The 69,813-nt window shown below is 42.5% G+C and overlaps 1 protein-coding gene across 1 annotated transcript; it reads right to left on the reverse strand.

Moving 5' to 3' along the window:
- Positions 1 to 9,946: 9,946 nt before the first annotated feature.
- rimbp2b (RIMS binding protein 2b) lies at positions 9,947 to 59,162 on the reverse strand. The gene is given in 26 exon segments (XM_083785033.1): positions 9,947 to 10,883; positions 10,885 to 10,893; positions 13,623 to 13,757; positions 16,507 to 16,578; positions 18,041 to 18,067; positions 19,305 to 19,408; positions 19,828 to 19,890; positions 20,073 to 20,241; positions 20,678 to 20,871; positions 23,663 to 23,774; positions 25,155 to 25,931; positions 28,897 to 29,061; positions 30,279 to 30,428; positions 30,765 to 31,400; positions 32,240 to 32,391; positions 36,738 to 37,751; positions 37,859 to 37,968; positions 38,875 to 38,954; positions 40,480 to 40,628; positions 41,626 to 41,827; positions 43,741 to 43,761; positions 44,274 to 44,324; positions 48,661 to 48,765; positions 52,184 to 52,306; positions 54,244 to 54,333; positions 59,034 to 59,162. Coding segments are annotated over 26 exon segments (4,992 nt in total). The 5' UTR covers positions 59,130 to 59,162; the 3' UTR covers positions 9,947 to 10,697.
- Between the last annotated feature and the right edge of the window lie 10,651 nt (positions 59,163 to 69,813).

Raw genomic sequence — 69,813 nt, forward strand, 5'->3', positions numbered from 1 at the left:
AGACCCTCATAGGCTTTAGTTCCGACACTATTATTGGTCCCGACAGCCATTAGACCGACAACGTACCTCAAACCCTAACCTATACCATAACCGCAAACACAGAAGCAGCGCACGGTCGGGCGCAAATCTGACTGTTGTTCCCGCATGTCCGACTAATGCTCCGTCGGAATTACCATCGGATCCCCCTTCATAGACATCACAGTGCACAGGTAAGCCACACTATTGATACTGTACATTGAAGTTCCAGGTATTAATTAATTAATTATTCCGCCACTGCCACAGTCTTTTCAGTGCAGAGTAAGACCCTTATTTTGAAGGCCAAAGGGTCCTGGGCCGTGAACCTTAAGTGAATAAATGCTGTGTAAGGGGAAGCCACGGGTGATTTGTAACCCACAGCACAGGTCAGACTAACGGGTGGTCTGACCCCGTCCCCGTGTAAAGTGCCGCACAATCTTATATTCTTTCACCCGTAAATCATTGAGGCGGATGGACTTTTTCACTTCCGGTTAATTTCCGGTTTCATCGGTTTCCTAGCAACCTAGAGCCATTCATACGTTGGCAAAGAGCGCAATCTAACGTAATCAATGAAAACCCTGAAATGAGATGACATTGAAAGTTGAAAGTTGAAAGCAGTTGAAATGATGTCCAGGGATGTCTATGGTGGGGAATGTGTGCACAGTCTGATGGCGCTATTGTGTGACTGCGTGAAATAAGAGGAAACTAGATAAAGTGCCCCTCGGGGCACAGGTCTCCACCAGGCCAGGTTAGGTTGTGGCCTCCTGGTGGCGCTATAATAGGCCAATGTGAAACGGGTGCCATTTGTTCTTACACCATTGATAATTGGATGATTTGAGGCATTTTGTTAAAAAAATGTGTTTTGCAAAAATCCATCTGTTGGTGGCACTATAACAAGCCAATGTGAAAAGGGTGGGATATATTCCTCAGCCTAGTAGGAAAGTGCGTGAAAGATTTCACATAAATTATAACAAAAAAAACTCAAGCAGCATTGGAAACAAATTGTATCTCTTTGTTGGCACGCACCTCTCTCACTCCCCTCGATGTTGACCAAAACTTGTTTTAATATGACAAAGAATTGTAAAATATATCACTTGCATTTAGGATATTCTTATCCTAATGGACTATGGCTAATAATTAACTGGACATGTCACCTATTCCTGCAGGTGAGGAAGTGGTCTTTCAAGCTTGCATGAATGACAGTGCTTTGCAATTTTATATAAAAAATTAAAAGCAAGACAGAGAAATCTAATCTATATCCTCCGCTCCATTCAGTACCAGTGACTGCGTCGCACGGCTGAAAACAGTCTATCTGTCACTCAGGGGTGCATGTGTTTGGTCCGTACAGTCCTACAGTCATGCATGTACAGTATGTCTAACGAACGTATGCACCCTGTCACGGAGAACACAGTGTGCGAAGAATATCTGCACATACAATTTTCAATAAGCTCTGAAATATAATTCATGAATTGTTGCTTTTCAGCAGCACAAATCAAGCAGACATCAACCACTAAAGAAGACAGCTTAACTGCTATAAGTCATTGCAGGTGCCCTGTTTTGTGAAAGACTTGTCTCCTGCACATTTCATGTTGTCATCGTGTTGACAAAACTAGTCGTTCAGACTGAAGGGTAAACGAACAGCCAGAGAGACCCCTGACCTATACACCATCCAGAAAAAAGAAACAAAAAAGAAACAGCTCAATGGCCTTGTGGTTAGTGTCCACCCTGCGATTTAGAGGTCAAGGTTCAGGATGCTTACTATATTTAAGGTCACATGACAGCACAGTTTTCTAGTTTTCTAGATAAAGGGCCATGGTTCAACCAAGGGGCCAGCTATGCACTCCAATGTTGAAGCACTGGGCCCTAGTGGTAAGAGGAAGGACTGCAGGCGGACCCGTGGATTCTTCACGAGGAAACCCCGTGCAACCGAGCGCCCAATGTTAAAGCCCAGCTGCACTTCCGCATTTGGACACCAAAATTTGGTGTCCAAATGCTGAATCAGCTAAGAAATGCGGAAATAGACGGTCCTTCCGGCAGCCTTCCGGGTGCTTCAAAACGCCACTGAGCAACTTCCATTGACATGAATAGCGGAGGGGGCGGAGCTTCGCGCCAGTTCAGTCTCATACTCTATGGGTTCAACTTAGCAACTGGCTCAACTTAACCCGTTCTCAATACATGGTTGCTATCTGACATCTGTCACATTCAACAATCTGATTGGCCACCACCCAGACCATATTTCAAATGAAAAGTTTTCCGGCTTTTCAGATCATCCACGGCAACAATACATATTAGCCTAACCGAAAGTGGGTGCATGTGTTTGGTCCGACGTACTAACAGACCGACGGACAGGAAGTCATGGGTTAGTTTTAACCTGCCACGCACGCATGCCGGGAGTCACAGGTTACTGTTAGTATGTCTAACCAACGTATGCATCCCATCGAAAATGTTCTCCAACCTCATACAGTACAATGTTTTGTTTGACCTATGTGATGCCCATGTTCCACAGAGCATACATGTACATACAGTATTACATTTGACACTTGACAGCAGGTTAATTATCATCTAACCTGAATCATGGCCTACATTCAGTACATTATTTTAATTCAGAATCCCCTTGTTGTTCCAGTCGTGCAATCAATTTGGAACTTCATGGGAGCTCTGTAGGTCTTTGGAAATCAATCTGAATGCCCATGAATGCCATCCAGAATCATTTGTGGGCTTTTTGCATCTCACAGTGCTTGATTAGTGTTAGTGTGGGTTGCACACTACTGGGGGCTACAGGGACGGATTGAAGCCTGAAGCGCATTCATCACCGTCCCTGGCAGGGGGCACCTTTCTCAGCCTCAGTCACACCGCTCAGCTTACAGCCGACTCTGTCCAGATTTTCATACCTTTATTTTTAACTCACATTTAACTCTCTTTCAAAGCTTTTAGTCTTTTTTTGCAGATATTAAATCTGCAAAAGGCATTAAATTAAATATTTTTTTGTTTAATGGCCTTACTGTAAAAGATTTGCTGGATGTAAAATCACTGAAATCAAAAAGTACTAGTGAAAGAATGATATACCCAAGACTTTGTCTGATGATTTACGAAAGCCAGAATACTCACATTGGATATTAACCAAATAGTATTAAAGTGGTCTTTGTTATGCAGTATGTGCCTACAAAGTTTCTCTTATGGCAGTCTCTGGTGCAAGACCTATTCAAATGGGGGTCCACGGCCAAATCAATTTGGAGGTCCCAGACTAGACAAGCCAACTCGGGTTAACTCTGCCTAGACCCGGGACGAATCTTTACCAAAATATGTTCTTGAATCAAATGTGCAAGCCACTTGCAAGAAAACAACAAAAGGGGATTTAAAAATGAATAGCCTACGTAGGACGATGAAGTAAAGGAACACAAACCGTGATCCTGTGAAGAGTTGTGAGGGTGAGCAGATCTGACTCTGAAGATGCAGACTATTGTCGACACCGGCAGTGATGGAGAAGAAGGTTGTGATTCTGCTGAGGAGAAAGAGGATGGGGTGATGTTTAAGACATAGGAGATATGATCCAGGGGTTGACATTAAGGTCTCAGAGGCACTTGCCCGTCGTCTCAAACGAGCACTTGGAAGCCTGAAAGCAAACTCCCTTAGCCTGGGCAGCATTTCTTTTTGGGTTTATGATCCGGTCGGGAGAGGATGATAACGTTACGTCATGTTGTAGTCATGTATCTCAAACCGGAAAAAGAATACCTTCCCAATAAAAGCGTGACTCGTTCTCTCATAGCCTTCAATGAGAATAGAATTTCCTGGTGGGATAACAAAGGTATACAGACGCTAAATAGTCTCTGGAAAGTACCCTCACATTCATATTAGAAAACAGTGAAACTACACTGCATCAATGCTTTTATTGGGGTTTATTATTCTTCTGGTTTGAGGGAAAGGAAGATCTGGTTTGAGGGTTCCGGCCTGATGACTACAAAACAATGACTACAACATGACGTAACAATATCATCCGCTCCCAACCGCCGGATCACACTCCGAGGTGGAAAGCCTGGTGACGTGAGGTTAGGCAACCCTTGTCAATGCCTGCCGATCTTTCCAATTAGTGCCCTTTGTTTGTTCCAGTGAATGGCAGCAGCACGTTCCAACTAGTGGAATACATCTCAGACTAATGATGATGAAAGTTATAGTAGCAAAGGGTGGACCAACTCCGTATCAATGATGCCCAATTATGCTTCTATTTTGCCACCACAAGACCATAGGGGGTGTGGGTGGCTCACATTTTATATTCCAATTTATTCCAAAATAAATGTGTTTGATAGAGTTATGGCCAGGGGGTATGTGCAGAGTGCAGACTAGTCATACTAGTTCTTTCTCACTCATCTCGACTTCCATAAACCGTTGCCATTTTGACTGTTTTCACAGCAGCAAAGAGCAGATATATTGGCATGATATAGATTAGTACATGAACCTATGGTGGGAAAGTATCAATACTAAGTGCAGAATGTACCGTTTCACAAGTTATCAATCATATGTCTAAAATGTAGCTATTATAAATATTTTGAAAAGAGCAGATCTACAAGCTCAGTGTGGCATTATAGGGCTGAAAGTGGCTAATGCATGTTTTGTAATAATAATCAAAATACCACAAAGTAGCTATAGGGGTATTTCACTTTCAAACATGTTTCTAACTTCAAACTCCTTAGACACAGGTCCTTGGTTTGTAGTGACTGATATTTTCCTTCTAATGGGGGGAGGTGGCTGTGATTTACGATTTACGTCACAGTAAATTGATGTACCAAAGCAAAAAAGGCACCCCTCAAAATTGTACTTAAGTAGTAGGCTATAGCACTTAAGTATAGGCCTACAGTATATACCAGTGGTGTACATGTACATGTACATGTACACAACACCACTGGTGTGAATGTGAACAAAACAATTATAGCCTAGGCCAGTGGTTCCCAAAGTGGGAACCCCTGCAGCCTAGGCCTACTAATCAAGTTTATGTTCATTCAACAGTCAGGTTGCTGAATGCTAATTTGAGTATATTGGTCACCTCTGTGAAGGACACCCTAATCATATTTATGCCGTGAAAAGGGCAAAGAGATAAGAACAAAATAGACATTATTTGCAACTATACCTTGCAGCAGACTTATGGGAGAAAAACAGAACACCGCAGGAGGCTCATGGCGTGGCTATGCATGGCTAGTAGAAGATGGGATTAAATTGCTTGATTATACACTAAATCATGACAACTCTTACATGCCAATGATGCCATGTCCTGGATGTACATGTAGAACTTCGACCGAGTTCGACCTCTATGACTTCGACAGGCAGGTTGTTTTTGACGCTTTGAGTACTTCCTGGCTATGTTACTGTAACTGGAGGAATGTTTTACATAGACGTTCAATGTAGAAACAACGTTGAAACTATCCTTTGCTTCCATCTAGTGGACAGATTGTAGATTGCTCACAAACTCAGCATTTTAATTTGAGTCATCATTGTTTGGTATTTGGTTAATTAATTAATAATACACAATGCATGACTTATTTACTTAAGTAAATAGTCATATATTGTGTCTGCAAATATTAGTGCTGTTAAATGGTGTTTATATCTTTTGAAGTTATTGTGGGAGACAGTCAGTGATGGAGCAAACCCCTCTAAAGGCCCTGGCGCTTCATCAAATGAATTAACATGCATGTGTTCAGCGCACGTATCCACCACTGGGAGTCCTTGGTGGCCTCAGGTAATTTCTGGAATAGTGAGAATTAGTGAGTTTAGGGCTTTAGAATTAGGGCCTTTCTGTGTGGAGTTTGCATGTTCTCCCCGTGTCCCCTAGGGTAGGTACCCTCACAAAAACATGCAGTAATCCTGGTCTCTAAAACTACCTCCCTGGCCCTGGCCAGCCGGGGCGCCTGATGGAGGGGAAAGGAACTGGTCGGAATAACGTGTCCCTTCCACGCGCTACGTCCGGCCGAGGAAATTCCCATCTGTCAGGTGAAAAGAAGCAGCTTGGACTCCTCAGACATGCATAGAAGGAGGCATGAGGTCAGTCCGCTGCCCCCCCAGGTTGGCAGAGGAAGTGTAGCACCTAGGATTACATTAGATAATATTGGCACTGGGTGAAAAAGAAAACTGGGTTACAAAATCGTGGGATAAAAATTTAAACTAAAAAAGAATTAGTGAGTTTAACAGGTTTATTTTACAGTAGCCTATCGATGTTGTGCTTTGCTTTTTCTCATCTAGTGTTGTATGAATGGATTTATTATGGATTTAAAAAAATCTGTATACCTTTGCTAACCACAACCCACCAATTCCACCAATAAAAGAGCATTTGCACTCAAAGGACCCTAATGCTCTCAAGCCTATTTGTGTTTATCCTTTTGACAGATATTTTCAAATCTATGGTCAGTATGCTGCAAATTCTGTCAATACTTCAAACAATAAAAATGGGAAAGGATGCTATACCATGAGATATTGAGGAATGGTGATGAAACAAAATGAATAAATAAATAAAATAAAAGGTTTTTCCAAATCAGAAATCATGGGTTCGATGGATCCGTCCATGCTTCTTGAGGCTCATGAACAAATGGAAAACAGCATAAAACAATAATTCCAGTATAGATATCTCAAATTGTTACTGCACATAATATACAAATGTATACATACAGTACACTTCACACATCACATTCTATAAAGACACTAAGCTACCTCAGTGCCCCATGGGACTTTATCTTTATCTCATTCCCATATTATTCCTTTATTGCATTCTATATATATAATTTCCTGTCTGATTAAACCTTAGGACACTGAACCTGATGAAAAACAGACTACAGCTACTGTAGCACTCATTGTTTGACTGACTAAATTACAATAAAATGATGCAAACATGGAGACTACTCTGACTGTACATTTCTGGTGACATTGCATTGAGCATAAAGTCTATACTGTCAACAGTTATGTCCATGTATTGTGTATAGAATAGGCCAATATCTTCATTTATTGCAGCAAACTGAGGAGACTGGGGGAAAAAGACAGACATGACTTTCTGTCCAGTGACAGCATGGGGATTCACTATACCCAGTCAACATTAGTAGTTTCTTTCCTAATGACATAAGGAAAGAAAGTATATGCATTATCTTTACCCATGTCTTATTGCCTGTTTCTATTCTACATGATGTAACAGCATAACTGAAGCACTGCAGAGTCACATCACATTCATAGCTGCACTGGACATTGAATCTGGTTCTCAGCAAGTACCATTTTATTCATGGCATGCAGTTCAACTCGGCTCCAGTAGTGAGACATTTCTCTGCTTTAGCATTGCTTTTTAGAAAAACTGATCTCTGCAATTTTGTCACAGGAACCAAGGTCAGGGACTACTTGATTGCTTGAAAAGCAATTAGGCTCTAGAACAGTCTCCACACACTGCCAGTGTTTGAGGTGTGGTGTACCTGTACGTGTTTATAAATCTGTCAAATGCTGTAATTGTTATGGAGTGAAAAGTACAATATTTGGTACAATATTTGGGTGACAATTTCTGACCAAAAAAACACCATTGGTGTGTATTGGAACACCTGAAAATTAAATTAAAGTAAAGTAAAGGTATAACCAGCTCAGTGGCCTTGTGGTTAGAGTGTCCGCCCTAAGACTGGGAGGTCGGGGTTCAATCCCCAGCCAGGTCATACCAAAGACTCTAAAAATGGGACTCCTCCCTGCTTGACACTCAGCATCAAGGGTTGGATTGGGGGTAAATCCCTGTGACATACTAGCGTATGTCCAGGGGGTGTACTTGTACATCATGCTGCGCAGTACCATTGTATTCATGGCATGCAGGATATAGAAACAGGAGATAGGCTCCTGCCCTATGGGCCTCATGGCTCAGCAAGGCTACTTAAGTTAAAAGGTACTTAAGTAATAAGTACAATACTTGAATAAATGTAAGTTACTTTCCATCACTACTAGAATGTGACTGTATGAATGTGAGGCAGTGTGTAGTAGTGTATACGCATGGCTTGTAGAGTGGCTATTTGTGTGTGTGTGTGTGTGTGTGTGTGTGTGTGTGCGCGTGCGAGATTCTGAGAAAGAGAGAGATTATTCGATTGTAATCGCTACTGCAGTGAAACCACACTTTCTTTTTTTTACTTCTTGTAACTCCGATCCCAGTGAACTGAATTTCCTCCAGTGTTGTGGCATGACCTGTTTTCCATGACATTCTGAGAGAAAGATTCAATAGGCATGCAAACATTACAAAATATCAAATTTATTATGATCTTTAAAAAATTTGCACATGCACACCCACACAATAATTTGTAACCATCAATATAGGCTGATATTTCTTATCATAAAGCTAGCACACAATTGCAGACTTTTAAACATTATGGTATTGAAGACACCATGGGGAAAGCTTGCACTGTTTGATTATAAAGTTAAATGTACAAAAAAGGCAGTTTGAAAATCAAGTATAAACATTTAAAAACAATTTACAAATGGACAAAAGTACAAAAAGAGCAACAGTCACTCAAACTGAACAGAAGCAATGACTGATAGTTATATGGTCCATAATAGGAAAATGTACATCAATTCACTGTAGGTTCAACATGTTTGGCTGAGAATTGTACAGAAAGTTTTATAGAATGTTTTTTCATACATTCCTTTTTGGCAGTCTCAGTTTAAATGTATATAGAAAATATAGGCTAGATCTTTTTTTTAAGGATCGGAGGATGGGATGAAGAACAGAATAGTATGAAGGAAAATGTGGAAAACCGTTTCATTTCACATACAAAGACTTGGACATCGGCACAATCCTTTTGGGTAGCTTTTGATAAATACATTGGCTTTCATTTCTTCATACATTCACTACTCTATGTACTAGGGTGTTGGTATATTCAGACATACAGTACTTGGATCCTGCACCTTTTAAACACAGGAGGAATCATTAATGACTGAATCAGATGCTTGGCTTCTATTAACTTATCGTAATAAATTCCAGATTGACCAGACTTTGGAAGGAAATGGGCGTTGTAGAGGTAGGCTTGTGTCTTATTAAGAATACTATGACAAAATAAAAAGGGTTAAGGTTGCACAATCAAACCTCGCAACTTAGAAACCCAGTAAACTCCCCTCTCCTCAAAAATGAAGAAAACAATGTGTTGCATGGTTGGAAGTAAATATTATGTAAGAAAGTGCAGCAAATGTTAAAATGTTAACATGAGTGTGTATGTGTATTGTTAACTTAATTCCAACTGTCCCTGAAACTGGTTTGATTGTGTGGAACCATCACTAGTGTTTCTTTCATAGAGTAGTCAATCTCATTTGCAAGTGCATCAATGTGGCATTGCTAACAGCAAATGTATAAGTTATATATCTACTGTACATCACATGACAAAATAAAGTGCCTCTATAGTATATTCCATAGAACAATGATGCAACATAAATTTCTAAGTAGGGGGATTTTTTTTTTGCCTTTCACCTACTGTACAGTATCTTGTGTATACGAACGATGGACAAGGACAACATCAGGGCCATTTTGAGATTTGAATTATGTGAGCACTGGTCTTCGTTAAAATGTGATGGTCACATAAAAGATTGCACATCACAAGTCACAAGTATATTTGCCAAAACCAAGACAATTTCATTTTGTGAAGTAATGAATGAAAACCGGGCATACAATTGCACACTCCACTTGACAAGTACAAACCATTGTGCATTTATAAGGCAAATACATGGAGGTTGGATATACTAGGCATTTCACCACCATTCAACTGAATGTAAATAATGTGATGCTGAATTCAGTTTAGTGACCCTGTAGCATATAGCATGTGCTTATTTAGTTGGATTCTGACCAATTCCCCACTTAGCATTCTTGTCTCTTGTCTCTAAGTGTATAGGGAGAGTACAACAGGAATCTATGATGTCAACTTGACTGTTAAAATCACATTACTGCATATTAGCCATGGTATACTGAAGTATTGCATGCTTCAATTACCATTCTGACATTTCCAAATCACTTTGCATGTGCTTTGAATGGTCAGGAGGGAATGTGCTGAAGTAAGAACAGGCAAAACTCTCATACACATTCGATACAAATTCAGTCGTTTTAAACGAGCTCAAGCCGGCACAGCCCCCCTGGCACCACCACGAAACCCAATTAGGTATTTTTCTTGCATCATTGTGGACTCCCAAAACAGACAACATGGTTCGAATGAGCCCTCTGTGTTTGTGTGACACATGTGACATTCTGAGTTCTGGTCTTTTTAATCTCAGTTATGTACAGAGACATTGATCACACTCTGAGACATGCTGAGGAGCGAGGACCTGGCATCATACCATCCATGTTCTACATGGACAATGTTGTTTAGTGCCACAGCCTAATCAGCGATTTCTCATTGCCACTCATTGCAGCTCCCGGCAGCACTAGTTTGATCTACCCAAGGCTTAAGATATTCGATTCCAGCCTACAGCGTGAGGTCTCTTGACCAGAATATGAAATAATTTATTCAAAATATGTATTGTAATTAAATAACAAAATACAAATTCTACTATACAATGGGTGTACAAGAATAGAGCATTTGCCACACTGACCAATGCCACTTGTACACTGTAATTAATTGCTGCACTGGATGAAAATAAATGCAATAAAGAGTATTATATTTATGGTGAGGAAGTTGATGACATACTTTAGCAAGTAGATCGAGAAATTATTCTGCAGTGCCAAGTCTTTTAAATAGTTTCTTCCCTTTGGAGAGCAGTCCCTTTTTCTTTTTGGAGTATATGTCCAGTGGGCCCCTGATGGGACTGCCAGGCCCCATGGTGGCGGGGCCCGAGCCAGGAATGTGTGGGCACACTGTGGGAGAAGCAGCTCTTCTGGGTGGACCCGATTTTTCCCAACGGAACCTAATGGGAGACCCGTAAGGGACAGTTCAGGGTTGTTAAAAAAAAGCCAGCCGCCGCACACGCCAGTCATTACTCCCCCTGTCCACTTAGTCCTTTCTGTCTCAGAAGGGCCATCATAGCTCTGCATTTCCCCAATGCTACTGTATTTCCCTGTTCTTGGCAGCACACATCAACTGCTCAATTATTTTTTTTCTTCACTTTTTGTCCTGTGTACTGAGGAATACCCCTTCCCTTCACTCCACCTCTCTGTTATGTAGAAATAGTCTTGGTCCAAACTACCGCCAGTAAGCTACAGCACCACAGAAGGTAAGCAAGACAGCTCATATCTTCTCACTTCATTAGCAACAGAGTCTATCCAGACAAAATGACAAGCCAAGGCAAGGGCACACAACAAAGAGATTCAGCTGTACGGTATTACAGTTTAGCACAAATGAGACATGTTCATAACACATTCACTTTTCTTCCTCTTAAACATATAATCACTCATACAACTGGGGAAGAGAATAACTACTAATATCTAAACTTTTTTGTAATCATGAGCTAAAAGGCTCTTTGAAATTGCACTTTGGCGGTATGGTTTTGAATATTAGATACAATGCAGAACTGTAACATATCAAAGTCCAAAGATAAGATGTGAAAATATTTGAAAATGTAAAGCTTTTATATTAATAAAAGCTTTACATTTTCAAATTTTTGACAATACATTTTTCATCAAGGTAACTTGATGTGATCTTGTTTCCAGTTTGTTTCCCGTCTCTGCATAAACATGTCAGGAATCGTTCTGCCATTTTACATCATTGCTTCAATAAGAGAGAAAACGTGCACCCTGCTGTTGATTTAATAAAGATATAATACTGGGCTTTAGCTGAATGATGTCAATTAAAAATTTCTTGACATTGTCATTGAGTAGATTTGAGTGGTGTAGACTGTAGAATGAGAATCACTAACGTTTCTCACCGTTTGGATTATGTGAGTCAGTGACTCAGGGTGCACCTCTAGATGTTAGGAGTAAAAGTTCAAATACAGTGGGTAATTGAGGGGTGTGCAACAGATGGCCTTTTAGCTAACCATGAGTTACAGCAGGAGACTTATTAGGGTTAATTTATACTTCATCACACGACCGTGTCGATTGCCAAAAATGGCGTGTTTTCAATTTATGAAAAAAAGTGTCAATCCGGTCATGCAACAAAGTATATATTAGCATTGGACAGTGTGGGAGACGGACATTGTCATGTACAACACTCTGAAGACAAACAACTGAAGATACCATACAGTACTTCCTCTTCAATGCATTGGCTGGGGTTGTTATCCTCCAACAAACAAGCACAGGCAAGATTTTGAGGGACAGAGGAAGGAAAGGGTCTAAAACAACTAGATAGCTGTGAACACCCAATGATTCATATTGTGTATGGTGTTGCATACCAGAAACTAAGGTTACCCATGTCATCTGCATTAGACGAGGAGTGCGTAATCTTGGTATCCTCAGTTGCTCACTTACGTGACGGAAACACAGCCTTTAAGGTGTGAAATGAACACTCTTCTTCTGTTTTGCCAAGCGGGTGAGGAAAGAAATAAAAACAAAAATATGTGGTGATGGCATTTCAATAATCTGTACTGTGAAAAATGTCAATTGTGAAACAAGGAAATAAACATCTGATGACACCTGTTGATAATCGAACAATTGCATTATTTGTTAAAACGCAAAGATTCACATCACGTTTACAGTTCGGAAATTATGTATGTGAAATTATTCTTTGATGGCAACTTAGGTTAAGTGATGTTTTGTGAGCTACTTCACAAGAAAGCAATATACAAAACAAGGCTTTCAGGAGCAGATACAAAAGTACTGTACTAGCCATATTCTTCTTTTTATATATATATATCTCTATATATATATATGTGTGTGTGTGTGTGTGTGTGTGTGTGTGTGTGTGTGTGTGTGTGTGTGTGTGTGTGTGTGTGTGTGTGTGCACGTGTGTGTGTGTGTGTGTGTGTGTGTGTGTGTGTGTGTGTGTGTGTGTGTGTGTGTGTGTGTGTGTGTGCGTGTGTGTGTGTGTGTGTGTGTGTGTGTGTGTGTGTGTGTGTGTATAAAAATGTTCAGGGAGAATCCATGCATCTTAAATATAGAACATGCTAAGCTATAGACTACATAGTTGATCTTTCAGTACATTAAAACTATTTACTCTATTAGAAATTATTTTGGATCGGAACACAGAATATTCATAAAGCATCTGTTACAATGCAAAATATGCATGTGCAAAATAATAAAATTAAAATAAATTAAATTTTCAATAGACCCCGCCCCCTTTCTTTTCAAGACACAGTATGAATAAAAAGTCACAGGTCCATCGCTACCTCTTCCTCCATTAAATAATGCTTTATGAATAAAGTATATCCATTTATTTTTGTTTGTTTGTTTTTTGTTTTGTTTATACAATGCATATCTTTCACAGCAGTAAACATGAAAAATAAAAGTACCTCTGTCAAGTATTAGTTTTAGAATGTTCTCTTTTTTTTCTTATCATAGATCTGACAATATCTACTGTACAGTATTTACAGTAAAGCAATGGTCCAGACAGAGTCAGACTTCCCATTGTACTTACAGCAATGAAACACACACAAGCACAGACACAGGAAAAGAAAAAAAAAACCCAGAAGGAGATAAGAGGAAACTGAAAAAGAGAGTAAGGTGGATGACAGAGGGGCTAGTACTGCGAAGGAGCATGTACCCTTTTGGTCTTTATCCGTGCTGGAGTGTCCTGGGGGTATCGAGATGGTGTGTCTGTGAGAAAAACCTCTACATCGTCAGGCACTTCTTCTAGAAAGTTGGAAGGAACAAGTCCCTTGTGTCCATTGAGCTCACCCTGGAGGGTACAGAGAATACGAGTAAGAATCCCCGGGTCACATGTGCACACACTGACTGGAAAGGGAAACGCAGAGAGAAACAAAATAAAAGGATATACAGTGCCAGTTTAACCGCTTTCTTGGTGTCCCTATTTTGGACATGTCATTAACTGCTATATTCAGTGATTTCACTTAATTCAAATATCATTAAAACATTTTTTTTGGATAACCCTCCCTACTGTGCTGACCATATAAGTAGTTCCTCCCTGTCCCCAGTTAACCCCTGGGGTCAAAAAACCATAGGTTTCGTTTTTGGCTAGGGTTAGCCATGCCTTCATCCAATCAGGATGAGAGTGGCCTTCCTCCACTCATGATCGAATTGGCACGGGCCTTGGTGCACATGCTGTTGGCCTGTTGTGTCCCCCCCCCCCCACTGTAGAGATGCACATCTTGTTACCGGGGCGAACCGTTTTTTTTCTCTCCAAATCACTGAATGCTCCTTTAATGTCAACAACATTTTCCAAAAGTTTGGAAAATAGCTGGTCCTTAGTATAATGTTTGAAGTCGATCAGTCGGACGGTAGTCAAGATATGCGGGGGGCATACACACTCGTACACAGACACAGAGAGAGAGATACACAGGGGGGGGGGGGCATTAACATGTATTTTTTTTTTAAAGGGTGAAGTGTCCCTTTAAGTCTAACTCTTTATTTGGTTGAATACACTGTTCTGAGAGGTTGGCAAGAGCTCTCTGCATAAGTGACAAAAATAAATGTAAATAAATGTATCAACCATAAAAGTGGTACAAAATATGTATTATTTCAAATTACAACCTTTCCAAAAAATGCATGAAAAGTACACAATGAACCGCCTGCACTTGTGTTGCATTGTGTACTTTTTGTGCATTTTCTGAATACAGCCCTGCCTACGCAATACGCACCCATCTCTGAATGGATCAGGTGTGCATTAGCTTGGCCCAGCCACCTTGATTTCTTAACCCCATCTCACAGAAATACGCCGAAATAGCACGGAATGCAATTCCGTGCATACACGCCTAGAAAACATAAAAATCTGTACATATTACACAATACTGTTTTGATGGCGACGGAGGCGTGTTTTCACTAATACGGAGGTGCCCTTTTGCTCGGTGGTGTCTCCAGAGTTCCGTGGCTCAAGTTCAGTAGAGACGGCGCCCCTCCATCATCGTCTATGGAAAGGATTCATACTGTATGTACTGATTTTGGGGTTTTCTAGGCGTGTACGGAATTACAATTCCGTGCTATTTCACCATGTTTGGGTGCATGAGACTGGGTATAGGATTATTGGTATAGAGGGGCGGGTGCCGCAGGGATCAATGCGTTGGATCATATTGGTTCACCGATCTGAGTGCCCGTTTTCGTGTGGCACCGGTGTGCTTATAAGCAGGTTATCAATACTTTAGTCAGATAACAGGTTGTATTATTATTATTATTTAAATTATTATTAAGAGAACAGAAGTGATCTGCTCTTCAATTACGGGGCTGCAACAGGCAGAGCGGAGCTGTCTGAACACACACCAGCATGGTGTCAGATTTCACTTTCGCTTTGGTGACAGGTCTTAGCTGCATTCAGACTAGTGCATTGCAGTGACCTAGAGTCTGTGGGGGCCGCCAGGGCCTCCATGAGGATTTTCGGGGAATTGCACCCAACCGCACTGAAGACAGTCAAGACACTGTCAAACCCCATGAGGATTATGAAAACTGCACGTTTCTGGTGCATTGGACTTACGGTACGGTGAGTTTATACTTCCACAATGTTTTAGTGCTTTATTTACTCACAATAATCTGTAGCAACGGTGCGCTCTCTGCAATTCATCCTGTAATGATCTCCTGTTAGCAGCGTCTATGTGAGCTGCCTGAAACACGTGCGTTGTTGGTCTCTGTGATACGTGATATGACTCAGTCTCATATCATATGAGGAAAATAAAATGATGAAAAGAGTTCTGCTGGATTGTTTATCTTCTAGTTGCATTTTTTGACCGTGCCTGCCTATACTGCCTAAAGCCTCGACGTAAGTTACTTTGGAAGTGCAAGCGCTGTTATAGATTCTGTTTCTAAACTTTATGGATCAATACCAGTCAGGCAGGTCTATTAGGACACCTAGTGGTTGGATTCGGTGTTACCGGTTTTACCGGTGTTGAGAAGCACGGTAGAAACGGTGGGGAAATTCTAACACCGCGACAGGCCTACTATGTGTGCATAAGACTTTGTTTCCTAAAATGACAATTTACCATAATAAACATGTTTAAATTAATTGTAAATTGTGTTTTGCTTTGGTAATCCACTGCAAATCCAGACCTCCAGTTGGATCAAGGTAATCCTGTTCTGTTTTTATCAAACTGATCCCAAACCTTTGTTTTAGTTTTGAACTACCAATTTTGAAGATTTAATCCAGATTAAAGTTTGGATTTGACGGATATCAGAGTGATCCCAATCCAGACTTTTTGTTTTGAACTCCCCAAAATCCAAATCTGATCCGATCTGATAGGGATTAAAAGTTTTGAACTCCTGGGCCCTGAAGTTGTCGTTATTTTCGCATAAAGTAACAACTCGAGTAATGTGCCCATTGTGTTATTGAATTAGAAAAGAATAATTAGTTGCATTACAGTTACTGCAAAAAGTAGTGGAGTTACGGTAATTTATAAACGTGTTAAATCGAACACTGTTCAGCATTAAAGATTCCTTATGGTCTGAATAGAAATGAACACATGACAAAAAGGATCAATACTCACATAGTAAAAGCCATCTTCATCTATTTCAGCAAAAACTGTTATGACATCACCGGCACAGAATGTCAATTCAGCCTGTCAGGGAAAAAGAGTATTGAGATATAATTAAGTTTAATAATAATAATAATTATGTTTTCTTTTTCTCACAGCACCTTGGGGTTTGATGAAGAACACACCTTCTAGGGTCTGATTAGTGTGAAATATTGTAGGGGTTAATCAAACTAGAAATGTGAATAAAAAAACTAATAATCACATTTTCATAAATGTTCAAAGAAATCAAAAATAGTGAAAATAACAGATCTACAAGCTCACAACACATTGCATTGTGAACTTATAGATCGACTATTTTGTGGTACACATTGTACAACAACGTTTAAAATATTGCTAAAGAGATTAATTAGACATTTATTTTGGATACGTTGATATACTGCATACATATATCCGTATAAATATACACGTTACAAAACCTGCTTCTCGATTATTCAATAAATCAAAAAAGTAATAAATGGAATAATCGACAAGAAAATAATCGATAGTATTGTAAAAATACTGTGCTTCCTTCTCCATATCAACATGATGCATTATCAATCAATCCAAGTGTTAATTCAGTCTCAGTAGACAGACTGTTGCAACCGCCAATGCATCATATGTTGTTGTGTGAAGAAGACAAGAAGATTGCAACACACAGAGTACATGTCTCCTACTGGGGGTGTTGGGGGGTGTGTGGGGGGGGCTCTCTGGATAGATCACACACACACACACACACACACACACACACACACACACACACACAAACCAAGCAATATGGTTGTACTGTTGTAGGAGATCTGCTCAACACAAAGACCAAACCGAGGAGGAGAGATGCTGGTTCAGGCATGATGCATGAGGGACTGTGTTCATGACTACGAGAAAGAGAGGGGAGGGGAGGGTGGGAGCGCTTGGAGCCCATTATCTGAAGCCCACCTTTTCTACACACTCACTCCAACAACAGGGTAACAGGGTAGAAACCAGTGGTGGAAAAAGTACTACATTTATTTACTTAAGTAAAATTATCAATACTGCAATGCTGCACTTTGTTACAAGCAAAGTTCCGGTAATCAAAATGGACTTGAGTAAAAAAAAAAAGAAAAAAGTATTGGCATCAAGATTTACATAAAAGTATACGAAAAGTAAAAGTACTCATTATACATAAGTTATCATATGCATAAAACTATCTTTTGAACATCTACAAGCTCACGATCAGCAATTTTCAAATAACAAAAGTTGATATAGGGCTGAAGTGCATGTTAATGCATGTTTTGTAATAATAATTCATTCTACAAAGTAGAACTAAAGTTTTAAAATAATTGTAGTGGAGTGAAAAGTACTTAGTAGAGTAAATGTACTGTTACTTTCCACCACTGGAAGAAAACACACACACACACACACACACACACACACACACACACACACACACACACACACACACACACACACACACACACACACACACACACACAGAGAGCAGACCACCACTGTCCTCCTCGCTCTCACTCACCTCCTCATTCAGTCTGTGGCCCCCAAACTGTCGGTGGCAGTGCCAATACAAAGGTGACAATGAGTACAAAGCGGCAGGGGGACCATCAGTACAACATGGGACAGTAACTTTGAGACTGACTGACTGACTGAGAAACAGTAAGTCTCATACACAGAGTCAAGAAGCAACATAATGAAGAAATAACAGAGTTACGTACATTACATTACAAACTAAATTTAACTTACAGTACGAAGAAAAATGTTATTATGTCAGTTAAGAATTCCAGTTACCAATCAAAATACTGGTGATTACAAAAGGTTACACTCACATAATCTTTCCACAATAAAAAGCAATGTAATAGCAAAATCAAAAAGAATATGAATATGTTTTATGTTATTGGCAATGGTCAGGGAGGTGTTTATACAACACGTAGTTTCGAGGAAGCAATCTGATTGGTTGAAATAGGCATCTACCCGTGCTTCAAACGAGCATGATGCATGAGCATGAGTGGCTAGGCTAGCAGTTTGCATTGGACATTTACGGTTGTAGTGGCTAAAACTGGCATTAAAAAAATATGAATTTCTACTGAATATCTAAGTTACAATGACATTGAGTTGACGTGTTTTTTAAGGGTAACTGTTATATAATTGCAATATTACACTTGAGGGTGTGCTTTACCTAGATTATTGGCACTTCAGTGCTGACTGCATCACTGGCCAATAATCACGGTAAAGCACACCCTATCGTGTAATATTGCTTAATTATGTCCTCAAGCAAGAATGCCTAGTGTGACAACCTTGATGTTATATTTGAGAACTTTCATTTATCTAGAATGTAATCAAATGTGTCAGTTTTATATTAGTAATACAACTATATGTTATTATTTACCGGTATTACTATTTCATAAGTAAAAACAGATTACCAATATAATAATCAGTAATATAATGTATTAAAAAAGACTATTAATATAATAATCATTCATCTGTAATGGGTTACATTTAAAAGGTAACCCTCCCAACCCTGTGGGAAGCTCATATTATACATGGTGTCGTGTTTCCAATCCTATAACATATAAACAAAAAAACAAATCTATGTCTAATAATATGTAGTATGCACTTAGCCAAATTGGTCTTAAGGATGTGTATTCCCAAAAGCACACATTTATGGCATTTTATTAGGGGACTACGCTGGATAAAACTGTGTGCTGCACTTTTTTATGTATGGAGAGAGAGAGAAAATGTCATGATAAAGACAGTAAAGATCTGTCGCTGAAAGAGTAGAGTACCTCTACATCGACATTAGGAGAACTCTCCCGTGGGTCATAGTCATAGAGGGCCACCATTCTGCGTGTAGACATTGGGTGTTGACGTCCACTTCGCCTGTTCCTCTCTAGAGGAAAAGGGGAGAGTAAGGAGTGATCAGTTGAAATAAAAAGTAAACCCTGTTGAGATTGAGAACATGACATTTATTCCGAAGTCTTGTGCAGCTGATGATGAGTTTGTTTAGCCTATGGTGCTATAGCCTTCTGGGCTTAGCTCACAAGATGGTCTGGCTCACAAAGAGAACTACTGCTATGATCATAATGAATGGTTTTTGATTGCGATGAGCACACACACACACACACACACACACACACACACACACACACACACACACACACACACACACACACACACACACACACACACACACACACACACACACACACACACACACACACACACACACACAGTGATTGAAGCAAAGTTTAGAAAAACAAAGCGTGAAGATGTAGCAGAGGGAAGAGTAGCATTTCACTGGACACAGACCTCTCTTGGATTTTCTGGATCTGCGATTTATTGAGCGGCCATCTTTGAAACGGTCGCAGTTCACTTCACAGGAGAGTAGAGACAAAAAAGTTAAAATTAAGAAGGAAGAGTAAAGATCAAGAGAAATGAGTTATCGGGGAAAATACAGTTCCATATTGCGGAAAGCTGTCCAGCTAGAGGGGAACAGCAAAGTAAGAAGAAAGGGGTGGAAAGAAAGAGGTTCAGCCAATGAAAGGGGTTCTGACCTAATTTCTCCACAGGAGTGTTGAGCGGTAGAAAACCCTGTTTGAGCAGCTGGTCCATCATCTCGTCATCCTCCGTCTGGATCTCAGAGACCATGTTACATGGGATCAGACCCGCACGATCACGAACCTGCGCCCTGTAGAACCCGTCTGTGTCTTTATTCCCAAACACCTGAGGAACACAGACCAGATCTTAACCTGCGCCCTGTAGAACACGTCTGTGTCTTCATTCCCAAACACCTGAGGAGCACAGACCAGATCTCAGGAGAAGAATCAATGGTGTGTGTGGTACTCCTAATTAAGCCCACTTTATACATTGTCGTACAACTGTATCGATCACAGAAAAGAACAGATTTCCCCTGAACAAGCATGTAATCCTAGATAAGCTGCGACTCACTCCTCACTCTCGGTTTGCGCTTGAAATGTTTGGACAGACAGACTGTTTTTTCTTTTCAAACATTAAAAGTCCATAGACTTGACTGTCACAAGACGTAATTTCTGAAAGCCAGACATTGGAGGGGCTAGCACCCCTCAAAAAAGAAATGAAAAACTGCAGCATAGACACAGAGATGAAATTCTCTGACAGTGAGTGTGAGTGGAAGCCTTACCTTTATGATCTGTCCTTCCTTGAAAGGCAGCTCCTCGTCAGCAGCATCCGGGTTTGGGGACATGGACAGGGGGTCATAGTCAAACAGGGCCACAAATATACGGGTTAGCTCTTCTGGTTCCGATTCCTCATAGTACTCAGGAGAGCGCCGATGTCCGTGGCTCCCATGTCCGTGGCTACGGCCGCCATAGCCGTCTGAAACAAAAAGAGAAACCTCTGCTGCTACTACCTGCCTTCCACAATGATGGCAGGTAGTATAGGCACTGATAGGAACAGAATATGATTGTTTGTTAGAGCTGACAGGGGACAGGGACATGAGACACAAAGAGCCAGAGATCAAACGATACAAAATAGTGCCTTTGGTTTAATGTGCTTCGCTTTCAACAGCTCAGTTGAGTTGTGATCATATATTCAGGAAACCTTTAGCATTATATATATATCTGATTTCTGGCTTGATAGACACTCCTGTTTACAGAACGACTTTACACTCCATCTTAAAGTATGCTTAGAAAAAAAGTGTGCAACGTGTTGCTCGACAAAAATATTTGTAAATATTGTAAAATATTTGTGAGCGACAAATCGCACCACACCTTTTCACTGAAACATAAATTAGGCTATGGTGTTGTACACACAGAAACATTGACACAAAGACCAAGGTGGGAAGGACATGTCAAGCCAAGTCTTTTGGTGCAAGGGGAAACTAATGACCATGCATGTTAAGGGAATGGAGGGAGACTAACGTTGCACTGCCGTTCATTGCTGTTTCACTGCCTTATCTCACAGAGGTTGACTCATGCATGCTTTCCTGGCATTTAGGCAATGATGTTTGTATTAAGTATCAATGCAGGGACATGCTTTACATGTCTGGAAATAGTTGTTAGCAAATGAATGAATAAATAAATACATCGAGAGACATTCCAAAGAGAACTCGGAAAATCAAATACCACAGCAGTTCGTGGCTTCGCAGATATCAGTGGGACAGTGAGGGGAAAGGGTGAACCTGATATCAATTAACCATGCTTCTTATGGATCACCATGTTAACTCGAATGTTTCAATGGCAGAATTCTGGACTCGGCATCGGTACCTGTCGCAGTGCGACCAAAAGTGAACCAATTACCAATGCAGCTTATGGTGAATATTTTTAATTAAATTCATGTTAGAACACTAGATTGAATTTGATGGCAGCAGGTTTATGAGTGGTTGATGTTGTGATACCTACCAACAAGGCAACAATGCATTAACTCATCCAATGATGTTTTCTTTCCTTCTCACTGTTGGTGAATAACTTGTCATGCAAAAAAATAAAAAATGAGTGAAAAGAGGCAAATGGTCTTGGGAGGCAGGAGGAGAAGGAAGAGCAGGGTTTGATAGGCAGCATGGACAGGAGGATTCCTGGGACAGAAGCTCTAAAGGGAAGGGGGAACATACAGTGGAGGCCAGGGTGATTCTCATTGTCCAGCCACGGGAAAAGCCATCTTGTCTTCTCCCGTCAGCTTGGAATCTGCTAAACTAAAGCTAAAAAAAATCATTGGCTACCAGAACAACCACCATTCCAGCAACGAACTCAAAACAAAAAGGTTTTCTTTTTAAACCACTGCTTTTTTCCCCACCCTAGTTATTTGTTAAGGTGAATTATCATCTGGAGATGAAGCTGCACCACATACCATATTGATGCTCTGAGGACATTGGCCATATCCTGCGTCGAGCTACACTGCCATAGTAAACATCCTCCTTGACAGGTGAGAGGTTCACCTCACTCCCCTCACTGTTACTGTCCATGGTGATCTCTACAGAAGACACCAATCACAATGTTACGATCAGAGACCCCGCCCGATCCCCAAAACACACACTCTGCGCTACCGCCCTTTTCAAACATGCGGAGGGGCCAAGGATGAAGGCGGGGGGGGGGGGGGGGGGGGGGGGGGGGCTCTGGGGGGTGGCAGAATACCACAGGTTTCACTCTGGAGTTATTTGGTGTAAAACAGCAATGCTATTTCACTATTGTGACAAGAGAGGAGGCGGGGGTCCTGGTCAAGTGTATAAAGCATAGAAGTACGACATAACATATGATGTACAGCGCTTCTCTGCCAAACAGCACAGTTGGTGAATACTGACTCATAATGAAGATGAACAGCTGCTGCAGTGTTACACTGGTCTACAAAGTCATTTAACCACATGAACCCTGGCTAGGCCTAATTCTGGGGGGGGGGGGGGGGCTGAGAAAACAGCCGATCTACATGCTCGCCAGGCATCACATTGTGATGCATTGTGCGCTTGTACATCTGCTATCTACAGCAAAGAGATTTGGTGTAGAGGGAAATACTGGGGGACCTCAGTCAACTAGGGTTTAAGTGGTTAAGCTTCATGTTGTCTATGCCAGTGGTTCTCAACCTTTTCAGGCTGCGACCGCCAAAATAATCCTATTTGAACTGGGGACCCCCCCAAAATAATCATATTTGAACTGGGGACCCACCAAAATAATCATATTTGAACTGGGGACCCACCAAAATAATCATATTTGAACTGAGGACCCCCCCAAAATAATCATATTTGAACTGGGGACCCACCAAAATAATCATATTTGAACTGGGGACCCACCAAAATAATCATATTTGAACTGGGGACCCACCAAAATAATCATATTTGAACTGGGGACCCACCAAAATAATCATATTTGAACTGGGGACCCACCAAAATAATCATATTTGAACTGGGGACCCCCCCAAAATAATCATATTTGAACTGGGGACCCCCCAAAATAATCATATTTGAACTGGGGACCCACCAAAATAATCATATTTGAACTGGGGAGTGGGGACCCCCCCAAAATCATCCGGGGACCTACTGGTTGAGAATCACTGGTCTACTGGTCGAGAGGGGATGTTCGGCTTGGCTCACGCGGGTTAAAATACACAACATCAATCAATCAATACACCCCCTGCTGGAGGTGGACGAGGCGTCTCCTCGTGTCATGACCTCACTAACCAATGGAGGGAATGGGCCGTCGCTGAGGGGCGGTGCCCGCGTGCACAGACCTCCTCCCCGAGTGGTCCAGATGGTCTGCTGAGCGTCCGTGCGACGGCGGGTTTCCAATGATCTTTAGAGTAAGAGACAACACACAGCAATATGTTAGAGCCGGCTCACTTGTCCATGCAATAGCAAAGCAACTATATATAAACACCAATTTACTGTAAAAACATTTAAACATTAAACACTTAACACAATTGGGGGGGGAAATAATAATCATAAGAGCAAATGTTGTGGCTTCCATTTGTCCTTAGGGGAGGAAAACATAAGAGCAATAAACCCATGGAAAGATAAATGAAACCCAGTAAACCAACAAACCATCAACTAAAGAAAACAAAATGAAATCAACCCCCACATAACTGCATGGATTGGGATGGGGGGGATTAGGCAGGGTTCAGATGTTTAGCTAAAGACCATTTGTTTTGTTTGTTTTGTTCTGTGCATGTCAGCTACCTTGATGAGAAAAGTAAGTGACTGAAAGTGACAAAGAGAATGACAACATTGAGAGAGAAAGAGTTATAGTAAATGAGTATGGACAAAAGAATGGACACAAAACAGAGTGTGATGAGACATGGTTAGCTGAGCATCAGCCTGGGGGCCACTATTACTGCAGACTAAAGCCTGATTTATACTTAGTTATGCGCCAGTGTCGCACAGAGAATAGAAGATCTACAAGCTCACAGCGGGTTAAAATGCAATGCACCGTGAGCTTGTAGATCTGCTATTTTTTGGCATGCAATACTGGCATGCCAATAAGTATAAATAGGACCAAACATGTGAAGGATTGGATTTGTGGTTGCCCTGCTAGCAAGCCTCTGTAGTGAACAAAGGAAGATAATTCTTTGCTTCAAAGCCAGAGAGAAGGAAAAGAGAAAATAGACCTAACATGATGCATATCAGCTTGAGGGCTGAAGCAGAGTAAATTAAATCTGCACAGACTACAAAAGGAACTGTTCTGCTGTTGTTTTGTATGCAAGGCAACTAGAGTTGCTAGAAATTTCCAGCCCGACATAAGGCTGCAGTACTAGAGGTCTAAAAGTAAGATGAGACATATCAAGCTGTCGGCTGGTGGAGAAAAGTGAATGGTACAATCCCAATGCATTGAAGAGAAACAGCCATTAGTTGAGCTGCCATTGTCCTTTTCCCTCAGAGACATGAGAAATCAAAACATAGTTAAATGGCCTTTAGATAATCAAAAGCTTTACTTGAAAGAAACAAAAACACTCGACAATCTAAGTACGAGCAAACTAATACACACAACATAAAACATCAAATAAGAACAACCATGAACATGTAATCATAATGTAACCTTTACAGAAGATTGAAAACAAGTGATAATGAAAGGAAAAAGGGTGATACCCATGAAAAAACAAACCAAAAAAAACATTAAGAAAATAGAATGGCTGCTGCTTGCTGATGAAATGTACAGCAGAAAGCCAGAATCACACACCAGCGTCTGGTCCCGGTTGAGCCTGGACATAGACTGTGCCCTAGCGTCTCTGTGTGGACTGTAATAGGCCCTGTCCAGTTCGTTGAGCCTGCCCTCGCTCAGGGCTCCCTCCCTGGAGTAGTTCCTGGGACCTGCTCCTCGCCCAGGGCCAAAGTGCTCCCTGTTCCTGAAATCGCCCCTGTGCACTGATGGGGCTGCAGACACTGGCACGTCACAGTAGTCCTCCTCCATGCTACACTGACGTGTCAGAGTTCTCTTTCGACCCATGGCCAGGGCCCGCCGTTCCACTGGCCCCTCACAGTGGATGATGCGTATGGGCGCCCGCACGGGGCTACCGTGGGTGTAGTAACCCTGGTAGCCGCGTCCCAAAGAGCCCTCCTCCTCACTGCCACAGTCCAACCCGCTGTCAGGACTCTTGGTATTCTGGCGGCTCGGTCGGCCCAGGCCGCGCTCCACTGCCGTGTATCCATAGTGGCCATCATGGAAGCGCGGCGAGGAGGACTGGCGCTGCAGCCGCCGTGAGCTCTTACCGGGCGAGATGTGCTGGTCCTGCTCGTAAATGCGATTGCTCCTCCGCTGGGATCGGGGCGTTCCCGGACGCCCTCCGTCCTCGAAGCACAGCCGCTGTCCCAGGCCGTCCACGCTGTCTGGCTCCTCCTCGGCCACCTCTGGGATGCTGTGGAGACGTTTGCTCCGCAGCGACTTCTGTTTCACCACCTCCCTCTGTAGGTCCCAGCAGTCTCTCTCCTCTGCAAGATCCTGGCGCTTGTAATAAGCCTTTAGCCGTGAGAACCGGGGAGCAACATGTCCACATTTTCCATAGTTCAGAATTCAGTCAAAAATTGTTTGGTTTAGATTTGAGGGAAGATTTGTGTGGTTTTTGAAGGTTTTAGAACAGGTAGGACACGATAATGTGTGTGAATAGAAAAATAAATTGGGGGAAAGACAAAATAAAGACAGAATTAGTTATTTGTGGTAATGCAGTAAGACATGCAGTCTCATTCCGTGAGGGGGAAATGGCATGCTCTGGACAGGAAATCTGTACTAAATGATATGTATGAGTCTGGACATTACTTGTGGTGAACGAAACACACACATAATGGGCAAAACGATCCATACTTCAAAATTAAGTGACAGCCATACAGAAAAGATACTGCTGGTGAGGAGCAAACAAAACACTGAGGTTGATAAATTGATGAAAACTAATAGAATACGGAATACGCACATCACTTAGTAGAGGTGCTGGGATCAAAAGTGACATCAGAAAAAGAGAAAAGAACTCGCACACTCATCTGCTCCAAACGTTATACTTTTTTGACAAAGTTTCGAGCCAAGGCTCTTCATCTGGTCAAAAGCTATTTTTTGACCAGACCAAAAAACTAGTTTTTGACCGTGGCTCGAAACGTCGTCAATAAAGTATAACATTTGGAGCAGATGAGTGTACGGGTTCTTTTCTCTTTTTCTGATAAATTGATGATAGACAAATCCTGAAGCTTCAAATGAAATGAAGTGGAAAAAATGAACTATACAGTATGTGGATATGTGTAGGATAAATACCTACAAACAGAAGTGCAATGGGATTGACAAGGCCAAGGTAAAACATTTAAAGTATCTCTACATGCCTTACTGTAATAATAAGGTTGATGTATGCAGTTATATTTCTACCTACAGCCATAACAGAATGTGACATGTGACTACCAATTGTGCATGGTCTCTGCTGTCTTCCCTTTCTCTCTCACTCATTCATTGTCTACTCTACATCTTTCCATATGGGGCCAATGATGACAATGTTTTGCGGTTGTGTGTGTGAGACTGTGAGTATGAAAAAGCACAGGGCAATGGCGGGAAGGAATGTAAAAAGACTGTCACTCATTACTATGGTGCAATTATGTTTAAATCAGCAGTTACGGTTGCAATTTGATGTTGGTTTTCGCTGCCACACACCCGCTTTACATGTCCTTTGTGAGAGGAATTATGTTGGCAGTCAATTAAAACTGAGAATGAACGTCACACAGCTATATCTGAAAGCTGGCAGACCATGCCAGCATAATCTCGGGGAAGACACTGATGTGTGTGTGACAATCTCCATGAGAGGGAGAGAGAGAGAGAATAACATTAAATTAAGTAGGGATCAAATCAGCCAAAACATGTTTCTTTTCAAATCCAGCATGATCATTCAGCTAGTCTTGAAAACAAGTAAAAGACGATGCTGTATTAGTTTTGGTGCAAGCTTTGTAGATCATCTGCACTCTAAACTCTGTAAAAAGGGCCAAAGATTGAAAAGTTAAGGTGCTAATATAATGTCAGCTTGCACACGCAAACTGAACCTTTAGTTGAATTCATTGAGTCGCCAAACTGCAATTATAAATGTTCGAAAATATAGCTGTCGGTGACCGATTTGTAAAATATTTGAGAATTGAGGCAACGCACACGCAAGCACGCACATAATTCCTAATGGAGATAATAAGCCCACACAAATTCAACAGAACACTAAACTTAAGTTACTATATGAATTTCATTTGTCCTTTACCACATTAGTGTTAGTCAAACTAAATTGCCTACATTTTTCCATCCCAGATTTTTCATACAGATGGCGATAATTTGTGATGCATGTACAATGATGTCACAGAAGTGACTTATGAACTGATGGCAACATAGAAACAGGTGCATGTTTGCAACAAAGAAACAGGAGATTCAACATTGATGCGTTTCAACCACACCAAATCTTGAACACTGTTACTGTACAAATATTTGCTGACAAACATAAATCATTCACATCAAGTTTTCTTTTCCTCATAACCTCTCCTATTAAGCTGAACAATAAACATCAATGTAATGTTTACTTTCACAGTACAATGTCCTATTGGCCATACATCCACACAAAGAATGACAAGATCACACACTGTGAAAACGTTACCATCTACATTGACAACAGAGAAATTAAATGTTTGACATGGGACAGACAAAGAAAAGTGAACAAATTCCATTTAAGTACTCACTTAAATGAGATTCCCATATGCACTTGATATGCCAAGACCCTTTCTTTGCTAATGTTATAGTATAGGGCATAGCAGTGGGTGTGGTGCCACAAAGAAATCCTCCATTCCTTTTTCCCATAGAGATGTGAAAAAATGTATAAATAAATATTATAATTTTTCTTCCCACAGAATCAAAGGTTTTATGGTCATGATTCACCAGGATCCTGGATGGCCTGATTCTAGGCTTAAAATAATTTATATACATTTTTGGTAAATCTCTATGGGAGAAATGAATGGCCAATTTTTTATTGGCACCAGATAACTATGCTCACTGCTGTCCTATACAACACAACTTTGATTTCAGTGTCACACTTCATATTAAAACGAATACAAAAAACATTTCAGTTTTAAGAAATCTAATTCAATGCTCATTCAATGCAATAAATACAATTTAAAAAAAAGTCGGAAAGAACAGTAATTATGCCTTGAGTTACGTCCTCTATCTATTCTAACATGCAGCATGCGTAGCCATTCACATGAAAAGAAGCAGTGATAGGGATTGAATATGGGGCTGGGTAGGTGGTTTGGGGGGGGGGGGGGAGTGGGGGGGTGGGGGGGGTGCCTAAGGCAAGACTGTGCATCTCAGTCACGCAAAGCCACGGTGGGCCTGAATGTAGAGCCTGTGAGAAAGAAACATGGAACCGTCCTCCATACGCCATCCCTGGCATTGTTGATTTCGTTGGGTTGCCGTTGGCTTACAGTACCTTGAGAGTGTTGTGGGAGTTGATGCTCCGCCTGCGGCCCTCCTCCAACTGCATCTCAGAGTAGAGGTCCTCCTCGTCCTCCTCCATGATGTCGGAGAGGTCGGAACCCCGGCTGCTTTCCGTGTGGTACTCCTCGCTGTGGCTGTAGTGGTGATGATGGTGCTGCTGGGGGGAATAGAGGCAGGAAGAGGGAGAGTGACAGTTGAGGTCAAACAGTAAGTGGTTTGTTTCAAAGTAAACATGCCCCATGCTTTTTAATGTTGCTTTTAAACCCTTTGCACATAAACCCTCTATACTAAGCAAAGTATTACTTAGTTGGGGAGGCATACTATGATCCGACGGAGCATTGCTCCGAAGGAGCAATTGTCTGAGGTGCGCTGGGGGTCGGGAGAGGGTTGGGGTTAGGTTTAGGTGTCTGCCCCGGGGGAGGTTAGGGTTAGGGTGAGGGTTTGAGGTAGGTTGTCGATCGGACCAATGCTCCGTCAGATCAAAGTATAGTAACCACTTAGTTGACCAGGTCTGGCTCTGTACTTAGTCCCCTTTTCTACTACACAGAATATCTTTGGCTGAAAATAGCCTACAAGATCACATTCATCATTCTCAAAGTGATGGGTTCTGAGCTTGTAGATCAGCTATTTCTGGGGGCGAATGTTCACCCCCAGAACATGGATGCTAGGATTCATGTGGTTAATACTGTAGGATAGTAGAGACTGGGAATTCAAATTGAAAGCAAAGCGGTGATTTTTTTCCAAAAATGCCTCAATCTCAACTGTCCGGCAGTACCTCAGACTGGTGTCACCACAGTCTACACTAACTACTCTTTGTGAATTTTGACACATTGTGTCAAATGAAAGTAAGAAAATTGTGCCATTGATGCTGTTGATTTAATTAAAGGGACACTTCACCCTTTTTCCAAAACGTTTACAAGATTTAGAACAATTTCCCGGGGTCTATTATGTGTGTAATGTGGTTTTAGATATTTTAGATTTTAGCAGTGAGCCCATAGTGTCTCTGATGTCATGGACACTGGGCTCACTTACTTCCTGGACTACATGTTGTCTTAGTAAGACAGCCCTCCCCCTATCCACAAGGAGGAGCAGTGCACGAAAGCATTATGGGAATTGTAGTCCAGGAAGGAAGTGAGCCCAGTGTCCATGACATCAGAGACACTGGGCTCACTGCTTAAATCTAAAATATCTAAAACCACATATTACACACAAAAAAACCCAACCCCCAGGAAAGTGTTCTAAATCTTCTAAACGTCATTAACATATATTATTTTGCAAAAATGGTGAGGTGTCCCTTTAACTCCTACAAATACATATATATTCTACCATAGTGAATCAAACAAGCATTATCTTATTGTGTTTTGTGTATAATACCTGTCTGCCAAGCTCTGAGCCTCTCAGGAATTCATCTACTGAAGCCCCTCTTCTCCTCGCATGAGGAGAATCATAACCGTCTTCTTCCTCATCAGAGTTCAGTGAATGCAGAGCATTACCACGATCACTGAAGATGTTCCTCTTCTCAACCTGACAGACACAAAACAGGTATTTATTTAGACTTGTTTTATATGCCATGCATGTAATGTTTGCAACCATAATTTCAATGTTTTGCTGATGACAAAAAATTGTCATCATGCAACTTAAGCTTACAAAATGATGGTAGATGCTCATCAATGCTCCAAACAGACCATGTTTACCCAGCAGTCAAAAACGTCATGATGATTTTATAATTACAAATTATTCTATTAATCTTCTGTCGATCAATTAATCGATTATTCAAGTAATTCTTTCACACTGTTTTGATTCATGTTACAATTGTAACATGTAACGTTTAACAACAACTGTTACAAAGTCCTCACATACCCGGTTTCCCTCAGCGAAAACTCTCTGTGCAGCTTCCCTGGCCATGGCCTTGGCGATGGTGTTGGGGATGGGGACTCCCTGAGGCTGTGGCAAGATCCTCTGAGGAGAGGGTGAACGGCGTGGCTGGAAGTGTGGCGGCTCCAACGTGTGGCCACGCATGGGAGGCAGGGGCGAAGGTGAGCGCTCCCAGGGCTGGCCAGGCCGCAGGATAGCCTCATGCTCTTTGGTTTCTGGCTCTCTGGCACTTACTAAAGGTTTGGACTTGGACATGGGGTGGGGCTGAAAGTGCTGGGAAGGAGGGTGATGGGCCGACGGCGTCTGTGTTTGTGAGTGAGGCAGCGTGTGGGGCTGGGCTCGAGGCAGGGGCTGGACCTGGGGTTGAGGGTGCGTCGGGGGATAGGTGGACGGGTACGGCGGATGGGTTTGCGATTGCACTTGGTGGGGCATAGATGCAGCGGTGCGGCGGGCGAGGCGTGGAGATCCCAGGAGGTTATGTGGAATGAGGGCCACGGGCGAGTCCTGGGACTCCCCTTGTGCTGATAACGTCCTTACTATGACCTCGCTGGCCTCCAGACACTGGATCCTGTTCAGCTCCACAGTCACATAGTCTGCCGTAGGGTACATAACCTCTGCTATCTGCACACACAGGAGTCACACAGTCACATAGTCTGCCGTAGGGTACAGGGTACATAACCTCTGCTATCTGCACACACAGGAGTCACACAGTCACATAGTCTGCCGTAGGGTACAGGGTACATAACCTCTGCTATCTGCACACACAGGAGCCAGGACAACATTCTTAACTGGAGGGCAATTAAAGTGTCAGCATACCAGTGATCTGAAACTCCTTTTTGACCTACTGTATAGGCCTACAGTATGTGCAGCTTTTGCCTCCGTCTATGAAGCTTATTTTCTAAAGATGTACAATAACATAAATCTATCATCATGGAAAAAACTGGTGGTGAAACTGACTGAACTACAAAGCAAGGTCAGTCGTATAGACCTAATAGATTTAACCCTAGATGGAATAAGTGACAAAGTTTTATATTTATTGTAATTATAGCACCTCATCTCAGACAAATTATATATAATTATTTTTTGCCTGCCTGCCTCCCTCCCCCTCCAAAACAATGTTCTGATGACTTAATCCTGAGTGGCTGGAAAGACACACACTGACACAGACACGACGAATGTCTCTGGCTTAGTACAGTATGTGGGATGCAGTAATGACACACCTAAACATCACCGCTGCTGTCAAAAGAGCCAGAGAGCCTATTATTACAGCCTTGTTTGCAAAGCGCCTTACATAACTGCTGTTGTTTGTCATGCATGGGCTAGAAATCAGTCTTCTATCAATTATGTCCAGCAGATGGCAGCACAGTCACGCTACACCGACAATGATGGGATTTGAACAGCTGACAATGGCAGAAGAATACATAAAGAAAACAGGCTTATTCGTATGTACCCCTACCTACCTTTTGTCCCTTTGTGCATACTACGTAGCCAATCACACTGGCACCATTTGAGGTCCCTGAAGGGGTCAGGGTTGGGGGTTTCCATCTGACCTGCAGCACCCCAGGTGTTTGACCACACTGGACCTGCACCTCTTGGGGAGGGAAAGGAGGACCTGGGGAACACAAAATATTATACACACTAGGATAAGAAGAGAAAGTATAATAAATACAACACAGACTGAACCAATGGTGCTCTTTCAAGCCATGACCCCCAAAATAATATTATATAACTGGGGAGTGGGACTCTGATAAGCACATCGAATGTAGGAGTGACACTCAGCAAATTCGTTGGGATCGCGACACGATGTCAGCCCTCAGCCGTCCAGGCCAATTTGGCCAATGTTTGACCTGGTTTTATAGTATAATGCAGTACTTTTTATTTTCTTTCTTTTTTTGAGGTATTGAAAAGGAAGGTCTAAAAGTTCTTAAATTGTCACTTCACTGTCATCTGGTGTCCCGACCCATAGGTTGAGAACCACTGGACTAAACCACTGGTGTTTCATCAAGTGGAACATAATTCTGTAACTGTTCTCATGTTTAATAATCGTGACAGGATGTTATGATGATTAATGCGAGGGCCAATGTATATCTGAACATGATTTACAAATACAGTCTAATATCTTGCCCGCATATGATATGCAGGAATATTATGTCCAGGCTCTTCAAGAGCATAATGCATAATATGCATGCATCTATTGGCATCATAATCATTATAATTATTTTAACAGGTATGTCTCGTTGACCCGACTTGATCCCCACGACCCGACTACGGATAAGCGGTTGAAAATGGATGGATTGATGGATGGATAGATGTCTTATTGAGATTAAAAGAGTGAGTGAGTCTATGAGTGACCATGCAAGAGAACATTTTACAACAATAAACACACTCAAACAATACAAGCAGACAGATTCAACTATCACACACTACAACCAAGTGATCACAATACAGACAGGGCCGATGACACAAAACGATTGCATTGAAAGCACCAAGACAACTAATTTGATTCTCCATTTTAAATTCCCCCATAGTAATCAGCTCTGGCAAGTTAGTTTTTGTGTGTGCTTTAAGTCAGGAACATTGTTTGTAAATTTGTTTGCCTTATTACCAGTGAATTCAAACATGAAGTGGATATGCACTACTGTATATGCAAACAAAATCAAAATAAGTAAATTATTACAAGGAATACATGTAATTGTTAATAAATGTTAATGTCCTAATTTGTAGAGCCACAATTGAATGCATGTATGTATACTGTATCTATGCATTTCCCTAGTGTTTGTATTCACTAGCATTCATAAGTGTTGTGCCACGGCGTGATTGTAAAACGTATGTGTATCACTGATGCCTACATATAACTAAACCAATAAGAACCTTTGTACAGGGCTACCAGTATCTCAGGGCTACAACCAATAGCTATAATAGTCTATCTAAAAACCATCATCAATACATCTTCATCACAATCCTGCACTCAGGGTCAGCCCGGATACCTTTTTCTAAAAGCAGATGTGAGCACTGAGTCTTTGATGCAATCGCATTTCATTTCCATCTCATTTAACTATGCCTGTCAACCAACAACCAGTGTGAATTAAATTATCCATTCTTTGCCAATGGGAATTTAATGTTACACTATAGCTGAATATAGGAGGGGCTAGCGAACCCCCAACAATGTGACACAGACACTGTACGCCTACCCTGACGCCATATACTGTACACTATATTGACAGACAGACAGTCCCTAAATGCTGATACGGAGACCGGTACAACTTGTTCAGTTCTCTTAATGAGCTCAACCTCACCATGGGTAGCTGATAGAAATGATCCATTTGAAGAGTTCATTAGGCTGTGTTGAATTATCTGACCCAAAAGACTAAATGTTGCATAAATAGTAATGGGAGTGGACGGAGGCATCAAGGGCTTCCATTAAGACAGGACTGGAATGGCACATGACAAGGTGGGGGGGGGCAACAATGTGGGTCACGTAATTGGCGTCTTCTTTCCATGGAAACGAGATCATATCCTGGTAATTGAAAGCCTCTGAAATGCTGTCTTTATCTTATCATGTGCCACCATCGCATGGCGATTTTATGCCCCCCGATGTTCCCTGTAATAAGATCACTCCCAGGATGCACTGCTGCCATTTACGCAGAACTCCAGCTGCCTTCCCGGTTCATCCACACCTCCCCAGCCTTGAAGCACTAAGTCACTCTAAGGCAGGGATTCCCAAACTGGGCGTCGGGACTCCCAAATCATTTTGGGGGGTCCCCAGATGATTAGCTTAATGAGCAACATTGTTTTTTCACTCAAAAGTAAACAAACCAACACACAGTGTAAGTGTATAGTATTATATGTATCTACACATTTCTAAAATTGGCCAAATGTTCAAATATTACATAAGAAAGAAAATAGCCCATTTAAGCCAAACAATAGATGAACTACAGCTCACAACGCCTGTTGTAGTTGTAGAGCTTGTAATGCCTACAATTCCAAGTGCTTGTCAGGGTGGGGACTGGGAGTCCCCAGTTCAAATTTGATTATTTTGGGGGATCGTGGCCTGAAAAGTGGGAACCCTCGCTCTAAGGTACAATCTTGGAGTTTAAAGGTATATTCAGTGATTTCACTCAAAAAACCTTAGGTTTCGTTTTTGGCTGTGGGACCCAGCCTTTCGTCCAATCAGGATAGAGAGTAAAAAACGAAACCTAAGGTTTTTTGACCCCCAGGGGTTAACTGGGGACAGGGAGGAACTCCTTATATGGCCAGCACACTCTATAGTAGGGAGGATTATCACAACAAAACAAAAAAATAAGTGATATTTGAATTAAGTGAAATCACTGAATATACCTTTAAATGCGCTCTGGGTAACCGGACCTCTATAATTGTACTTAATGCAATATGTATAAGCCAAATCAGTTAGCTAAAAAGAGGCTCATTCTTACAACCAGATATAATGGTGCTGGCATCGGCTGTATGCTGCAGATGTGATGTCTCTCTCAGTGTGCAAAGCAGGAGGGGGACACAGACTATACTTAGTAGGCTACAGATACAGTAGCCTAGTATTTGCACTAAACCTTACTCCTATTTTTGTAGACCAGGGAAACCCGTGGGTCTGTACTTGGTCTCTCCTTTTCCCACACTAAATTCTCCACCTAAAATAGCTGATCTACAAGTTCATAGCTTATACTTGTAGATCGGCTATTTTTACAGAATATTTGCTAGGGTTCATGTGGATAAGGTTTTAGAGTTTCGTTCTCCAATACAGATTCTGATGCTCCTCTTGTCTGTCATGGCAGCTTCATTTAGTGTACACTCCTCTTGTCCTGTATCTGCTCAATTAACCTTTCTTATCATATCATATCATTTATGCTGCTTATCACACTCTTATACATACAAACTCTAGAGGGTAATCTTAAAATGGCAAGCGAAAAAATGTTACCGAAGTTAAGTACAGTAACAGTATCCAATGATTATCAGGCAGGAATCAAATACAACAGGAATAGTGCCAGTGGTGGGTCAAAAGTCTAGAAAATACAATCTGTTGTTTTGTATCCCAAATACACTCAAGTAAGGTACATATTCATGCTCTGAGAAAAAAGAGAAAAAGAGAAAAAAGCACACTGTCTTCACTTAAAGAGCAGCAGTTTATTTCAGCTGAGTGACAACGTTTCGGTCTAAACGACCTTCATCAGGTATCTCTGGATACCTGATGAAGGTCGTTATAGACCGAAACGTTGCGGGACCTCTTTTTTCTCATGATTCACATTTGTTTGCCGGCTCCGACGCACCTGTCCTTGTAGGTGTGCACAAGGACCTTTCTCTACATATTCACACTCTAAAATGTGTGTAATAGTGTAATAAGTGCAGGACCGTAGGAGGGCTACAATACTGTAAAGAAAAAGAAAAGTCATGCACACTGATCTTAATCAAATTGATAAATACAATCATCATACTATAATTAACCAATGTCTGAGTGTGTGTGTGTGTGTCTGTCAGAAACAGTGCCGTAACTCCTTACTGCCTGCACCAATCACTCCCTTTTCACACAGGCATTGACCATATGAATATGGAGGGCGTAACGAAGCCCTTTTTTCGATTTGACACATTAATGATTATTAATTAATTTATTAGTCAATTACAAACGCACCCGGACGCAGTACCCTTCACGGCCACAAGGGGGGGGGGGGGGCAAATATCTCACAACGGGTAAGGACTAGTACTAAATAAATGACTAATAACTGTTTAGACTTTATTTTTAATTTTATAAATGCACCCTAGAGGGAAAATATACGGGAGAGAATCTGTATCCACAGAAATTGAGTGAACGCTACAATGCAGAAGATGCATGGCTACCCGAGCCATTTTTATATTTATGGTTTAATTAATGATATGGTCGAGTTTAAGAATTCCTTTTTCAATGTAGCAGAAAGATAGATGAAAGTGAAGTGATGTGAAAGCAATGCTGACCTGCGTGTTGCGTGCAGAACTCCACAGAGATCTCCCTCTTCTCTCTATGTTCCATTGGAAGCTGCCAAGGCACCTGGTGCGGCCTCCCCACAGCCTTCACCTTGTAAACTGTCATGGGCTTCAGATTGAAAAACTGGTACTTGTAGCCCCCCGGCTTGACCATGTCATACTCCGAACCGTTGAGGAAGATGGTGTGGCTGTAGTTACTGTTGCTGGGCATCCAGGAGAGCTCCGCGGAGACCTGTGTGATGTTGTCCACCCGTAGATAGTAAGGGGCCACCACCACATCCTTGCCCACGAGTAGAGTGCAGCGTAGCTCGTCTGACGGGCCCCGGTCTGTGATGCTTTGCACTGAGATACGGTAGGTGTTGGTGGCCAGGTTGAGCTTCTCGATAAGAGACTTTGTCCTGCCCCCGTAGGGGACACTCATGCGTACCTCCTTGTCAACCAAGACATTGTAGCCACTAATGGAGCCCCAGCCAGGTGGCAACACGGGGGGATCCCAGCCAATGATTACGCTCTTGGCCAACTGTTTGATCAAGTTGATGCGGCGGGGGTAAGGCACGATGTCTTCGCCGACCTCGTCAATGCTAACATCCAGGGTTCCTGTGCCATTGCTACAGGTACCCAGGAGGTCCATCCCTAGGCTGCTGGTGCTCAGACAATCCAGCTTACTGTCAGACAGCAGGCTGCTTATGCTCGTACCTGTGCCAAGACTGGAACCCGTGCCAAAGCTGGAACCGGTGCCAAAGCTAGAACCCGTCCCAATGCTTGAACCTGTGCCAATGCCCGAGCTCGAGCTCATGCCCGTGCCCGTTCCCAAGCCGATGCCTATTCCTGTGCCAGTTCCAATGCCCGTACCAATACCCATCCTCTGGGAGCTCAGGCTACTGTGGTTGAGGTAGCCAGGTTCTTTAGTCCCCTCCCTGTGCTGAGTAGAGGATGTCTCCTCATCTTGGACAAAGTCCACAAAGTTGGAGGGGACAAGGCCCTGCTGTCCATCCAGCAGCTCTCCTGAAACACCAGAGATAGGAGGTAAAGAGAGAAAATAATAATGATATTGCCGCATTAGTGTGAGAGGTTGATAAGTACAAAAATAATACAGTGCAGGGATGTCATACCGTCATAAAAGCCATCCTCGTCCATCGTTCCATAAACGTAGAGGTACTTCCCCGCCACCAGGGGAAGTTCTGCCTCAGGATGCTCATTAGGCCCGTCATAAGGATTATAACTAGAGTGAGAAGAAAAACAACATACAATGCAGCGGTCAAGGTGACATTACTGTACTGTATTTCAGACTAATTGAAAATAAATCCCATCCAAGCATTTAAAACATCCAGACACTGGCATTTGTTACATCTACAACAGCACAATGTCCTATACGGTATGTGTATGTGGATCCAATAGTCTCCATGAGAGAAGTAATAGCATTGCTTAAAACATCCAAGGTATATATTTTTCTCAGGCAAAAATGTTAAAGCAAAAGGGTGTTGGTGGAAAATACTGGACTACATTGTTATATTTATGTTCTAAGGATTCCAATTATTTTTTGTGCTGACAGGTAATTTTCTTCTGTGGTAGAAGCACTGCATCATTATTAGGCGCTGAGCTTACACCCCGTGAGACAATATAAATACTATATACAAGCTATGTCCATGCAGAGGTCTACCAAGGAGTTTTAGAAGCCTGCCCTGTTTATTATCATCACACTCCTCTCTTAGGACATTCAACTAGCTCTCACTTATCTGCTCATGTACACAAGACTGTCTTGTCAAGACGTGTCATGTAACAATAAAGAACACCTTGAACCTTGTGATCGCTAACGATTACGTCGGTCCGGGAGGAACATTAGTTTGTTTGTGACTTGTCCCTGCTTGTGATGTGGTTCTCAACATTTTCAGGCATTTTCAGGCAAACAAAAATAATATATTTGAACTGAGGCATTGAGCTTGTAGATCGGCAATTTTCACAATTTCTGCCTCTTTCTTAAATTGTTTGACAATTTTGCCAATGTTTGACCAGAATTAAAAGTCTTAAATTGTCACTTTACTGTCATCTGGGACACGAAAAATCATGTGGGCCGACCCATAGGTTGAGAACCACTGTCCTACCAGACCACATAACAATACATACATACCTGTAGCGAGCAACACATAGGCGAACCTTGCCGGTGTACCTCGGTTTGGACCTTGTGGTTGAGCTGATCTCCTTGTCCATCTAATAAAGGAAATGAAAAATAAATAAATACCCCATTTTAATGATATATACTGCCAGTGTTTGCTTTAGAAGTCCTGCCTTATGTACATAAAACCACTACAAGAACTACTGCACTTCACTTTCTAAGCTGTAAGGATTTTGCTTCATCTTGTGATATAGCAGGCTACGAGAGACCACCCTCTGATGAGATCATGCCAGCTGTGACATCAAATTGTGTTATGGGGAGCTGCAGATTAACTTGGTGCTGGAGCATGGGTGTGTCAACATAAATGTCAACACAAGTGGCATATTGACACCAAGTTGTGACTGGTCAATCTAAGTCCAAACTATGTTATGTTTTTCCCACATGGAAATTCTGCTTTGTTTTAGACTTTTTCCCCCCCAAAATATTTGCAAGTTGCAAGAGTTGCAACAACTGGATTGTAGAATAAAACTATTCTTTATAGCCGATATATTTTATTACCCTAACACAAAAATAACACGTAATAGAAAAAGCATGCACAATGTTGCCTTTGATGCTATCACATTGACAGAAATAGAAAACAGGCTAGAACAAGATGAAAATACTACCAGCCACACTGTTGCAGCTGGTAAATATTTCCCTATAAACCTTGAGACGAAACTCTCAGCAGTAGAGCGTGAAAACAATTACTAGGTCTTTCTGACTTCAGTTTCTGTTCCCCACACTGACAGAATGATAGGTTCATATTATTTGCTGCATCAGCCTGGCCACTCTATCACAGTCACTATAGTGTAGGGTGGTGGTAGCCTAAGGTTTGAGAAGTGCACTCAAGACTGGATGGTCAGCAATTTAAATCTTAAAAATACAGTCAACTGAAGTAATGAACATCATTGTTCAATGGCCATCAGTGGAATAATATGGCTGTATTGGTCAGTAATTTACCACTTTCAATGGCAAAGAAATTAGAGCTACAGTATGTTTTGAAATGAGTATTGGGTTTTGACAGCAATCCAGTCAAAACAATTATGGCTACAATGAATATCTTTTCATCAAGCCTGAAGCCTCCAGGGTGTTCATGGGGTATTTGTTAGCCTTCTGGACTCGGCTCAAATGTAATTAGACCTTCTTTATTGCTCCTCACTATTCTATTGTGCAGATTTCACTGCTGTATGTCTATATATTTTATATTGGGTTGCCACTGCACCACATGCCAAAGCAAATTTCCCATACAGTACTTGGCAATGGAATAATTCTAGTGGTGATTCAGATGTTGGATCCATCTCCCTCATAAATCAAGGCCAATTACTCTGCAATTTGTTAGTTACTGTGATACAATACTTGAGCAAGCTTATAATGAATGAGTGGTGCTTTGAATGAGGTGTTCAAATAGAAACAAATAGAGGGTCAGAGACGCAGTGGGTCAGTGGGAAAAAAATAGTATGAAGCGACAAATTAATCATTTATTCCCCAAAACGTAGGTTTCATGAATGAAAGTAAATAAATTAAATAAATTGATTTAATCTAATCTAATATAATTAATTGTATTAGAAAAAGAGGACGCACCTCAGAGAGCAAAGCCCGACCAGTACTGCTGGCTTGACTGCGGGTGAGGAATGTTGGCTTGACAGACAGCAGCTCAGGCTTGTCCCCACTGATCTGGAGTGGTCGTATGAACTCAGATATCAGCGATCTACTCATCTGCGTGTCATTGCCTTAGGGACAAACAAAGGAAATGCTCACATGAAATCAATCTGGGAACAAATTAATCTTGCTTGAGAGATTATAGCTAGATTTAAAACTCTTTTCAGAAGAGTATAGATATAGAGTGAGTATTACCATATAATTTTAGGTTTCTTGTTCTATTTTCAATTATATATGGTTAACATTTTGAGTTTCAAAATAGCACCATTTTATACATACTAGAGGCATATATGGAGATGTCTGTTTCTGTCTCTCTACCTGTGTCCCTTTTATGCCCATATATGGAGATCCCTGATCACCTGTCATCAGTATATGATATGCCCTTATGGCATAAGTCTAAATTCAGCTAATCAAATGAATAATGGGTGTGTTAATTTGCATTGGCACACCTGTTGACTACTGTAGCCTGGGTACACCTACATCTAACACACCCATTATTAATTTGATTAGCAGCAGCTCTGTTTTAAAACTGAACTGGAAAACAAACGACAAAATCAGCTTGGGTTTCATTCCCCATAAGGGCTATTTCTTATCATGATTACTTATTAGGAATTTTCAATTTAGAGTTTATTCTAGTTTACACCACAAGTATTGCCTTCCAGACTAGAAATTCCATCAGCGGTTTGTTTCTCTCTTCTTATTAGACAACATGATTGTTTACCCGACCTTGCGCCATTATGAAGAACTGGCTTGTTTTCTGCAGTGCAGAATGGTTGCAAACAGCTTTAAAATGACTGCAATGATGGATTCATTCACTAGCACTGTGGTTTTCCATGACATGCAAAGTCATTCCAAAAACAAAGTCCTTTAACCCATTAAGAAGACATGAGGCCGATTCTACAAATGTCTGTTTTTCTGAAAAATAAATAAATAAATGTTGCTGCAGTGCTTCTCAAACTTTTTCACAAACCCCCATCTTAAAATATTTTGTTCCAGGGGCCCCAGAAGCAAAGATTTGAAATAAAAATATAATATATATGAACTGTGGTTCGATAAGATTCCACAAACCTTTCCCTAGTGATTCCAGTCCATTAAGGAGCTGGGACAGGGATTTGTTGGGCGATCCAGGGGTTTCGCATAGATTTATGGGTTCAGTGCTAAGGATGTCAAACGTCCCAGCCTGCAACCGGAACTTCTCCAGCTCTTTAGACAGGAGATTGAACTGCTCAGTCTGAGTCCGACATTTCTCCTCCAGCTCTCGGACCTTGGCCTGGTGTGATGTATTCAGAGGAGAGAGAAGAGAGAGGGATGGCAAGAACACATGACGAGAAGGAGAGAGTAAGGGAAAAGCAGCATGCAGGATAGAATGCCAGATCTTTAGGTACATATACACAGTGCTATGCTAACATCTACACACAAACAGAATGTGGAATGGGGTCTGGGACAATACTGTAAATATATGGGGATAATTCAGTACAGAGAAATAGGTGCAGAGACCTAACGAGCAAAACAAACGAAACAATTCCTAAACACCTAAACTACAAACAGTGTGCAAAATCGCATGCAGGACTACAGTTACTGCACAGTACATGATTCTAAAGAGTAGCCTCTTGCTCAGAGTCAGAATGCATACCAAAAACTGCACCGTGTTCAAGGTGCGGGAAACGCTCCTCAACTTCATTGAACAGGGATCGTAAAATAAAGGCAAGAAACCATCAGACGTAATGAAACGAACAAATGGGCCAACAGTAATTCAGCAAGACACCGTAGAGCCATGCAGTCAACCCCATTACATTTGCAAAGTGAAATCTCCTCCCCACCTTTACTCTTTTGAATGTACAGCATAGTTGCATGGGCAGGTGTAGTGGAAATTCCAAGTACTAGTGCATGATGTCCTCTTATGTGTAACCATTGAGAAGACAAGCTCTTAAACACCACACAATCTCACATCCACCTAAGACAATCTAAACCATGGACAATGGTGGGGACACACTGGGGTGGAATTTTCAGCACTGCCCAGTGCATAGCGACAAACAACTTTGTTAAGATGCTATCTTAAAATTACTGTGGGCATCTCATGCAGTCATTATTATTTATTATATGTCATTATAGGATGTAAACATGCAACTTGAAGAAGGACGGCCCTTCCGGCGTTTGATGTTGTACTGACTTAGTACAGAAGGTGACTAGCTAGTTTGCATCATACACTTCTCTATACTGTATGGTGACTGGTGAGTCACAGCCCTATGTGAATTACATGCTTAAGTTAAAAGGGCATACTATAACGTACTCAGTTGGCAATGAAAAGACAATCTCATTCATCACTGTCCAGCTGTTTGATCTCCGAATCAAATACAGATTAACATATTGTTAAAAGGAGCAGTTAACTGTAACTTTATTAACTTTACCGTTAGGTGGGCTAATTCTTCTATATAACATATCTGAAAGATCCCAAATTAATAAAGTTTTAGTTAAAATGCAAATATCTTAGCTGTATTTATTTATTTTAGCTGTATTTATTTGAAACTTCTATGACCCCTCGAAGAGATTGCGTAATCTCAATGTGATTTACCTGGACAATTAAAGGTCTAATAAATTAAAACTGTATGGGCTTTGACAGTTATATATATATATGTTATATATACAATCTTTTATACAGCAAGTGGAATTGTTCTGTAAATATTCACCAAAAGCTGATGTTGTTTTTTACTTCTATTCAAGACTAAAAGACTTCCAATTGATCTCATCACTAATTTCAGCCACCACAAAAGTAAAGAAACACTACAGTAGGCCGTGCATGACCTTTTATCACTGTCAAGTGTTGATGCCTAAGAACCCTTTGGTGAAATTGATGACAGGTGAGTGTGCTACTGTATCTGGAAAGCTCCGGATTATATACTGAGACAGCAGAGTATTCACATTGAAAACCAAATTCAAGTTAAACGCAATACATTATTTCAATAGTCATTGAGCTGTCTTTCACCTTTGCTGTACTACAGTGTATGCATTCAAGACACAACGGATCAGTTGTACCATTGATACAATACTGATTCCAGTTATGGCATCGCATTCGATAACCATACCTCCTGGGCCAAAGAAAACTAGGGGAGATACAGTATATCCAATAGACTGTACAGGGAGAGGTGGAAAAATAGTAAATAAATAAAAGCAATTGTGAAATACCTGCATGCTGTCCAAGTGGTTCTGTATATGCATGAACACACACCAATAACACAGTGAAGATCAATGCAGGAAATAAATTAAGCACACTACACATACTGTATGTTCACTCATACAAATCAGGAAAGAATTAAGAATTTAAGGCACACTGTAGCACACATGCTGCATAATTCTTCATCAAACTGACTGCAACAACAGTAGGAAGATGAAATACTAGTATAATGTTCATGTATGACACAAATACAACAACTGATTATTATTCAAAAAGACTGATAATTAAAAGAACACTGTTGAGGTCAAGTGAGCAGAGATTATACTAAATAATTAGGTTAATTATTAGCTACAAGAAGTGTTCATTCTAGCAAATGTTTTAGAGGCGTAGGAAATGGCTCCAGGCTTGCACATGTTTGACTGGCAGGCTGACCTGTCTCACTCACTCAGGCAGCTGCCACATACAATTTGACTCAGTGCCAAGTTTCTTTCCTCTTCCTGTCTCACCTCCCTCCCCTCCCCTCCCCCACTGCCCAGACACTCACCTCTAACAGATGGACAGCGCCCTCATGTTCCTTCTTAGCTTCAACCTGAGCCTGAGATACAATGAAACAATGAATACATAACTATGCACAGCATGTACAGTAGTATAAAGAGAAACCTTACCAGAGCCAAATAATCAAATTTTTTACTTTAATCTGAATATTACGATTCTATTGTGAGGACATGTGGAAAGTCTGACACTTCTTAAAGTGGCGCTCGCCTCGGGTGGAGCCTGCCCACCAACACACAGGCTGGGGGTTCGAATCCACCGCGGTCCACGTGCATCAGGCTTTGTTGAGCTTCTATAAGAACACAATGGGTCCGTGTTTGGGGCGCGGGGTGGGTGATAATAGACCATATTCACATGGTGGCCATCTTGCCATTAAAGGACCACTTCACCACTTTTCAACCTATCTTCATATAATAGGTCCTGACTCCTAACTAATAATCATGAAAAAAATGGCGCAATTGTTTTCTACTCGGTCTGCGTCTCATAGGAGGGCTGTGGGCAGTTCAGAAGCCGTCTTCCAGTGACATCATCGATGGGGAATACAAGCTAATAAAAACTGCAGGCTTTCTAGTCCTGACGTTCCAATGTGAAAATGGAAGCCATCGTTCTCACAATAATGAAAAAAACATTTTTGTAAAAATATCTTGTTTAAAAAATAATCTGCCTAATGATGATGTCACTGGAAGACGGTTTCTAAACTGCCCACAGCCCTCCTATGAGACACAGACTGAGTAGAAAAACATCGTGCCATTTTATCATGATTATTAGTGAGGACCTATTATATGAAGATAGGTTGAAAAGTGGTGAAGTGGTCCTTTAAGCTAATGAAATGCCCACCCCATTGCCACCGTGTTTTTTCAATGCAAAGTGCCAACATGGCCGCCGTGTGAATATGGTCTACTGTCACTGCACGTACTCCTACAGGCTTGGGCGGCACCTGTCAGCTGTTGTTGGGCGGGAGAAGTAGGTCAAAGGCTCTACGTCCTCCCGGTGGGAGCTCCTCACTGGCAGGTGAGTCAGTAGGAAACAACATGGGGACTTGGGGAGGAATTAATTGGCAGACTATATTGTGGAGAAAAGGGGGTAAAAGAAATAACAAAAAAAAAGCCTTCTGTGGAGATTTTCCCTTGTGTGTAAAACATATAGGAATTGTTCCAGTGCCAAAAGAACAAACACAGATGGCATTGGGAAGATTTATGGCAGATTATCACATGTATCACACAAAGATTATATTATCATAAGAATATTTTAAAATTAATTTATTACACTTTTCTGTGATTAGCAACACCCTGACACCATTTAAATTGTCCAGTAAACCCAACCCATCTGATGCTCCAAAATGATTTACAACTATCGGTGGCCCAGCTCTGAACCTGGCTACTGTGTCTAATCTTGCCTGTTATATAATAGCAACCTCTTTGGTCAGTGAAACGGTTCAAATGCTGTCAAAATGTCTGTTTGAGTGGCTGTGAACTTGTGACAGTGCTCTATATGTGCAATGATCTGTTCTATGATTCTGTGCATATCAGTTATGTTTTAGCAATCTGAAACAATGCTCCCTTAAAAAAATACATGAAGATTTCCAGTGCAATCAAGAATAATAATCTTTGGGTAATATGGAATCACTGTACCGTGTGTATATATATAGAACAAAAAAGAATACATTCTATATTCGTTTTGGAGACCAGGAACATCTGTTGTGAGAAAAACTAACGTTGGAATTAAAGAACATCTGTGGACTTTCCGATTTTGTGAATCCACTTCGCAGGCAATTAATTGAAGAGAATGCAGAAATGCAGTTCAATGTCTCTGCAGGAAGATGAAACACGAACGAACTGCTTGTAAATGGAGGATTCTGCCTGTTAATGCTTTGTTTTCCAATCCAGGTGAGGTGTCTGTGACAATTCCCATCACTTTTCAGCCTTACTTTCAAGTCAGTTAGATCAGACAGACAAACTGCCAAATAGAGTGGAGTAACATTTCTTTACATATTTTTAGACATCAGGCTTAGGACGGCTGTTAGTGTTCTGATCCACCCAACACTATTGTCAGAAAAAGAATACAAAGTAAATACACAAGCTCTGCGCCTCAATACAATTCTGCTCGTGGACATTCCACGTGCCCAAAATGTCCACATGCACACACAATAATACTAGACAGTGGACATCTCCAACGTCAGCACATATCGGCAAATAAGCCCATACAGTATATGCACTGGACATGCCCAACATCGCTGCAAATCAGTTCTGTTAGGTAAGTGCAAAACGCTGTTGTGAGGCCATGGTTTCTGTTGTGTGTGACGTCAGACCAGACCTTGATCAGTGAGAGAGTGAGAGAAAGGGAGAGGGGGAGGGAAGGGGGAGGGAAGGGGGAGGGAAGGAGGGTTTCCGCCGTAGTCTGAAAACCCACCTCTTCAGACTCCACCATGGCCCGTAGCACTTGCCCTAGCCTAGCCCCTTAGATAGCATTTTATGTCGACTTAGATAGTATTTTAGACAGACTTATAGCTCGTTACGTAGACAGCACTAGAATTGCATTTTATGTAGTCATAGCACTTTATAGTACACATGTATATTGTATAATATATAATATAGTATAGTATGTATAGTTGACATAGATACTCCATTGTTACGTTCTTAGCTTATACACGATTCATGATAACTACTTTTCATATATGTGATGTATGACATGCTTTGTTTTTGCTTAAATGTAAGTCGCTCTGGATCAAGAGCGTCTGCTAAATGCCTAAATTGTAAATGCCTAAGTTGAGGGAGGGCTCGATCAGCAACATAGAGCAAGTAAAGAGAAGGGGAGGGAATGAGGGCGGGGGAGGGGGGGCATGATTTGGGATCGACACTGGAATGGTTGGCACGCCATGCCCCCCGAGGCGCTGCTAGAGTCCAGACCGTTTCCAATTGGCTGGCTGTTTCCAGAATGTATAATAACAATGTGCATCCTTAAATCTGATTTTTAAATAAGAGTTTATAAATAGATAGTTATTTCCATTCAGTTCAGTTGACGCTTCTCCCTCTCTCCCTCTCTCTCTCTCTCTCGTGAGTGCACACACACACACACTTAATAACGACAGAGATATAAAGTAGTTGTCAACTTGTCATAGAAAGGAAACGTGGATATAAAGGAACAGACCAGCTCATCTCTGATTTAAGATGCAATTGTGTGAATAAATAGATGGATGGAGGCTAATCATTGCCCATACCCATATTTGATGTACTGTATAGTGATGAGACAACTACTTCATATCTCGCTTGATATTTTGTGAAAGTGCGTGCGCGAGAGAGAGAGGGTGCGTGGGGCTGGGGGAGAGAGAGAGAGAGAGAGAGAGAGAGAGGGGGTGTGGTGGGGGGGGGGGGGGGGAGAGAGAGAGAGCGAACTGAAACGGAATTAACTTCTAAATATGCTGAAAAATAGAATAATGATGGCCATCAATTTATTAACTCTTATTCATGAAGCAGTTTTAAGGATGCACGTTATTATTATACATACTGGAAACAGCCAGCCAATTGGAGACGGTCTGGACTCTATCAGCGCCTTGGGGGGCGTGGCGTGGCGTGCCAACTATTCCAGAGTGCGATCCCAAATTATGCGTCAGGGGGAGGGAAGGAGGGAGGGGAAGCTCGATCAGAAATATAGAGCAAGTAAAGACAGGGGGCCGGAAGGAGGGAGGGGATCTCCATCAGCAATATAGAGCAAGATAGGGGGAGGGAGAGAGGGTGGGGGGGGGAGGGGGGGGGGAGGGAGGCGGAGAGAGAGAAGAGACTGAAGTACTGAAACCTGAACATGCTGATCATCAACGCATCACTTTGTGACATGTTGTTAGCACAATAACCCAGCAAAGCAATGGCAAGCTGATAAAGCACAAAACACCACATTTATATAGGCCTACATATATAGAGGTATATAATTATATAGGCCTATATATAGGCCTCACGCACGCACACGCACACACGCACACGCACACACACGCACACACGCACACACACACACACACACACACACACACACACACACACACACACACACACACACACACACACACACACACACACACACACACACACACACACAGTGATATCCTTTCAATAAAGGTACTAATACCTCCACTATATATTATGTTTGCAAAAAACTAAAATAGTAGGCTACAATTCCTAAATATCCCCTAGTGTCTTTTTTCTGCATTATGTTCCGTGAAAAGTTTTCATATCAGCACATATTGGACAATACATGCAGACACTGATATATCTGTGATGGCCCGAAATCGGCCGACCGATAAATTGGTCAGGCTCTACTGACGAGGGTAGGGATGATGGCCTTGCAATGACGTCTCCGTAGCGATGACTCTAGTATCCCCATGCACTTACCTTCTGAAGGAGGTCAATCTCCTGCTGCTTTGCATTGAGGACAGCCAAGGCTTGCTCATGCTCCAACTCTAGCTGCTGCCGCCTCTCTGCAGCCTCGCGCATATGCTGTCGGCCAGGCCAGGGGGAGCCATTGGTGAAAGGCGGGGGGGGGGGGGGGGGGGGGGGGGAGCATAGGGTGGGGACGGGGGGGAGGGTATAGAAAGGGCTGCTATTAGTAGGACTAACAACTGAATCACAAAAAGATCCCCAGCATGCCCAGCCTTCTATTCCAAACACATGAATGACACAGGTTGATATGTGCATAGAAATAACACAGGCACACATGCATGCGCACGCACACACGGGCACACACATACACACACACACACACACACACACACACACACACAGACACACACACACACACACACACACACACACACACACACACACACACACATACACACACACACACAGTCTGCGTATATCTGCTTAAGGTGCTGAGACGCAGAACACACTTTAACGTTGAGAATGACGTAAACCAGGGTTTCCCAAACTGTGGTGTGTGCACCCCTTGTGGGTGAACGCCTTCTAGGGGGATATGAAAAGGGTAATGGCGGTGTTATGGTGTTATTTAGCACAAGCGGCAAAATCCGGCAAACCACTGTTGTAAGGAGCAGCTGCGGGAGTATAAGGCAGCTACATGTCTCAGTGCAGTGACATTCTGCGATTATTTGCCATAATCATATTAAACTAATTAAAACAATGTATCATTTTCGACCAAATACAACAAAACTTAGCGCTGGGGGGTGGGTGTGTCAGCTATAGGTCAGGAGGCAACAGGGAGTGCACGGCCAATAAAGTTTGGGGACCGCTGACATAAACTATATGCCACGGCACGTACAGTATCAGTTATAGTTTATGTCAAATGATCCTTTAGAAATCAGATCAGTTTGTGTAAGGAAGGATGCTTATGGATGAGGAGTAGGACTATAGGAGATGCTTTGCTGTGCAGAAACAAACAACCATCAGTGCACAGATACTGTCGTTTTGCTGCCCCCTTTAAGTAACACAATCCATGATAGAAGTCTCATTACTGACACTGTGTGAAACATTGTCCTCAGCGAGGTTGTCTTTGCATGATCAATACAGGGTTTTTGAGTGGTGCAACCACTCCAAGGAACAGCTTTGTCCGTGTTCATGTATGTGACGTTCATGTATGTGACGTTCATGTATGTGACGTTCACCTATGTGTGAGCATCATATAATGAGTACCAGTAGGGGCGCTGTTGCCTGCTAATGAGAGAGAGAGAGAGAGAGAGAGGGAGAGAGAGAGAGAGGAGGGGGGGAGGGGAGTTGCACCACTCAGTTCACACAGGTGTGATTTTAGTTACATGAAACGGGTGAGCAAACTCCAGTACGTGGTCATCCATAACACAAGAAGCCATACAATACTATCTATGAAATAGTGTCATCCAGTCTTCCTACTACTGTACAGAACAATCAGGAAGTAAACATATTAGGGGGAAATAAGCAGATGACATCATGCCAATATGAAACTCAATGTCGAGGATACCTGATGTCATCAAATGTCTATATATGACATTATCATCATATAAAACTTGATTGCTACACCATCGCAGGACAGTGTCCCTTGCCGACATTAACCCTTGGACGCCACTTGACGGAAATGGAGAGATGACGGATTAATGCTATAAATACAAACCTCCCGTTGACGGACATGACGAACTGTCAATCAATGTCATTCATCAGGGGTTCAACGGAGCAAAAATAAGCATTTTTTCGCTAATTTGGCTAATTTTGGATGTAATCTTCCTAAAACCGGCCGAAATCCTCACGTGCACGGTCGATCACGCACGCGCACAGTCTTTATGTGCATCGCTGCAAAAAATGCGATATTTTGGGATGTTTTGGGCTTGATTTGAGCTTAATTTGACTTAGTTATGAAAAAGACGATGGTAGCTTAGCATCCCGGACAGCTAAGCTAGTGACTCAGGGTCAAACTACAACCGGATGTTTACGACCGTTGAACCGGAAGTGACTTCGCCAGATTCGTCTATTTGGTCAAAATCGGCATAATGGTGCGTTCCCGCCATCTGGTGGCAATACTATAGATTACACTAGCAATGCCCTGTGAAAATAATCCATAGTATGTATATCGCGGATGTTTCTATTGGCATTAAAATTAGGAAAAAAAAATATGCCAATGTGTTACCCAAACAAAAAAAATGGGAGTGGCAGTCAGAGCATGTGAGCGGAGCGGAGCGCGGAGCGAGCGAGGAGCAGAGCGGGGGGATTTTGACGTGAGTGCGGAGCGGGTTTTTAAATGTGTCAGATTGACTTCCGGAGCGAGAACTGTCCTCCGCTCCGAGCCGCTCCGAGCCGCTCAATGCACACGGCACGGCTAATTTACATCATGCTCCAAAAAAGACTGCATGTTGCTGCAACATGCGGTCTGAAACGAAGGCCTTCAGGTTTAATTAGCCAATTTCAGGAAAACAGCATTTTATTTTTCCCCCGTCATTTCTTTCTGCTGAGCGGAGCGGGCATCTGAGTGTAGCCTCGGAGCGAGCACGGAGCGGGGAGCGCTCCATGCGTAAATGAAGGTGAGCGCTGAGCGAGCGAGGAGCGGCGTGGGGGGAGATGAACGTGAGCGCGGAGCGAGCGTAACAAAAGCCGTCGAGAGCGAAGAGCAGAATTATCGGCCGCTCCGCTCCGCTCACATGCTCTGGTGGCAGTCCAAGGCTAAGTTAGCTTCAAATTGCAGTTTTCGGAAAGTGGGAGAGTAGATTAGATATGCTTATGTTTAGTTTATACTCAATGGCGCAGCGCTCCCAGAATTGCGGATCTACAAGCATCACAATGTGGCGCGTTGTAAGCTGTAGATCTGTTATTGTTCTAGCGTGACCGAGTATAAATGAAGCATTACCCTCCCGAGATGCCCCGATCCCAAACCCCAGCCTGTCTTATCTCTTCTCACCCACCCCCGTCTGACTGTTGCCAAGCTCCTTGGCCTGCCTCATGCACAATCACATTCCACAGTGCTCTGGTCACATCGCCAGGTGCCCATTCGTGTGCCTGCTTGGTAAGCAGCCCAGAGATACAGGGAAGGTGTGTATGAGCACAGCCAATGGGGTGGAGAGAGAGAGCATTCGAAATGGGATTGAAAAGGGATTCTCCCTAACATTTTGACATGGCAATGATACCTTGGAAATCTAGTTGGGGGGGGGGGGCTGGGGGGGAGGGGGCTGGGGCAGTGGAACAATGTTAAGGAGTAGAGGGGCAGACAGGGCAGACTGCTCCGAGCTTCTACTCTTTCACAGCTCCCGGTGAGACCTCCCAAAATGGCACTGGAAGGCAACAGACACGTCAGGGACATTAGACAGATAGAGGAAGATTATCAGGTGGAGTCACTGTAGTGCAGGCAGGGAGGGGGCTGGCAGCAGGAGGTTCAGAGTAGACTCTAATAACACCTGAATTGGGGATGGTATAATACACATTCCCTGGAAACTGGGTTTCTTACCTTGAGCACCTGCTCTAGGTTCTCCAGTTTGCCTTGGAGCAGTATCTTCTCCCACAGAGCTGAATTTCTCTCCTGGGTCACAATACCAAGGGTCTCTTTGAGTTGGGCATACTCAGCTATCACCTGTACACAAAGAACAAGCAAAGAGCTAAGGGCCAAAAACAGTGGGCCTATGAGACAGGTCCAGGTGTGCCTTGTGATTTTGTGACAACTACACATTGTTATTATTACAATATACTGTACACAACTATATCATTTTTGTCACTGCCAGGCCGAAGGAGTGGCTGAGACTATGTCCATTCATCCATCCTTGTGCGTCCGTCCACCTTTCCGTCTGTGGGCAGCTAATCTCCGGCACGGTTGGACTGACTGGCGTGAAGCTTTTGCACACACACTCCCTAGAGGCCATGAGCAGAACCTCTGCCCCAATATTTTTACATCGGCTGTTATAGCACCACCATGAGGCCGATGTTTGTTATACTTTTTTTATAACCTCAAACTTGCTCATGGCTAAGCCAGGACACATTGTCCCCTGTTTGATGATTCCTACTTATTTTTTAGGTTGTCCGTTAAATCCAACCAATGGTAAATAGTGATGAAGGCAGTTAAAATTATTATAACGTGGCAGCAGCAATTCCTACCAATAAACCAAGGGCTAAAACCTAGAATTCAAAACAATTACACACTTGTACAATAGATTAGAATAGATACAATCTGTATTGCACACTGTATGAAGCATTGCCCAGTCACAGAACAATTGCATTCATAACTCAGAAGCTAGTGTGTTGCAATCAACCTTCTGATTGCCATAATCACCAAGAAGGTGACTGGCTCCTGCAGCAATAATGTAGTAATATCCCTTTCTCAGCGCAGTCATGAATGACTAATGACTACTAGGAGAGGCTGTTTCAACAAACAACAGCAGCTATATGAAAACAACAACACCTATAGGCAATGGACCACAGCGCAGCTATCTATGGATACAAATAACTGTATAGTGTATAGACAGCTAAGTTTACAGGTACAGATGTGGTCCTGACATTGGTGTCCCGGCCATCACCAAAAGGTAATATTTGGGAGAAATCTGGTTTTGAGATAGATAGATAGATGGATAGATGGATAGATGGATAGATGGATAGATGGATAGATAGATAGATAAATAGATTTTCTCCTTTCTTTCCTTTTTTTCTTCCTTATGCCTGTCTTATTTTTGGAAGAATCTATAAACAAACATTCCAGAATGAATTAACCGCAGACTAGTGGAGAGATGTGTGCACGATCATGGATTTATAAACTGCCGGTCAACTGTATCAGATGCATCAGATCCGGGCTGGAGTGACAGGCTAACATGGAACGAGGGCGGTTCTGCTCACAGCCACACCTTTCAGGCAAACGATAACCATCTGAACACAGGGGGTGCAGGCGAGGGCTAATATCCGCGCTGCCCTGCAGAGTGGTGCTCTCATATCCGTCCGTGTGATAACACTGGAGGATAGCTGCTGCAAGAGACGCCTGATACGACATCAATAACCGGCATCCCACCCTCCTTCAACCTCACAGCAGCCACCTGCCAATCGCCTCGTCCAGGAAATTGCTTTCTCACCCGTATAGCGAGGCCTAGCTAGTGCCCAGTCTGTGTTCGTTAGTCTCCTCTGGCCCCCTGTGTTATCATTGGAGACAGCCTTTGAGGTCTATGAGCTAAAAAAGGAAGGTGATAGTGCTTTATTGGTATTGGAGGCTACAGGCTATAGGTGGTGAAACAGCTCAACATCCGCACCGCAATCATCCAGGCAGCATCTTACTGTTGTACCTACGGCACCTTTGTCTGACTGGCAGTGGGACTAAAATATTGTAGAGGAAATGTGAAGACAGGGGCAGTGCAGCCTAAGGTCACTGTCTGAAGCAAACACCAGGTCATCTATTAATGTGACAGAAACACCATTAGATACAGAACCTGGGGTAATAATATGTCAAGTAAAACCTGTGAGATGTGGGTGAAGATAAAATGCTTGGAGGTTCATTGTAGAGCATGAAGCCATGACCCAGTTGTCGTCTCTTACCTTCTCATACTCGACTGCCTTTTGGCTATTGCTGAACAACTGGAGACTCAAGTGTTTCTTCTCCTGTAGAACATCATGAAGCTCAGTCTCCTAGGTGGAAGAGGAAGGAGAAACTGTTTTTTGAAACCCTCAGAACAAGGTGTGATTGGAGCACTCTACTCAAACTAATGTGCTGTTAGTGATGTAGCCATGTATTATTCATCTGTGGAGGTGGTTCTCACTCAGCTGTCCTAGAAAGCATGACTAAAAAGAGCAAAGGGAGGTCTGACTTGTGGATCAAAGACACAAAAGTCACATTTATAACAATAACAAGACACATAACGTGTTTAGCATACAACAGTGGAAGAGGTAAAGTCATGAAATGTGATTGTCATACGTAGGATGTAAAAACATATATTTGCATTTTTTATGCAACCCACCCCCACACCTCCCCGCAAACAACCCACCATCCCCACTCTCTCCTTCGACGCTCTTCTTCTTCCCACTAAAAGGAAGGGAGATATTAAAAAACATGCTCTCAATGCAAAGGAGGAAAACCTAATTACATCCAATCGACAGCCATAAGGCGTGCCACAGATGCGATTTGCAGTGTCAACTAGAGAGCTCTCTCTTTTTTCTCTCCATGTGCATTTTGACTTTAGCTACAGCAGCGCCAAGCAAAACACGACATGGCAAAAGCTTGCTGCTCATGCATGGTAGATTTATGTATGTACTGTACACAGTATAGTGTCCCTTAATGGCTACTGACTGTGCACTGTGCTGTACTGCAGCTGGTTCCCGATGTTTTACTTATGAAGGTCAGCCATGCCCATGTTTCAATGGAGGGCAAATGTGGACTGGGGAAATATGTTCATTTACAGCAGTACATGCACAGTACCTGCATCAATGTTGGGCTTGTTACAGAAAGAATAATATGTTACGATCGTTACTCTTTTAAGTTATATTACTTACACCTTGCCAAAAGTAACCTGTTATATTACTTTTCTGTTACTGTTGTGGTTTAACAAAATGTATACCCATATCAGTTAAATTAATACTATCTTAAGTTAATTTGCATGTTACATGTATATGTATATGCTATACACAGAGCAGATACGGAAATGCAGCGAATATGTGTGCGCACAAATGACTGGATACAGCTGCAGGCCCTAGAGAGGATCATATTGGTGATTATAGAAACCATGCTTTCCCAAAACACTAGTGCAGAGTAATTTGGATGCTATTCGGACAAGGAATAAACTTCGATGGAAATTCAGCTGAAGAAAGCATTTACTGTATGGAGATGGACTTGTCTCTTCAGCTGCCAACATCTGGAAAGCTTAACATAAGATTTCTATATTAACGATCTGAAAATGAGTTTGCATGCACTGACTGTATGTTGGACACACCAACTGTACTGTAAACCCTCCCAACACTCGCAAATCACGTTACACGTGACACATATCTCGAGTCTCGACCCACAGTTCCACCAAGGCACAAGAACATTTTTGCTAGTTACTTTTGGTGAAAAGCAACTGTATAGTAGTAATATTTCTCGTTACTGGAAAAGGTACACAGACACACACACACACACACACACACACACACACACACACACACACACACACACACACACACACACACACACACACACACACACACACACACACACACACACACACACACACACACACACACACACACACACACACACACACACACACACACTTTCCTGCATTAGCTTGTGGTTGCATTGGTATTTCCATTCAAATCTTTTGCTCTTTCAATTCAGAAACATGCTTTTTTTTACCCAGAGACTGTCTGAAGAATCGAGTTCCCTAATTTATTTACATTTAATGTTGTCCTAATGAGAGGGACTGTTTTCTTCAAACACATCATCACTCATTGGAAAGTGTGAGGGAACTCTGTGGACTTCCTGACCTCAGGCAAGGAAGCTTTGAGAAGGAAGAGAAGTGGTCACGTGACTGGGCTGCACCATGACACTTTCATGGACGCTTTCATGGGAGCCAAATTACCCGGAAGTTTGGCAGAATGCACTGGAGTCAATGAGAGCTCAGTGACCAGCTCATGAACAAACATTATTTATGAATGACTGAGACCTTTTGTAAAGTAATCACTTCTGGAAAATAACAGAAGAAGTAACAAATTATTGTCTGCTGTGTTGCTTTTCGATTTTTTATAGAGGTATGGTAAAGAGCTTTCTGAACGTACCAAGTATCGCGAGACTTCCCATACTTCGGAGCCAGAAACGATACCTGCTGCTGTTTAAATCCTCAGATAAAATTATATATTGTACACTCTGTGTACATCAAAAGCAAGTGATTAGAAAACAACCTGTGATATGTCTTAGTTTATATTCCTGAACTGATTATATGACAAAGGTCTCAATTGTTCATAAATAATGTTTGTTATGAGCTGGTCCAGCCGGCTGCGTTCAGTGCCATGTATTCATTGCACTTCTGGTGTGAGTTTGGCTCCCATGAAAGTGTCCATGAAAGTGTCATGGCGCAGCCCAGTCACATGACCACTTCTCTTCCTTCTCAAAGCTTCCTTGACCTCAGGCTAGGGTGAGGTTAAGAAGAGAGCTCACATCTGTTGGCCTTTGATGGCTCGAGGTTGTAAAATGTAAGAGTTATTGACAAGGATCATTGTGTCACAACTAGCCCTGGTCTTAGGGTAATTCACCGGCCATGTTTGAACAGCTGTGTGTATAAATGTGACATGTGTCTACATAATGGAATTGAAATCCCTTTCTGTTACTCCTTTGAGTAATTGCATTGATTGTCTAGCCATCTGTAGTCAGTCAAACAAACCACACACCAGTCAAATGAACTACAGTATACACCAGCAAATTGACGAGTTTAACACGTCTGCATGCGTTGGCTGATCCCCTACCGATGCATATGTGTGACTGTGCTACAAGCTCACAACAGCTTGTTGATCTGCTATTTTAGCTTCTTTATTTTACATTTTGGACCATTTTTGGAATCATCACACCTATACGTCGCATGGCCGATCCGACCAAATGTCTGAGTATAGTGTCAGAGACCATGTGCAATTCTGGACAACCGCATATCCCAACGACTCGACTGCGGTCACCAAACATCATCGGGCCCCTGCTGATGCGCTCGCCGAGTTTGAAGTCGGTCTGTCCCATTATTATGTGTATGACATATATACCGGTAGGCATATATATATGGGTGTAGTTTGATTATGGTTATGTCTGAGTCATAGTGACATGGCCGTGTTCTGCCTGTCAGCCCACCATCCGGCCGGTCCTCACATTAACCAATTTTAATGTAGGATAGGATAATGACATGCCCAAAATAGGGACCAGATTGGAAGTGGTTAACGCTTGACTTAATAAGGAATGTTAGATTCTATATCTAGATGTGTGTGTGAATCGCATATGAGCTCTTATTAGATGCCGTCTCATCATATTTTGGTCTCACCTTTTGAAGAAGTTAGCGAGGGAAAGGATCAATGGTACAATACTACTGTATGGCTGCCTGTGGCCTACATTCACTGGCATTTCTAGAGCACTGCTCAGCATGACATGGATGTTCAACTTATTTGACAAGCTCTGTTTCAAAAACATTCTAACCGCATGCATTCCAACATCAACATAAAGCGTAGACTTATTCCACAATCGATTTGCGCTGCCAGTGAAATCACTGTGTCTTGGAAAAAAAGAACGCTAATATGACTGCACCAATGACAGAAACAACAAAAGTGTAGCTCATGAGTCAAAACGTAATGATTCCTGAAAGGGAAAATAAAGCCCTTGATGTTTCATCAATGGAGGAAGTCATTAAAATGTATTCCATTAATTCTGAGAAGCCAGGTTAGCTTCCTGAATAATGCAGTCACTCGTTTAATTAGTCCCACAGTGTAGAATACCTGAGATTCTCCCTCTGTTTTAAGGCCCATCAGTGTGTAGGCGGATGTGGTTTCGGACCAAACATGGTCAGGCTCGACCTACTGAGCTAGTGCTCTGTCTAATTAGAGCAATAAGGCTGAGGGTTGAAACAGCCCTGCTTCCCTTCAGTAAACAAGCAGGAAACATTTCACTTGGCATGAGAACTCCCAGGTGTGCTGGACTTACTCAATGCACAAGACAACACGCACTTTACTTGCACCTTTCTGGCTGGTCTTTTATTATAGACAAGAGTACATGAATATTCTGAAGATAATATCTGCAATCGTGCTCCTTACTGTTGGTTGCATGATTGTAATCAGCACGCACGCGTGTGTGTGTGTGTGTGTGTGTGTGTGTGTGTGCACACGTGCGCTATGCCTAGGACAGATGGCTGTGTCAGTGTTTACTGTCAGTGTCTCTCTCACGCACACAGCGACGACAGCATTAATGGCATTAGTGGCAGTGGTAATTTGTACACTTGATATTGAATGTCGGCGTGCAATCCTATATAGGATTTTGGTGTAAATACATTATCACCCTTCGCACTGCAGTGAGTAGGTTTGCATATGCTTGCTTCATGTAGCCACGTGCACGCTCTAGTCAGAAAGTTCTCACCCGACAGAAAGAGACAGACAACAACAGAGGCAAGACAGAGACATGGGGGGGAAAGAATGCATAGCTTGAGAGAGATTTAAGACATAGACAAGGACGGATGAGAGGACAAAAAGACAGTGGGAGGAGACAGACGGAAAGGGAGAGAGAAAGAGAGACAGAGAGAGAAAAGGGAAACAAGAGCTAGCAGAGACCAAACAGGAAGTGACACTTCTGTCAAACCTCCCTGCCCTCACATTGGTGTTCACTTGTCCTGTACCTGTTTGTCTCTGTCCTCTGAGGACAACACACGAGGAGACGAGGAGGACAGCAGCGCTGTGGCGCCGCCATGGAGGCCAGCCTGCCTTTGCTGCATTCCATTTCGGGGACAGTTTGTCCTTTGGGTCAGTTCCCGTGGACTGAGGAACCTGACGAGGGAAGGAGAGGGAAGTGCTGCTCTGGGGCTGGGCACGTGAGAAGATGTCAGAGTGTTAATGGAGTGTTTATCTGGGGCACGCAGCCACAAAGACGGCGCGTCTAAGGAAGTCGAGGCCTGCAGGGCACAAAGGGATTTGGAATTCAAATACTCAATGCCACGCAAAGCCATTCACTGTAACACACTGATGCACCCCTCCACATACACGCACGCACACACACACACACTGATGCACCCCTCCACATACACGCACGCACACAAACACAGCAGAGCGTCTATATTGTGTCGGTGATCTAGAAACGTAGTCTAAACTTTGGCCTTCTTGTTCCGTAACAGGAACCTCTGCCAAACCATGAAAACCTCTCAAACAGGGTTCCTTCCTCCTCCCGCACCACCACCACAGCAATCCTCAATCCTAATAATGAAACTAGATAGTCACATTCTGTAATAGCAGCGTCACAGAAAAGAGAGCTAATTTCAGAGGACTTGTGTGTGTGTGTGTGTGTGTGTGTGTGTGTACCAGCAGAGCTGCAGAGGGGTGGGAGTGGGGGGTGGAGCAGTCATCTCAGTATAATAGGAGTGATTAGTCATAGTGCATGTTGCGCTTCCTGTGGCTGTGGTAGGGAATGCCTCCAGGACCACAGTGAATTTAGCATTATCTGTGTTACTTACAGCTCATGGTACTGATGTTGCACACTAGTGAGGTCCTGTGGTGCACGAGGCCTGGTGTGTGTGTCTGGTATGTTTAGCCGACTGTGACTCACCGTATACTACTTGACATTTTCCAAAGCATATTATATGCTTTGTTAGATTTTCGAGGAAGCCATTAGGCTAATTAGCTATTCATTTTAATTAATTAAAAACCACCTTGCAGACAGTACAGAGACTTGCTTGAGATAAGTAATCCAGCGCAGTGAACTTTATTGTTGTGTTTTGAGTAGGGATAGACCGATTATCGGCGCTGATATAACCAGTATACCGACCGATATTGGCCGATTTTTCCTCTCTATGCAACGAGGCATAAATTAGGCGTATGTGCTCCTCTCTGCAACTGGTGCTGTTGAATGGGAATATCCACTGACATCATAATATACCTGTATAATATATACTGTTATTGGTGCCAGGATGGGACATTTTGTGCTTTACAACCTGGTGCTGCTGAATTGAAGAGACAAAAAGAGAGAAAAAAACCCAGGGGAACTGTTTTGTCATGTTTAATTTATAATTCAGTTTATAAGAAATGCTGCTAAGTCATAGCTAATTATAATGTTGCATTTGATAGAACAAAACATTTGAGGGTATACTATTTTGTTAATTATTTGTTTAAATTTCAGCTCAATTTATAAGAAATGCTGTTAAATAGTCTGCTCTCTGCACGCCTGGCAGCTCCATAACCTGCTAGCCTTGCGTTGCGATACTAATATACCATTGTAATATGCATATGCATTAGAAGGCAGATGAAGTCTGGCTGCACTTATAACCCGTGGCACCGCGGGTTATTACTAGACATGTCCCGATACTGTATCGGTATCGGCCCTTATTTGTGATATCGGATCATATCGGCATCGGCAAATATGCCAGTCTAACCACCGATCCAACACAGTGGTAAGGAGTTGACACTATGGCAGGTAAATAAAATGTTGGGGCATGTGGAGATTGCTTTCGAGTTGCCCAAACTGCAAGTGCACATTTGAGTGAGGAGTCTGCTATGAACACAACATGAGATATTATAGCTAGATAGCTATAAACACAACACAAGATCACCGTATTCGGTATCGGTATTGGCTAACAGAAATTGTGGTATCGGAATCGGATCGGGAACAAAAAGAGTTTATCGGGACATCCCTAATAATTACCCATTGAAAGCAAAACCTGCGGCGCCGCGGGTTATAAGCTTTATATATAAATCGACCGGCAGAAGCCAAACACATACATCTAGTGCTGCCCAGGTTGCTAGGCAACGCCTTCGTCCCTCCCGGCACAAGACGGAATGCGCGTGCATCCAATAGGAATCCACTTACTGTGATTTCTTCTCTGCCTGTTTTCTCTGAAAAATACTCCAAAGTCCGTCTTTTTGTCAAATCTGTCCGGCGATCAGATATAGTGAATAGTGATTTTTGATCGCATCGCGGCCGACATATTACCGTTTCTGGCAAAGGATAAACAACATCGCCAGCAAAAAAGTACAATATATGGCCAAAGATATGAATAGACATTGGCCCGGTTTCCCAAAGGACAGAGGTATGGTGTTGCACATGCTCAGATGCCCTCTAGGCCGCACACAGAAGCCTGTGAACATAGACATTTCGTGCATAGATGTGCCACGCCTGACCTGAGGCCTGGTATGGCAGGCCTCAGGTCTCATGTCTATGTTCACAGGCTTCTGTGTGCGGCCTAGAGGGCATCTGAGCATGTGCAGCACCATACCTCTTACACCATGTGTCCTTTGGGAAAACGGGCCAATGACATCTATTCACTTACGGACAGTTATGGCCTGACTTGATCTGCAATAATAATACAAAATAAAAATTCGGAAATGACAAAAGTCTGGCCCCCCGGGAGTTTGTGCCCATGTGGTAACCATTCGGCTATTGGTGGTTTGCCCCTAAACTGCAATATTATATACTGGTCGGGCAGCGATACAAGAACATAGAGAAGATGCCATACTATTTCAGGGTACAATATAATTCTAATTAACTCATTTGTACAGGGGTGAATTTCCATCCATTCATCCATCCATATACAACCACTTATCCTTAGTCGGGACCTCCCTCAGAGGCCTCCTAACCAGATGCCCGAACCACCTAAGCTGACTCCTTTCCAGGCGAAGAAGCGTGTGTGTGTGGGTGTGTGTGTGTGTGTGTGTGTGTGTGTGTGTGTGTGTGTGAGTGTGTGTGAAATTTTAAATGTCGCAAACATGCAACCAACAGTAAGGGGCAAATGCCGATATTGTCACAAGAATATCATGCCTCCTCTTCTTTCCCTGGCCTTTTAGTCTGGAGTCAAGGCGAGCCCACAAGGCAGAGTGACATTTCTGCTACCTTTTAGTCTGGAGTCAAGGCGAGCCCACAAGGCAGAGTGACATTTCTGCTACCTTTTAGTCTGGAGTCAAGGCGAGCCCACAAGGCAGAGTGACATTTCTGCTACCTTTTAGTCTGGAGTCAAGGCGAGCCCACAAGGCAGAGTGACATTTCTGCTACCTTTTAGTCTGGAGTCAAGGCGAGCCCACAAGGCAGAGTGACATTTCTGCTACCTTTTAGTCTGGAGTCAAGGCGAGCCCACAAGGCAGAGTGACATTTAGTCTGGAGTCAAGGCGAGCCCACAAGGCAGAGTGACATTTCTGCTACCTTCTCAGCAAATGTCCTTTCAGACATGCTGTACATCGCATGTACACATGAACAAATGCTACTGTACATACAGTATATGCATACATGCAACATTGCTGTGGGCGCATGAATTGTTAGTATTATGCAAAAACTCTGTGGCCACTATAGCCAAGGCCTGCAGAAACCCCATATAGCCCCCACCCCGTATACAATGTTACACCAACTCTGTTTACCATTAACAGATGCCCTACAAGCTCACAACGGGCTTGTAGATCTGCTATTTTCGACGTACTTTATATTTACCTATTTTGAGAGAGAGAGAGAGACAGAGAGAGAGAGAGAGACAGAGAGTGTCTTGTGTGTGTGCGTGTGTGTGTGTGTGCGTGTGCGCGTGCGTGTGTGAGTGCATATACAGCATATATACAGTATTATATATATATATATATATAATTTTCAATTACAGTAATCAGTAATCACCACTAAAGACTCTTACAAGTAAAGTGCAGCTCGTGGTCCCCAGGGAGCACAGTGTTGGATTGTACTATAGGCAAGGCTATTAGGGACACATCAATGTGAAGCCTCAGACTTTCAGCCAGGGGCCAGGGCAGGGATTGTGTGTGTTATATTTTTGGAGCACTTACCAAAGTCTGACATGTCTGACTCTTTTTCTTCACCTCCGCCTCAAGTGTTTCACACTCCTTCCTTCTGGTGCTGATCTCTGACTCCTGAGGAGAGAGAGAAATTGCGTGTCAGGAACACTGAAAGAAATCAGAATGCAGCTAAACCTGTGCGTGTGTGCGTGCGTGCGTGTGTGTGTGTGTGTGTGTGTGTGTGTGTGTGTGTGTGTGTGTACCTGTGTCTGTGTATACTGTCCATATGTGGCTGTGAGGGGATTCTCTTGGGAGTTTTAAACCCTATAACCTACAGCAATGTCAACACTGAGCACTGCTAGCTAGTTTGCGTGTGTGGGTAATTGGGTATGACCTAAAATTGAGACACTCAAGGGTAAAAATCTACTACTATGTAGCCACCAAACAGTGGAATGCTCTAGTCTACATTAAGCAGCCCTGCAAATTGAATTCAATTTCAGGTCTGCCCTAAAATCATGCATTCCCACATCTTTTCCCAAGCATTTAGTGTGCACCCGTCTAAAGCAATACCATGCTGATCAGATATATAAAAAATAAAAAAATAAAAAAGGAAAGGAAAGGAAAGTTTTTGTCTTAGTTATAGTTATAACTATAATAATCATTTGTTCCTCTATCACTGGAAAGGACTCACTAATCTTCTAATATTAGTGAGTACTAGAATTAAAAGGGAATTTAATTATCTATGTCAATGTGACACACTCCCTGATGACATGGAACCATATCCCAAGATAGGGCTAAAATAAGCACGGGAGACGCGACTAGGAGACCATGGAGAACACAATGCATGATATTCAGATGAACATGCAATTCATAGTGCACTTCTAGTGCTCGGAGCTCAGTTTGATTTTTGATACTGGACTCCTGTCAAATGGCAGCCATTTCGGAGAAAAAGGGGTAAAAAAGCTAAATAAACACTCCACAAAAAACATGGATGCACGTATCCTCAGTGATGTACCCCATGGTCATCGGGGTTTCGGGTCTCTCAAACATCATACCCCTCACTCAGGCGACCCAGTCGGGGTGATCAAGTCCCGACTTACGTCCCAGTAGCTACCCTCAATCAGTCCCATTATGGAAAAACCAGGGCCACACAATCCGTTGGAACTACTCCAGAACTACTCTGCCAGGGCTGGGAGGTACGCTTCTGGCATGGATGGACTAGGCTCTGTGGGTTGACTCCTGTCCGGGCCCCTCCTACGTCTCACCAGGTCCACTCCTGCTCTCACCAGGCCCAGGACCTGTGCATTGCACCAGAGTCCCAGCACCAGACACTTCATTCAGGAGTTGTGGGCAATGGTTCCGCAGACTCCACCCGAGCGAGAAGGTGGTGCTGCGGGCCCTCCCGCAGCATACCTGGTTGTCCTAAGTATACTGTATGTGTAACACTAAAACCCGATTATGGAGAATTTAGTTGAAAGAAAAGTTTGTGTCCGGGTAGCTCAGTCGGTAGAGCTCTTGCCTTTGAACCACAAGTTCATGGGTTCTATCCCGGGCACCGCCAACTCAGCGTATGAGTAGCACAGCTTGGGTGCGGGAAGTACTGGGTGTGGGAAGTACTGAGTGTGGGAAGTACTGGGTGTGGGAAGTACTGGGTGTTGGAAGTACTGAGTGTGGGAAGTACTGAGTGTGGGAAGTACTGAGTGTGGGAAGTACTGGGTGTGGGAAGTACTGAGTGTGGGAAGTACTGAGTGTGGGAAGTACTGAGTGTGGGAAGTACTGAGTGTGGGAAGTACTGAGTGAGGGAAGTACTGAGTGAGGGAAGTACTGGGTGTGGGAAGTACTGAGTGTGGGAAGTACTGGGTGTGGGAAGTACTGGGTGTGGGAAGTACTGAGTGTGGGAAGTACTGGGTGTGGGAAGTACTGAGTGTGGGAAGTACTGAGTGAGGGAAGTACTGAGTGTGGGAAGTACTGAGTGTGGGAAGTACTGGGTGTGGGAAGTACTGAGTGTGGGAAGTACTGAGTGTGGGAAGTACTGGGTGTGGGAAGTACTGGGTGTGGGAAGTACTGAGTGTGGGAAGTACTGAGTGTGGGAAGTACTGAGTGAGGGAAGTACTGAGTGTGGGAAGTACTGAGTGAGGGAAGTACTGAGTGTGGGAAGTACTGAGTGTGGGAAGTACTGAGTGTGGGAAGTACTGAGTGTGGGAAGTACTGAGTGAGGGAAGTACTGAGTGTGGGAAGTACTGAGTGAGGGAAGTACTGAGTGTGGGAAGTACTGAGTGTGGGAAGTACTGAGTGTGGGAAGTACTGAGTGTGGTAAGTATGACTAATTACTGAATAGATATTTATTGAATAGAGCTCACGCTTACTCTGCGTAAACTTCTGTAAATATGGGCCAAAGGAATCGGTCACAATCAGTGCTCATGTTCATTCCTCCCATGAGAAATAATAGACTCATGGGACCTGCCATTGGTCTCTCAAAGGAGCGAGGCGCCCACGTGACGTGACACACAGACACAGAAAACACACATACTCAAAGTACACACAAGGAGCAATTCCCCGGCTTCAAACACACTGCATAACTGCATTACTTAATGTCCTATCCTCCTCCCCTTCTCTGAATATTATCAGTCTTTCTTCCTCACACACACACACACCTGAAATGACTCTGACAGTGACAGGCCACTTATCACTCCAGTCTTCTCTGCTTCTTTTCTGAGTGGGCAGCAAGTCAAACAGCTATAACCTTCAAATACCCTAATCTTCAGGGGTCAGTATATAACCGACGCTGTGATTCACAATAAATTATATAACCATCCATCCCACCCCTTATTTTGATTGATCGTATACTTCTATCCCAATAGTGTCATGTAATTTTCTCATTATTTGTAATCATCACGCTATGTTGGCTTATTGTCATTTGCAATCACGTACTACTCCATTTACTGAGTTCATATGGGTAGAGTCCAGGCACTGTTTTTCATAAAAAAATTGTGCTAAACAAATCAAATCGCTTTTCTGAATGCATGTGGAATCGTGGATCCTTATGCTGTGAAAGCAGACACTGGCACAGCTATCATAACAACAATCTACAGTATGTCTACTCTTTTCTCTTAGACTAACTGCAGTCTTTTCAAATAATCTTTTGTCGTACACATTTCCAATTCCGCTCCCTGATTCCTGTGCCGATGCCATTTTCTGTCTCCGACCCCCCCCCCCCTGTTCCTCTGAGCTACCCCCCCTGTTCCTTTCCTTAATGTGGCCTGCTGTCAATGGAAGCAACAGAATCATATTGTTCGGAAGATGAAACATACCCAGTGTATATGGCCTGCCACGCTAAAGAGATGGTTGTGTTTTCTAACATTCTCTCAACATCATAAATTATGTAGTGAATCACCTTACACCTGGCAGACACCACTTGCCGCCTCCCTGGAGGCTTGGTATGTAATGTCTTCTTCTTTCATGTATCGGCATCAAATGTCCAACTCTGAAGGTGGTTGAGACTAACCATAACCGTATTCTCTGGATGTTGTCTCCGGTAGGTCGTAGATGTTAAAGGGATATTTCCCTTTAAAAAACAATTGGGGGACACTTTATCGTCTACTGCAGGCTTTTGTGAACACCCCAGACAGTTTTTAAGTTGCTCGATTCAGTATTTAGATATTCATTCATTTGATATACATTTTATCCTTCCTATACAAGCCCATTGTAACTTCTAACTCCATTTTAACCATGATTAAATGGTGATTCATCGAAAACACCCGTCCTTGCCTCCTTGGTTCCGGTGACTCATACTGTTTTCCTAATATGTGAGAGGGGGCTGTGTTTTTTTTATATAACTTTTCTCGTAAATGTTTTTTGGTTGTTGGTTGTAAAGGTAATTAAAAAAACTCAGACCCTTACGTATTAGGAGAGCAGTATGAGTCACCAGAACCAAGGACAGGTGTTTTCGATGAATCATGCTTAACATGGAGTTTGAATCAAATATCTAAATACTGAATCGAGCAACTTAAAAACTGAGTAGACTTTTTAAAGTGAAATATCCCCCCCCCCCCCATAAAACATTATTTTCTTTCAAAAAAGTGTACAGAAAGTTTTAAAATTATGTTTTCATGTGTCCACGTCCACCAGCTTATTAAGTATGTTTGGTTTTCAGGTGGGTGGTGATCCACTGTTAAAGGGACATTTCACTAGTTGCCAGCCCATAGAGCCCCATTGTGAACCCGGACATGTTGAGTACACCAAAGTTTTATGTTATAAATGTTGAATATGGGTCCCCAGCATGTAGAAACTGCCGGATGCTAACTTGCATATGTTGAGGAATTTTCATAATTGGCATAATATGTGACCATACCATTAACAACCTATAGAAGGCAAAAAAATCCAAATTTCATCATGCTTTATGTAGCATGTGACATGTCAAACTAGGGGGGTTTCATGATGCTGAATCCATTCCAAGCATTAGTTTTGCAAAAAAAACACTCCATGGGCTATAAAGTATACACGGCCATAGCTACTACCCAAATGTGCTGACATCATCACATTTGTGATTACGGCTATGTGATTACGTTTTAGCGTAGTGTATTGTGTGCAAAACTAATGCTTGGAATGTATTCAGCATCATGAAAGCCCCCTAGTTTGACATGTCACATGCTACATAAAGCATGATGAAATTTAGATTTTTCGTACGGTGTCTGTTCACATTCTGGCTACTAGACTATTATGTGAACACCCCAGACAGTTTTTAAGTTACTTGATTCAGTATTTAGATATTTGATATTCATTTTACTGTCCCGCCCCCTCCCCATTTTAACCATGATAGATTCATCAAAACACCCGTCCTTTTTTCTGGTGACTGATATTGTCCTAATACATGAGGGGGCAGTGGTTTTTCATTTACTAATATTGTTTGGATTCTTTAGTCTCTTCGGTCCTGCAGCAGCTTCTCCCTCCCCCTCATAATTTTCCAAAAACAATATTTAAAAATAAATGAACAGGTTTGAACAGGTTTGTATAGGAAGGGGGCGGGGCAGCTAAAATGAATATCAAATATCAAAATACTGAATCAAGCAACTTAAAAACTGTCTGGGGTGTTCACATAAGACTGAGTAGACGATGAAATGACCAAAAGTTTTTTTTAAAGTGAAATATACCTTAAAATAATTTTCAATCAATCAATCAATCAATCAAGTAACACTGCTCACGCCAGATTATTGATGACAGGCCAAAGAGAAAGCTGGAGTTCTGCTGGACCTGATAGCCGCACATGATACCATCTGGCACCGCGGACTCCATCTGAAGCTACTGAAGACAATCCCTGATCGGCATATAACTTCATCATGGAGACTGTAGAGGCTGTCAAACTGTAGCTTCACCCTACAGACCAGCATGAAACGTTTTCAGAACCAGACGACTTGACATTGTGCCAAGCTATGAATATCTATCTCTCTCTCTCTCTCTCTCTCTCACACACACACACACACACACACACACACACACACACACGCACACACACACGCACACGCACACGCACACGCGCACGCGCGCACAGCTCTCTGCTTACAGGCCCATTTGTTTGGAACACATTCGCCAATGTTCAATTAAAAATCCCTGTGATAAAAGATTCAAATGGCTGCCATTGTGAGTAATGAGCTCAGGGATAAAGTGAAGAGGCGTTTACTACACATTAAATGAAGACAGATGAGGGAGTCTTAACCGCTGTAAGCTGGATCTTGCATTTGTGCCTCAATGGCACTAATGCAAATACACATCCATAGCGATCCATATTCCTTCCATGTCAAACCCACATGCTTTATAGTGGGTGGGAACGTTATCGTTCCAGACTGTTGTGCTGGCAGCCAGGAGGCTGCTTAAACCCTAATTTAACTACTTTAAGCCTGTGTTTTTTCGGGCCTTACATTATTGCAATTGTTCAGGCCCAGCCGCGGCAGGCCTTCATTTTCAGGCCCGTTGAGAACTCTAGCAGGAATGGAAGGCCAACAATTTGTAACTATGTTTCAGCTGCCAGCACACACACACACACACGCACGGTCCAGTATGTTTCTGCAATCAACAATCCACTATTAAACCCACCATATCTGCACCCTTTCGAAACAAAATTTAGTTTAGATAATATCTTTCCAGCGATAAGTTATTAACAGGAGGATTTCTCCTCTCATTTCCCTATACTTTCATCTCCTGATCATTTGTAGTTGGAAAAGCTCTTCTTATGAGCTCTGCTGAGGAGGGTTAACCTCATTAAATATCTCCCTCTCCCACACTCCCTCTCTCTCTCTCGTTCCATATGCATGATGCATAATCAGATCCAAATTCTGCCTCCAACAATGTTCAGAATGCCTGGTGTTTATCTGTGAAAAGATGTCTGATTGTGATCTATGTAGATGTAGGCACTAGGCAGACATACACCATTAAGTAGAGCAGCTGAAGGATGCAATATACAGGCCTGGCTCTAGTTGTACAGAACAACATCCAGAAACCAACAGCACTGTACATCAACAACTGACAGGAGCACACAGCTAATTTGTTGCCACTCAAAATGCCATTGTTGTTGTTCTAATATAGCGTACAGTACAGACACACAGCGATTGACACAATAAGCATGTTTAAAGACATTGGCTCCCTGCTACGCTGTGCTCACTGCGCGCCTTCTCCAGAAGATCTACAGCGCAGCCACACCACAGCCAAGCTACT

The sequence above is a fragment of the Protomyctophum parallelum genome, assembly GCF_964188405.1.
Source record: "Protomyctophum parallelum genome assembly, chromosome: 15".
Classification (NCBI taxonomy): domain Eukaryota; kingdom Metazoa; phylum Chordata; class Actinopteri; order Myctophiformes; family Myctophidae; genus Protomyctophum; species Protomyctophum parallelum.